We start from the raw sequence: 63,581 nt of genomic DNA on the forward strand, positions 1-63,581 counted from the left end.
TCCTTTTATTCTGCATGAACTTAAAATCCATAATATTTAGATATCTCTTTATACATGAATGTTTAAATTTCAATAAATATCCATCCAATTCATTGAACAAAATAAAAAAGTCAAGAAGGTTTACTCATTTCTCAATATATATAGCACTCAATCATCATTGAATAAACAAATCAACTGAATTTGACAACCTTTAATCATTCATTTTATATATAAAAACACAGATACTATTAAAAATTAGTAATTATTTTCTATTGATGGGATCTTTACATTATACTGTTGCTCTATATTCTCTTAATTTGTCAATAGTACAGGTTATATACTTTCTCATTTCTTAATATTTTATGAGAAAATTGTGAGAGATAATTTTCCTCATAACCCCAATTCAAAAATATCATTCATTATAATTTTAACTATGTTTAGACAATTTTTAGTATAACTTGACAACAATACCTTTTAAACAATTTCAGACAAACTAAAATGGTTTTGGTTTTCTCTATCTCGACATCCAGACAAAAATTTCAAAACTAAATCTCGATTTCTCTCTTTTATCAAATACTGTCTATCTCACCATCCAACTCTTTCTTGCTATCTCAAAGAGCAAAAATGATATCAAAATATGTATTTTAGGTTCTTGGGTTTATTAATTTAAATTTATATTCATAGAACCCCAAAGTTGAGAGATTGAGATTGATTAGACATATTTGTAAATTAAAACACTATATTACTTTGGCAACTTAAATCTGGTTGCAAGCAAGCAAATCAATTAGTTATTAGGTATTGCATTATTGATTTTTAGACATTATGTTACTAGTTTTTATGTATTGTAAGACTGATTTTTAGGCATTGCGAGACTTAATCATTGCGTCTTTAGTTTTTAAACATTGTGTAACTAGTTTTTAGATATTGCATGATTAGGTTGTAAGCATTGCATGGCTGATTTTTAGGCAATGCTTAAGTTATACAATGCCTAAAAACTAGTCATGCAATACCTTACTAACCAGTCACACAATGCCTTACTAACTAGTAACGCAATGACCAAAAACCGATTACGCAATGCTTAAAAACCACCAAAACAACTGAATTTTATTTAACAAAATCAACAACTTTAAACAACACACCATATTCCATTTAATAGTATAATCGACGAATATGCCTACTTGACGAAAAATACTCAAAATGCTTAAAGGTTTTTCTTCATAAATCAAAAATCACTCTAAAATACTTAAAATGCTCAAAAAGCTCAAAGGTTTTTCTTCATGTATCAAAAACTATTCTAAAATGTTCAAAATGTTTAAAGGTTTTTCTTTCTGGCAATGAATATTTTAGAGATAAATAATATGGCGAGGAAAGCTCAAAAGATATATGTTGATTTGAGAGGTGAACCTAAACATATTGGTCGGTTTCATTAAGGGTAATTTTATCCAAAGTTAATTTCTCTTGACTAAAAATAGTTAAAATTATAAAAATAGTTATTTTCAAAAATACTTTGTTTATGAAGGGTGTTTTTGAAAAGAACCCATATTTTGTTTTACATCTAGTAATCTTTGATAGGATTATTATTTTCTTTAAATAAGTATTGTTTTATAATCATATCTATAGGTGCAGGTTTCCGGTAATTAAAGTCAGAGTAAATAACTATCTTCGATTAATACTAGTTTATCTCTTCCTCTACCAACAAGAACTATATATCTGACAGTTCTGTAACAGTTTATATTTCCTTAAAATTTGGCTAAGTATAAGTACTGCATCTAGAAAGTTGATATACATAATCTAACAAAAATAGAAACCTCCAAATTGCAAATGTTATTAATTTTTTTTAATAATATATTTTTAATGGAAAAAAGTTACTGGATGTTTAACAAGATTATTATCTTTTTTTGTTGAGTATTGTTTTAAAACCATATATTTCGGTGCAATTTTTAATAATTGAAATCAAAGTAAATAACTATTTTTAATTAATATCAATTTATCTTTTTCTCTATCAACAAAAACTATACATTCACGCAGTTAACTAATACAATATGTATCCAAATCCTCTACCCCAATCCGTGCCGCATTCTGTGCCCTTTCTTTGACAAAGTGACACATGTCTATTTTTTTAATTACTAATTAATACATGTTTGGATTTTAACTTTTTATTTTTTTTCTTATCTCACATTTCCTCTTTTCTCTCACAAAACGATTGTTCTTCCATATCAGTAAGCAGACAATGCCTTTTTGCCAAAATTTTACTAGTTGATATTGCGATAAAAGATACAATTTGGTATCAACTGGATGTGCGAATTAAACCGACAGTAGTAGGCAATTATATCATCATCCCTCCCTACTAATCTCCCTTACGATTACCCAATTTGAGATTCATGAACTGATAATAAAACTGAAGAAGGAATTTATTTATTTAGGATTTATAAGCAGTAGAATAGAAGAGAAAGTGGAAAGAGAAAGGGATCGTTACGCTTGAGAGCAAAATTTGGCTTTTGCCTTTTCTTTGTGTTCCTTTTTTTATTAGTCTCACAATAAAATCCGATCCCTTCTTTTGTTATCCTGAGAGCGGAATTTGGATTTCTGTTGTTTTTCTCACAACAAAAGAAAATCTTATTGTGCATCGATGAAGATAGGAAAAGACAAGTTCATGTTTTTCTTGCCGGAACAAACAAGCAAAAAATCACCATTTATGAACCATATACTGATAGAGGAAGAAAAGAGGAAATAAGAGATAAAAAGATTAAGTCCAAACATGTGTTGATTAGTAATTAAAAAGATAGACACATGTCACTTTGCCAAAGAAAAGGCATAGAATGGGTTACGGATTGGGGACAAAGGATTTGAATTCATATAATATAACTTTCCTTACAAACTCTTTTGAAGATATCAAATTGAAATCCACTCTAACATAATCTATATTTTTTGTGATTTTTTTCTTAATGTAATTACGGGTACCATCATAGTAATATATTATTCTACTGGTAATAAAAACTTATTTTTGTGATTTGCATCTCCTTATACTTTTCCTTTGAATCGGAGATTTGGGAATAAAATTTTGACTGGACCTAATACACATCTTGGAAATGTGATTTATGTGGTTTTTTTAGAGTATGCTCACTAAGTAGTATCTTTAGTAATCTCAAAACCCCATGGTTTGGTTTTCTTTTCTTTTCCTTTCCTTAATTTTTTATTCGAAATAAAACAAATATATATACACACTAAGTGCCGGTAACCATTCTTTTTTGATAGGCCCAGATCCACTTTCAGGCTTTGTTTTTCAAGTGACGAGTGATCATAGCACTTCTTTACATTTAGATTTGTTATAATTAGTTTTTTTTTTTAATTTCATGAAACTTTTTGAATTAACACTTTACTTCAAATTCAAAACCCAACAAATAACGTTAAATATATTATCATTTTATTACATTTTTTTATATATTAATTATTATTTAGGAACGATTTTGGTGCTATATAATCGGCTCAAAATTTCTAGTGAGCCATAAGAAATACGGCCAAGAAGATGAAGATTCGTTGAAAGTCGTCGGCCGATGAATAAGGAAGGTTAGGTTGAGATGTCAACACTTGAAAGTTAAAAGTCTACATGTCTAAGCTTAAATTTATTGAATGATAATCCACTTGTTTAAAAACTATTTCTCCTTGGTTAGACAGCTAAACCAAAAATTCCCTATATGAGTTAATTATCGAATTTTTTAACTTGTTTGATCATTTAAAACAATATCCAATGCAAGTGTCCACTCAAGAACAATATAGAAATTAGTTGTTTCTTTTCTTCTCCAGTCAATCTTCCTCTTCTTTGATTTGGTCTGTAGGCTTATATCATCATCATCTTCTGTACACGAATTTGCCTCTTAATTTCCGCTTAAGATCAATAGAGATATATATGTCAATAAGTCAATTGTTAAACACATAAACTGTGAGGCAGATAATCAGATCTTAGCTCGACCGGCTCGCTCTTCGTTCTTTCCATATCACACAGAAAGGTTTCATGGCTTTCTCCAAGTTTCAGGCGTTCTACAACCACCCTGCAGGGCCAAAAACGAGTTTGTTTCCTTCGTTTCTCTCTAAACCCACCCTTTTCTTAGTTATATTAGAACTGTTGAGTAGTAAACTTTTAGTAATAATTTGCTTGAATATTTCAGTTTTGATTCAGTGACCCATTAATTGATGCTTCCTCTTTGAAGATGTGATTATCTCTTTTCTGAATTTGTTGGATATATCTTTAGCATTTCCTGCAAAACAAATTTGAAATTTCAACTATATATTTCAGTTAAAATAAAGATTTTCTGCATGCTAGATAGATTACACAGACAGTCTCCTCCATATCTAAGGCACAATCTTTCTATCCGGTTATCATAAAATGCTATAGAAATAAATTTGGGATATGAATGTATTGAGATCAAAGTTGTTTGACTTTTGACAATTAAGTATAATCCAAAACCATTTCCAATATTTGGTAAAGAAAAAAGTCATTTACAATTTGATTACATATATACTGCAATTCTCATTTTTCCTAAAACACAAATGCAGTTCATTTCTGGGCACCAACTTTCAAATGGGCTTTAAACATTGCTAATGTTGTTGACATTTCAACAAAGCCAGCTGAAACGGTCTCTTACCCTCAGCAAGCAGGTCTCTCACTATTCGCTTGGTTTTTTTTTCTGTCATATAGTAGCCTAAGGAGAATGTTAATTTCAGTAGCAATTGTTTCATTCCCCATTTTGTGTGGGGTTTTTCAGCTCTAGCTTGCAGTGGACTTATCTGGGCGAAGTACAGCACTGTCATTACACCGGTATGTGTATATGCTCATTGCAAAGTCTATATCTTGATGAAACTTTGGCAAATTTCCCTAATTACAAACCATGTTGAGAGAACTGCAGAAGAATTGGAACCTTCTCGGTGTTAGTTTTGCCATGTTTGCGACTGCTTCTTACCAACTTTCACGTAAAATTCAGTAAGTTGCACTTAACATTCTATGTATCTATGAGTAAGAAAGCTGAGTCATGAGTTATGACCGGATTATTGTAAAATGTGCAGGCATGAATTCACCAACGCATCTACTGTTGCAAAAGAATATTGAAGAGAATCATTAGATCAGAGTCCTGCACTTGTATTTTAGAGGCCTTCTCCTAAGCCTCCATGCATAAGTAAATTTATATGAATTTGGGATGTATTATAATAAGAATTTAGAATACAATTCATAAGTTAATATTGAAAATAATATTAATCAGATTAATAGTTAATATTTTTTTTATATAATTTTCTAATGGATTGAATTTTTATGCGGTTATAGATGAGAGAACTCAATTCTATTCATTATAAGATTTAGGACTTTTTACACAAGTTTATATTTTTAAATCCATATATAATATTGAAGTTTAACCCACTATTAGATCATATTATAAACCATAATATTATCATTTCATATATTTTACTTTGATTTTAATAAAATATAAAAAATAATTAATATAAATTCATGTTTTGATTTTTATAAGAAAATCTAACAATGCTTCCATGGATTATTGATTCTCCACTCTTCAACATAGTGGCAATAATCATTAGATCAAAAGTTTAGCTTTTATATAATTCTATTAATTTTTTGCCTTTTTTATACTTACTTTACATTTTAATTTATATTTTTAATTTTATTTTGACCCGCTATTAATGATTATATTAATTTAATAATTTTTTTTAAAGAAAGGCAATCCGCAACGTGGCTCTCCTCACTATTATGTGTAAATTTCAAATCAAAACTTCTTTTTTCAAAAAAAAAAAGAAATTACAATTTTCCTCTCCTAGAAATATTAAAATTTCGTTTTACAGCCATGCCGGAATAGATATCCGATCCTGAACAGAGGATCCACTTACTCCTGTTCCCAAACACATTTCTGCTTCTAGTAGATTCCTCCCAGTGGCCATCCTGCGCCCATACGCCAGCAAATGCGTAACAAACTGTCAAGCACCGAGCACAACCGTGCATTTTAGCATACACGTAATAAAATAGCTAAAGTATACCGCCTCTTATTCTACGCCCCCGTGCCTATATAAGTAAACCGAAACTCCGGCGATTGCAAAATTTCGCTGATATTTTATTTTTGCTAAGCAAATTTCAAGAAGAATATTCCCTTCTCAGAAAGAGAAAATTCCCAGCAACTCCTCAGGTAAATAAAATCTTTCAAAGTTCTCAGTCTGGGTCTCGTTAATTGTCCTTAATCGTCCTTAATTGTTGATATTAAAGTTTAATTTGCAGGTAAGAATTTGTTGAATTCCGCAATAAATTTTGTGTTTTTAATGTAAATAGAAATCTGAATACTCAAGTTTGGTTGTTCACTTTACGTCCTTTATGTAAAAGGATTCGAATTTTAAGTCAACTATTTGCTTGGGAATAGAAAAGATTATGTCTATGAATGGTTTTTTGCTTTAAAGAGTGATTAAAAGTTGTTCTTTTTTTTCTTTTTTTTTTTGTTTGTCGTTATAGTACAAAATGGAAGAGCAAGAAAATATGGTGAATGTGACAGTTTTATGGCGAGGCAACAAGTATGTGGTGGAAATGAATTCTGGTGCGTATCTCAAGGAGCTTGGAAATGAACTGCAGAAGTTGACTGATGTTAAGGCAGATACTATGCGGCTCATTCTTCCTTTATTTTCGGGCAAAGGCTCGAGAATGCTGCACCCTTTCTCGGATGAGCACTCATGCTTGAGTTTGCAAGAAGCTTCAATTGTCAAGGTACTTACTGTTTCTTGCATAGTTTATATTCATGACTACGTTTACTGTTTGGTGCTAATAGAATGAGGTCCTCGCACTATGGATGTCACTGCAATGAAAGCCAATTGATGTGTTTGCTAATACTCTGGTCTCTATGATGTAGGAAACGAAGTATAGATGCCACATTTTATTCAGCTGAAACTGGTTTTATGTGTTTTTGAAGCCCAAGAATGTCTTTTTACTTTTCAGTTCAAGTGCAACTTATTTGTGTGGTTTTGTTATTGCTTTTTAGTCATACGTAAAACAAGGATGTCCGTAATTGTCTTAGCTTGAAATTTTTTTAAAGGAGTGACTCCAATGATTATGGTTGAAGAGATGAAAGTAATTAAAAAGCAGTGATGATATGGACTTGTCTAACTGAGTTTTCACACTTTCTTACAAATTCTATGCTAATTTATACTTTTTTTCTTATAATTTCAGGGAAAATCTGTCAGGATGATGGGGGTACCTGAGGATGAAGTTGACCAAGTTATACAGAATTCAAAGGTGGACCTGAGGATAGCTGGATTCAATGAAGAGGAAAGAAGACTGAGGCTGCGAATGTCAGATGGACCTCGTGCTTCACTGAGACTTCCTCAAGGACCTTATATCTTTTGCAATTTTCGCACACTTCAAATTCCCGGATTAGAGGTTCGTACTCACTTCATTATGGTTGACCATATGTATCTGAGGAAATTGGACAAATGCATTGATGCAATCTTTGTTTATCAGTTCATCTAGTTAAATATATTCATAATTTATAGTTTACACAAAAATGCACATATGTTAAAGTTGAGGGGCTATGAGGAGAGAAGGGGTGTTGGTAGCACAAAAACTATTGGTAAATTTCAAGGGTTGAATAAACTATGGGTAATACGGTATAAGGTTTGTGTCACAGACAGCAGTGCTGTAAAAAAGGTAGTCACTGTTCGAGGAAGAAGTGATTTTTGGCTCTACATTTCTGATTTTATGCATGAAGAGGTATATATAAAATGCATCAGGCATCTTAGATTATTTCATCTTTATGTGCTATTTGTAAGAATTTGAATTTAAGGAAATAACAAATAACCATTTTGGAACTTATTATTCATTATTCTAATATTTTGGTTATTCCTTATTCTGATATCCTGATTACTGTTTGTTACCAGTTACACCCTCCATCTTCTGAGGCATTAAAAAAGATGCATATGCTTGCTTCGGACCCTGGAATTGTCTCTATCATGAACAAGGTACCCTGGGATCCATATTTATCCGTACTACTGATTGCTTAACTGACTCTTGTAATCTCTGCTAAACTATTTTGTGATTGCCCTTCTGTAAAGCATCGATGGCGTGTTGGAATAATGACTGAGATGGCTCCAGTTGGTTATGTTGGTGTGAGTCCTAAATGCATTCTAGGTTTTAACAAGGTAAGAACTAGAATATGAAAATCTTATAACTCTTCTACTTGCCTTTCTTTATCTCTATTGTTGATCCTTATTTGCTTTTTCAGAATCATGGAGAGGAGATATCTCTGCGTCTTCGAACCGATGACCTCAAGGGATTCAGGAAATACGAGAGCATCAAAAAAACTCTTCTACATGAACTTGTAAGCATTTTTTTAACTAATTTCAGTTATCAGTTCTCTGATGTTACTAATGATTATGCTATTATAATTCCAAAAATAGAGGGAGGGAGAAGAGGGGGAGGAGGTGGGGAGGGAAAAATTAGCAAACAATTAACTGAGAACTGTGCTTGTGTCTATTTCAGGCTCATATGGTATTCTCTGAACATGATTCAAATTTCTATGCCCTTGATAAACAGGTAAAACTACCTTTCTGTGCACACTTTTATGTGTAGGAAATAGTGCTCCATTGTCAAATATTTTTGGTTCAATATAAAAAGCATTGTCTTGATTTAATATTATTTTTTGACAGCTGAATGAAGAAGCTGCTAGCTTAGATTGGACCAAATCTAGGGGCCACACCTTAAGTGGAATAAGACATTTAGAGAATCATGAAGAAAATGTTTATGTTGAAGATGGAAGAAGTTTTCATAAGATTGGTGGAAATATGTCAACTTTGTTGGAAAATGCCCGTTCCTCTTCTGTAGCTGCTGCTTATCACCGTCTGGTAGATGCTTCGGCCAACAATGTTGAAGCATCTGAAACACATGATGAGCCTGACCCTGATGATTCTGGGTCAATTGTGCCCGACAGAAATGAAAATGTAGACATTGAAGGTCTAATTAGGGCTCAGGGGAAACTTGCTCATGAACCAGATCCTGATGACCATTCTAGCCAGCAAAACAAGTTTGAACCTGATCCAGATGATTTGCAACATGGTGAAACTTTGCAACTGAAACCACATTCTGAATTTACCAAAAACAATTCTCAGAAGACTCTTGGGAAATCAGCAGCCATGAGTTCAAGTGAAGAGCCTGATCCTGATGACTCTGGAGTTTCTTCAAGTTTTGGAAATGTAGTTGAACCTGCAGTGATGGAGATTCTGGACACTAAGATTCAGACACGTGATACTATAGGTGAACCAGATCCTGATGATGGAGAAGCACAATGGAATAATTTGGGATGTGCAAACATGGCGAGACATGATAAGGGTCATTATGTAACAACTGAAACCATGGAAGATCGAGCCCATTTCAGCCAAGCTCATAAACAGCCTGATCCTGATGAATCTAAAGCAAATGAAACAGCACAAGCAGAGCCTGATCCAGATGATAAGTTGGTGCCACAACAGGGAATATCCGATCTGAAAATGGATGAGCCTGATCCAGATGATCAAGAATTACAAAGAATCCAAGACTCTGTTACTGGTGTTTGCAGTCGTCTGCAAAAGGCCATTGATATGTTGCGAGCTGAAGTTAATCCCAGCGAGGCAACTATCGTCCTGCAAACTCTATTTAAGATAATTGGGTATGCCACTTGCTTGACTGTCCTTTGATTCTACTTTCCTTTTCCTTAATGCACAATGAAACATTGGTTCTGTGCATCTAAGCCTGCCTCTTGCAAGGCCTGATAAATGCTTTGGTTCTTACTTATTCTTTCTAGCATTTTTTCCTCTTGATTTTGTGAACTAAATTACTGATAAAAGCTGGAATTGTTTTCTTTTGTTGGCAGGAATGTGATTGAACACCCAGATGAGATGAAATTTAGAAGACTTCGAAGGGTAGAATCATTGTTGCTTTAAGGTTTTGCTTTATTTCCATGGGGTTAATCCATTATAACTCTTTTATATAATAAAATCCTTGTTTTATTTAATCCTTGCCCGAGTTACTAATGAGAGTACATTGCAGGCCAATCCTATAATCCAAAGAAACATTGCAAATTACAAAGGTTTGTTTCTTCTTATTCTTTTTTCCCCCTTTAAACAATTCTTTTATATGTTTAACAAGGTTTTGGTACCTAGAGTTTTATCACAAAATAGAAGTAAAATAAAATGATGCTTTTTTTTTTTCGAAAGGCAAATTAAATGATGCTTTAATAGAAGAACTTTAGAATTTGGTTTTTTAGCTCTTTTTTTTAATCCCCAAGTGAGACACCAATTGAATTGGTTAACACCAACTAAGTAAATAACATAAAATAGGTTTCATATATAACTCTAATTCTTGTCGCTTTTGTTCTTGCAGCTGCCATGGAAATTCTTCTCTTGATTGGTTTTACTGAAGATGTTATCTTGGATGAAATTGGAAAGGCAGAAACTTACCTAGTTTTAAAGCGGAATGATCCTGGTCTATTATGGCTTGCCAAGTCCTCCCTTGAAACATGTAATGCTTACTAGTTTCAGCTACGCGTAAATATGTGTGAAAATATGGTGAAAGACAATGGTGAAGAAAATGCATAAACATTAAATTGTGTTGTGTACTTCATGTTGTAATGATTTGAGGAAAAAATGGTAAAGAAGTAATTTGGTTTGGAAATTTGAGCTCCCAAAACTTACAAGTAAGTGGTGTGTATTTATTTTCATTTTACATTTTATTTTTCCTTGGTAACCTTTTTGTTTTGACTACATGCCTCTCCTGGAAAGAGTATTCTAACCCATGGCAAAAATATAGGAGGTTAACTACTGGAAAGGGCTGGCTCTGAATGTTGAATCAGCATTTTACCAGTGTTGTCTTAGAATCAGTTAACTTACTAAAAGGGTGAAAAAGTGAGCTGTAAGGGTAGGCCTAAATTGGCAGGGGGCAGAGAGGCTCAAAAATGATTAATCTCTGATTCATAATGTTTTTGAAGATCAGATTTGACTATCATTATTGCCTCTGTTTGCCCCCAATTAAGTGTAGAAGTTCTTTAAAGTTGAGTGATATACACCCCAAAGTTTAAAGCCTCACTACAGAGACATTAGAAAACCAGACATTTATATGCTTTTTAAAGGAGGGGAGACAGAAAAGCAGCATCGAGTTACTTGTTCCTTTTTGGTCTAATGTTAATTGGCTTTGAAGAACATCATTTTCATCAACCGTTTCGTTTATAACAAGGAATACATGAACACTACTAGCTTTGAGCAGGACTGAGTACATAGATACTGGCCTATGAGGCCTGGCAAATACAACCAGCTTTGGATGGGAAACTGTCTACTGGTCCAAAATAAAATATAATTTTATTCTGAAAAAAATGTAAAACAGAAAGAATGCACATCTATTCTACTGAAAATTATCTTTGTATATGAAAAATGGAGCGAGCCAGAGGCGTGCGCTTCATTAACATCAGAGGCACCCAGAGCGAATGTACTAACTCGTCAAATCTAACAAACCAGAAAACTTTAGCATTTACTTGCACTTTACAGCCAAGTTTCATACAAAACCTCATGAAAGTCGGACTCACTCAATTTCTGGTGAAATGGTTGGTCTTGCAAAAGATCAACTTCGGGAACTCAAGTGCTATCCATTGAAATATCACCGCCACTAGGGTTTGCTAGGCTTTCAGAAATGCTTTTCTGGGTCTGGCCAGCACCAAATGTGAACTCGTGCGGTGGAATTTCTAAAGGCGGACGAGCAAAAATTGATGTAGCACCAAGATTGTTGAAAGCAGGAACAGAAACTGGATCATTTGGCTTCAAGAAGCCAAAGTTCAAAGATGGGGCTCCCGCAAGGGAGAAGGTAGGCAGATGAGGATTGCTACTATCAGATGATCCGAATAGCTTTTGCTCATATTCCTGCAATTGCTGGTAGACAGCTACAAATAACAAACAGGGAAATGAAAATCAGAAGGTAATAATGGCTCTGGAAGCAAAAATGCATTCATACATATCAAAAAATAATAATAAGAAGATCATATTGGAATAAACATAGCAACACAACTACAATAGCTAACCGCAATTTCTATCATACCAAATTTGTAGTACTTATTACCTTTAAAAGAGATTTACTTTACAAATACACATAATACAAAATTAACTCACGAATAAAGTTTTTCACCTCTAAATTCTCTCGGATGGCAGAAAAAAGTCTATTTGTCTGATAAAAATGAGAAACATAAGGTTCCACCATCCCATGCAATCTAACAAATAACCAGTCAGAAATGGTTGATGATAGTTTCAGCAGCATTAGATTTTGTGCCTTCTTCAAATGATTTTAAACATTCATTTTTCCTCCTCCAACTAGTAACAAGTGGCACTGCTATATCTTTTTCAATTAAGCAAATCACATTCAATTAACTAAAATAACAACATAAAATAGCTTCCATGAAATTAGATTATCTGAATCAAGGCTAGTAAATACCTTGAGTTAACTCAACAGATGATCTCCGTTCTTTCACCCACTGATAGCTATACGGAAGCCTCCATCGTTTAGACTTCATCAAGTAAGCTATTACAATAGCTGGTGACCTGTCAGAAAGAATATAATCATCCTCTCAAAGAATTTGTTCCTTTTAAATGGGTGTACACACATACAAAGCAGTTCCTCTCCTCATACAAATGACAAGGTGGCCCAAAGCTATCTGCATGGAATCTTATTGGGAAAAATTTTGAGGTAAGCTTTCACTAGGTTCTTCTACCACAGTCAATATGCAAAAATTCTATTTTCAGCAATCAAACTTGAATTTTTTTTTTTGTATAAAATAAGATTGAAAAAGAGAGGAAAAAGCCACTTCAATAACCTCATATTTGTTTTGGTGTTTATTTCTTGGATACAAAAAGAAAGGTAGGAGCAGTAATAATCAACCTATTTTTTCCTGACATGCAGTGCACAAGGACTCGAGCCTTATCCTTCTCACATTGCTCTGCAGAAATAAGCCACAGGTCATAATATGCCAATGATAAATTATACAACTACGCAACTTATCGACTGGAAGTGTCTGAGCTAATGCAATGCAACTGAAAAACATAATTAAATATCATTGGCATAAGATCTGCAAGCAAACTCTGCAACAACCAGTTTTCACTTGGCTAACAAAGAGCATCATGGTTAAAGCAGAGAAAACCACAACAAAATTTCCAAGTTGAGAATCATAGAAAAGTTTCCAATTGTGAATGTGCAGAGCCTCTGAGAAGCACATACATCTGACAGCAGAAATCACACTGTTGACCATGTAAATAAGAAAATTAAAGAAGCACCTTATTATGTAAATATGAAAAGGGCAAATATACTCACTAGATGCTTCTCAGGACCTAAAAAAGAGTCTGAATGTTATTGAGTGCTGCTCAGACTAAAATCATGAAATTTGTGCAGGCAAAAAATTCAAAGCATGAAAGGAAAAATACCAAAGTCATGCACAACAGAGGAGATAGCAAAGTCAAGAATTTGACACTAGCTACAAACTTCATAATGCACCATAAAGGTCAACGCACCTAAAAATTGTATTGCATCATCAAATTGTAAAATTTTGTCATCTTGCAGGCAGTGATAGGTAAATGAATTCTTGTAGAGATTTTGACAAGCAGGTACAGTCTGCAAAGAGATAATATAAATAACATAAGAATATGCCCTATAAGTAAATTACAATATTTAGTTATAATATTGATACCTGACAGCCATCAATGTTCATTTTAGCAGTCACAACATCCAACAAAGAGGATGAGATAAAACTAACTGCCATCAAAACAAACAGCAAAATAAGAAATGAAAAAGAACCAATCTTGACACCATCCATGTTACCTCATTCAAGGATGTTCCTTTAAATGTAGTCACTGATGGCAAGTGACAACAGCAAACTACTTGTCTGCTTAGTTCTAAACTTATGATTCACAATATTAAGGACATAAACCTGCAGTCATCAGTCCCAATTACTCCTAATTTCTAATTATAGGATCATATAAATTAGCTTCACAACATAATTATCTCATCATTCTTTAATACAAGAAGATTTTTCATCTTTGACCCCATTTCTATACCATCCAATATTTTTCCCTAGAAAAGGCAAACAGAACCCATGAATTTCCATAATGTGTAATAATCCAAACACCAACAAACTAACTATTTATAGGCTATCCTAAAAGGAAACTTCACTGCATCAACTGCACTCCAGTCCAGTTATAATAATTTATACAATACCATGCAAGGTTGAATGTTGTGCATCAATCACCCCTTATCTTCAAACTGTCCACTATTCTCTGCCTAACTACCTAAGTAAATGGCAACATAATTTATCCTATTTTGAAATTCTCAAGTCAACATTATAACATTCCTACAACTTCTATTTTATGACTAGCACAAGAATCAAGTTCCCTTTTTGGAAAAACCAAAAACAAAAAATCACTTTTAGGACTGTTTGACTGTCAAATCTTACTATTATCTCTACTTCTAACTTTACAAAATTGCACCCACGCATCCTGCTCATTAAGTTCTAATGTTCTCCCCAATTTTTCTAACTTATGGTCAATACTAGCCTTAGCCCGATCAGCTTGAATCACATCATCTGCAAATAGCAAGTACAAAGGAATATTATCCTAGATATCCGATTTAACTCATCCGTAAGTCTCAATGTAAATCCAATGTCATTGGATAGTACTCACATTAACTTCGGAATTCTCAAACTTGTGACTCCTCTCTCGTTCTCATCCCTAAACCAACTACAGGACAATTGACATAGGAATTTTCTAGATCGATTAAGTAACAAGATCTCCCTCATATAAGTAATTAATTTAATCATCAAGCCCCTACTCTACATGCCAAATAATTACAATGCAGAAATCCCATCAAACAGCAGTATACAAACCTTAACATACAGCACAAGAAATCTATTTCCTAATTTTTTTTTTCTTATTCCAATTAGTAAACAATCGATAAGTCAACTTTTCCAAACCATTTTCAATCCCAAATCCACAAATTCAACATCATAGTTAAAACCAGAAGCTGATACTAATACTGCACGCAAACAGAATCAATAGAACAAGAACAAGAACAAGAACAAGGGGCATACATTAAGGACACGAGTAATTCCCTGGGTCTTGAGAAGCTCGGAGCGAGAGGCGTTATCATAGCTACCCAAATAGAGAAAGTCAGGCAAGATCAACGATGGAAAAGCACTGACTTGCAGCGATGTTTTATCAGAAGAAACGGGAGCTCTATGCCCGCATATCCCACAAACTTCTCCTTCCTCGTACTTGTGATAGTGCCCACATACCCCACACGGATTCTCCCTCTCTCTCTTCCTCATCACCACTCACCCCCAAACACCAACAAACAACAATTTTTCGATTATACCCAGATCAAGAAATAAAAAAAAAAAAAAGACCCAGAGTCTATTTTTCAGGGAACGAAAGGATTTTTAGTTAAAGGGAGGTTCTTGTTGAATCGAGGTTTTGCGTGATCGAGTGAAAGAGAGAGAGAGAGAGAGAAAGTTTGAAGGGATTCTTACATATATATAATTGTCTTTTTTCAATATAGTAATATATAGGGGTAGGGGGTCTTTCCTGAGTCATACAGAGATTTGTCCTTCGATTTTATATAAAAGGGAGGATGGACATTTATATATTGCCTCGATGTAGCAAAATATATCAGAAAAAGAAAGAGAGCATTACCTGATTGAGATTCTTGATGGGCATGAGTATCCCTTTATTGTTGCATCAGTTACATTGTTTAAATTTACTGACTCGGATACACATAATAAAAATTACTGTTTTCATTGAACTGTTTATTGAAATAATTTTATTTTTACGTTATTATCATTATCTTATGAATCACATGTCAATAAAAAATAAAATAAATCTTAAATATATAAATATCAGTATTCTACCACTTGTCAAATATACTTTTAGGCTGGAGTGATTTAAAATCAAATGTTAGATATTATTTTATTTAACAATTATTAATCATTGAGATTAAAGATTATCAGTTTGATATGACGTAAAATATCAAAATAACTATATTTTAAAAATTCATAAATCCATAATTTTGATATTTCATAAGAATTTATAAAATATTAACATTTTATTTCTTAAATAATTTATGATTAATTTAATCAATAAACAAATATAATAAATATTTTTAATTAGATGGAAAACCTTCGAATGGATTAAATATTTTTGAGTTGACTATAGAAGAATATTTGAAAGAGCAAAAACTTATTATATACAAAAAAAAGTATTTGTATTTTGGTAGGAAACAAGTTTTTTATGTATACAAGGTAAAAAATTATCCATAACCCATTTTGCAAATCATAACAGATTAATGAAAAAATATTTCTTACTTTGTTAGATGGATATTAAATCACACTTTGGAGTAGTGGTTTAATAATTTGTTGATAATTTAAGATAACCGTAGTAAGATTACCAAGCTTTTTATTAAATATAATGATTTAGTTACTAAATGCAAAACACTACAGATTTTGGAATGATCACACCATACCAAATCCTACCTTGAATTTGCATTTGCTTTCCCACCAATCACAGTATCCTGTGTTTTATTATTTTTTTTGGTAAATATTTTGTAAAAATATGGTTTATTCGATAATCAAGATATTCAAGTGTATGGTTTGATGCTGCTTTAAATTTGAGGATCAGATGAATTTAAAGAGATAGTAACGTGTTAAACCTTCATTTATTGTCCAACTGTAGTCATGGCTTGTTGTCAAAAGTGGGTGTTGTTTTTTATTTTTTTATTTTCTATGTTAATGTCGCACATTTTATATTTATAAGATGTAAGACAAATTTTGGATATATAAATAAAATTTTTTTATCATTTATTAGGCATATTTTTTTGATTGAAAACGTAAGCTTGTAATTTATAAATTTATTTAATTTTATTTTAGAATTTAAAATTACATAAAATTATGTTTAAGTTTCGGTTCATGATATTTTTTTTTTATTTTTTATTTATTTTTTCTCATGTTATAAGGGATAATTTCAATTCTTTTTAGGGTTTGAACCTAAAACATGTGGAAACCCGTTAGATTGAGACATCACACGTCGAGCTATAAAATTCATAATTTTCCATCTAAAATAAAATCATGTATTTTTTGTTTTTTTTTTAAATTAAGTTTTAATTATTTTAAAATATATTATTTAATTTTGCATCCCAATGAAATACAAATTATACGAAAGCCTAAGTTTTATTTCATTGTAGTAACTTTTATTTTCATTATTACTATATTTGCTTTTGCTAATCATAAAGCCATAATAATGTAGTAGATTTTAGGGATAGCAACCACACAAGAATATTTTGTCTACCCCAACTTTGACCCGACAATTTAATATCTTATCTTGAACCCCACTTATCCCCATCTTGGATTACCATTTTCAACATTTGTCATTGCCCCCCTCATCACAAAGCTTGATCACCAGCATCCTAATCCTAACTTGTCTATGATACATTTGTCTATCATTTTGTTCTAGTCTTTCACAAAACCATTTATCATTTTAAAATCAATTACATTTTAAGTACATTTTTATTTTAATAATCTCATGTTAATATTAAAAAATCATAGTAATCTATGATACATGTATATATATAACTAGTTAAAAAATAGAGGATGTAGACATTTTATTTTGTTTTGAATTTTCTTTTAATTATTAACCTTTGTGATTTTTAATTTATTGTATTACTTTTAATTTAAAACTTTTTGTATTGTTCTATATGTTTGAACTTTTTTATATTTGAATTATCAAATTGGGCTTGTAGCTGAAGTGTCTAATTGGCTTAAGATGTGAAATGATTAATTGGATTTAAAGCTTGCTTTGTTAATTGGGCTTAGAGCTTAATGTGTTATAATTGGAACTTGAGACTTGATGGTCCAAATTGCAATAATTCCAAATTAAAAAAACACAAAAGTACAAAAAAGAAAAATAATACTAATTACAATAAAATAATATATATTAAAAAAAAAAGAAAAATAAGATTGGAGGAAGAGCAAATCTCTTCTTCCCCTGGTTGCGCCGCCTCTAACTCACCCTTGCCATGACCAAATCCAAAAACAGACAAAGCCATCAAACCTACACTTTTCTTCCTATCCAGTTTTTCCCTCAAATCATTATAACTAGCCTTTGTCACTAGTCTCGACCTTTCATGATTTAGTAATAAATGCATCTGCTTGAAATTCATGATCTTTGTGTACATGTCATAGCCCAAGTGGCCAACAACCAGCCAAAAAACTACCAGCCTAAACAAGCCAGTAGCCTAGGAAGACCAACATCCTAAATAAGCTAGCATCTTAGACAGGCCAGCAACCTAGGCTGTCGACCGGTTGTCCCAACAAACAAGACCCAAACCCTCTTCACACCAAGGGATAGAATTGTCCACTAACCTTATAAAAGAATCTTGATTATTTTGAACTCTTTTATTTGTTGATTTGTTTTAAATTTAAATGTAAACAAGGCAAACATTCAAATTTAAATGATTTAGATAGGGTGTGTCACGACTCGGTACTCCCATCAAGTCCGTGATAACTGTAGTGATGTGTCGATTGATATTTATTACTTAAAATGTCAATCGAAATCTCGTAAGATTTTCGCATCAGTTTTACTTCTCCCCAATGAGCAACAGTTATTAAATACCATATTTTAAAAAAATATAGACTAATTTCAAATTAGAAACAATCAATAAGTAATTTCTACTATACATGAGTATTTTGATCATTTAACCCAAAATTTTTGAACTCTAGTAAAATTATGATATACGAGTAATAAGCATCCATTTCATATCTAAAAATAAGTTTCGTTGTCTAATTCATCAATTTAAAGTGAAATTATAGCTATTCAAATTAAATAAAAATATTAAATAAAATATTTTATTTTCTTATAAAACAATATTTATAGAACTCTGTGTAAATAATATTTATAACGTAAAAGTAAAATAAATTCATACATACAGTGGTACACGCAGCCAGGTATACAAAATATTCTACAGTGACATGTGGGCCCCCAAAATAGCCAAGATAAACACGACTGTAAACTTGTGATTTCTAAGGGTGCGAATCCAACAGCAAACCCTCGACAAAATCGACAGTCTACTGGCTGCCCTGCGCCTGAAATGGTTGAAAGAAGGGGTGAGCTTTTATAAACCCAGTGAGTAAGCAAAGTTCATCTACAACATCTAAAACCGAGTAAATGGAGACAATTAAAACATCTCTTCATAATATGATTCATAACATTAAAACTCATTTCAACCTTATAAAACAATTTACATTTCATCAAAAATAATCAGCAAGGCTTATGACTCTCTTAAAACTTGGCTCGTGCCAAACTTATACTCGGTGACACCTTGGCCTAGGGCATCCAACTGAGTCCGCCAAGGATGTTAAAACGACATATACCCACAAAATACGTTTTTACTTTTAATAACGTAGCCGTTCATTGGTGTTGGCTGAGTTTCACTCTCATGTGATGGTTCGGCATGAAGTGAACTCTAACGTTACCTTAGAAGATACCCTCCGCGCATCTCGTACTAAGGTAAAATATAACGGGATTTACCATGCCCCTCTCATAGGCTGGTCCACGGAAACCCGCCCACTGCAGTAAGCTAAACAAATAACCCACCAATCCAATAAAATTTTCGACAGCATGACATGGCTAATATAATACTACCTGTCTGTCAAGGCAAAGCAAAACAGTTCATATATTCCACATAAACACAAATCCAGCCATGCTTGCCATCACATTGTCATAAGCCATCAATTCAAACCATATGTCAAAACATATATATAACACAAGTATACAGTCTCCACTTACTCAATTTCCAAAACCAATATTCAATTTCAAAACAAGTTATAAATCTCATTTCGTTTAATCAACACTTCAATTATAAAACATAATAGTTTACAATTTAAATTCATTTTTCTTTAAAACATAAAAACGAGTATAAACAACTTTAGATAGTTAAGATGATCGTTTGATTATTCACAATAGTGGGAGTTTGGAGTGGTAGAAGTACTCCTATTCTCAATCCTCGGATACGATATCTTTACCCTTATCAGAAGGCTCACCACCTATACATAATACGCGACACGAAATTCAACATATTGGTGCCAAACTGTTATAAAACTATTTCAGACTCTATATGAATGCATGACATTGAATGAGAATTGTCCGAATAATCACTTAAAGACGGTTTTCTATGTGGGTTCAATTATGATCGAATTGAACTTATATTCGACCTAACTCGAACTATATACTGTTGAATTAACCAAAACATCCGATTCAACTTCAAATATATTCATTACACTTCCAATATTCCAAATACACCAAAGTACCTCAATAAGCTTGGCTGTAACTTAATTCATTGTAACCGAAATTCATTCTGATTCTGGACTAACTTGCTAATCAGTGTCAACACAATCCAATAAATTCATTTATATCATTAAGAATCAATTCCAAGTCCATTTACTATGATTTTCTCATTATTGTTCAAATCGTTTACTAAAGAAACCATACGTCTCCATAACCGTTTTCAATATCCGGCACCACAATTCATCAAATATGAGTTAAATAACATGAGATATAGCAAGATCTATCATCAATATGTCCTTTAGTAAATTCGGCTAAGGAGGATTGTTGAAGAGTATGTGATTTTCTTGCTTGTTTTTCATGCCAAACATCATCAAACAACTAAAAACACTAAGATATCATGAAATCTAGCCAAATTCATCACCAAAACGTTTTTCTCTAGATTTGGCCAGCAAAGGTTCCCTCTTGAAAACTTGAATTTCAGCCATGGAAAATAAAAAAGAATGCATGGGAAAGGTAGATCACAAGCGAAGATTAAAAAAATTTACCTTTCCTTGCTTGATTCCTTGAAATCCAACAATTTCTCTTGAATTTTTTCCTTTTTAGGGTTTGTTCTTCTCTTTTTCTCTTTGTTCCCTTGCTTGGCCGGCCATAAGAGTGAATGTGAGGGTTTTTAGTGAGTTTATATAGGAAATTAAAATAATATTAAAGCTTGACACTTGTCACCATGTGATTGGTCTATGGTTAACTTAACCATTAAGTATTCTCTTACTACCATATATAATACTATAATTATCCAAAATATAAAATGATAATTGGTGAAATTCATGGGCTTGACAAGTGTCATGGTGGTGTAAAATTTCAATTACGTCCTCATGGACACTTGAAATGATCGTTTTACCCTTATACTCAGAAAATGTCGAAATTGAAAATTTTCACTCCATAATTTCAAATTATGCTCCAAATAGTCAAACTTGGTCAAAAATTTCATCCAACATTCCAATTTTGTCCTCGAGTGGAAAAATGACCATTTTACCCTTACGTTAAGAAAATTCTTGAATTAACTCCAAAAAAATTCTCGAACTCCGAATCACCATTTTAAAACATTCTAAGGTTCGATAACTCTCAAATACATCCTAAAATCTCTATTTGAACTAGTTCGAGGCTTAATCGACTTAATTGTACCACTAGGTACGATACCAACTTTTAACGATTTTTCGAGGCATCCAAGCATGCAGACATGCTATCAAGCACATGAATGACATGGCAAGTATATAGTAGAGCTAGGCTTGACAGGGTGAATATTCAAATTTAAATGATTATTCATTTATATAAATTTGAATTATAGATAAGTTAGATAAGAGGGCTAACCCTACTTATAAATACCTTTTACCTTCGCATGTAAAACACATAAGTTTGGGAATAAAATCTCATTTACTTCATATTTTCCTATTTTATGTCCTTTACCTATTATGTTGCTTTAAGAGCCTTGAGTTCTTGATTGGTTTTGGTTAGACTTACTTAGGCTTGTTTTGACAAGAAAAGCTTGAGGCCACGTGGAGTGTGCTAAAGTTACTCAACTCGTGATAATTTGTATTGAAGCAAGTTGATTGGCATAAGAGATGAAAGAGACTCGAGGTGTAGCCAAGCGAGGCAAGTCAAGCTCAAAGGACATGTTGTCTGTTTTAAACAATCAAGTGTCCAAGGTGGAGCTGTTTAACTTTCTTGGCCTTTGTTGCATATTAAGCCGTTTAACTTTTTTTCTAAGTTTATGTTGACAGGGAAACTTGAGAAAGGCTTGAACTCATCTTGCATTGCTCTCATTCCAAAAGTGCCTAATCCAACCGCTCTATAGAAGTATAAGGCAATTAGTCTTATAAATTTCTTGTACAAGATCATTGCCAAGCTACTAACTAACCAGTTCAAGTGAGTCTTTCACATAGTAATTAGTCACACGTAGAATGCCTTTGTCAGCGGATGTCAAATCATGGATGGAATTGTGTTTGCAAATGAAATCATCATAACATGCGCAAGAAGGCACATAATGAAGGTAGTATAGTTCTTAAACTTGATTTAAAGAAAGCTTTTGATTATGTGGATTGAGATTTTCTCATCATGTTGATAGAGTTTATAGACTTTGGCTCTAAATGGTGACAACGGATTTACAAGTGCATCTGAACAACTTGAGTATCAATTCTGGTCAATGGCTCAACCACTTCCAAATTTTCTATTTACGGTGGGCTTAGGCACAGAGATCCCTTGTCACTTTTCCTTTGTGGTTGTGGAGGCATTTCACCTACTCCTCATTCATGCTGAGCAGTTTTAATACTTTTGGGGTATCAATTTTACCTCATCAGACTTGGTAATCTCTCACCTCCAATTTGCTGATGACACAATCATTTTTATAGAACCAAGTCCAAATGATACACTCAATATCATATGGTTGTTGTGTTACTTTAAGATTTTCTCCGAACTTACAATCAACTTTGGAAAATCATGTGTATATCCAGTGGGCAACGACACTACTCTGGGTGGTGATATTGTTGACATCATTCGTTGTAAGACGATTCTCTACCTTTCACTAACTTGGGCATTCCTTTTGGTGCTCATATGAGGAACCTTTATATGTTGGATCTGATGATAAACAAGTTTAAGAATCATCTCGCATTTTGTCAAATGAAATACTTATCCTTCGGTGGAAGGTTAATAGTTATTAATTTAGTTCTAAGTTCACTTATTCTTTACTACTTCTCAATCTTTCAGGAACCAAAAGGAGTTCTTACGAGATTGGAATAACTAAGGAGATCCATTCTATAAAAAGGAGGACTTGAAAAGAGGAAGATTTTTTAGGTAAAATGGGACAAATTTGCAAGCTAAAAAAATATGGTGGACTTGACATTACTAGTCTTTACCACAAGAACACTACATTTCTATGCAAATAGTGGTGGAGATATGGAGTGGAGACAAATGCTTTATGGAGACGTCTCATCCTTGACAAGTATGGCATAGGAAAATTAGATTAGTTTCCCATAACTTGCAACCAAAGGCAAATGTTGACACTATGGAGGAACATTGTCAATATTCCCTCAATTGAGGGAGTTCATGGGCTCATTGGTTTTGATTCATGCAAGTCGATTATTGGGAATGGATCTAGCATCTTTTTTTGGCAAGACAATTGGCTTCACATGCAAGCTTTTCTAAAAATATATATCTTTGCCTATTTACTCCAGCTTTGGACAAGGATGCTAAAGTAGCAGAGTTATAGAATAGAAGTGAATAGGCTCCCTTTTCAAAGATCCCTTTGCTCTTGGGAACTACACACTTGTCATAAGCTTTTAAATTCATTGGTCAACATTGTTCTTGTTCTAAGCAAATAGTACAAATTAATTTGGAAGCATGACCCAAGAAGGAGATCTAAGGTGAAGACACTCACATCCTTGCTTAAGGCTAGTCCCAATGATCATATAGTTTAGTTCTCATCCTTTTGGAAACTAGCCATTCCACCTTAGGTACAATGCTTCACTTGGTTAGTGATACTTGATTCTATCCGGACCAAGACATTTGTAAAAGCACAAAGGATTCATTTTGATGATGATCAGTTATTGTGTGATTAGTGCAATATCGGGCTTGAGACTTGCTCGCATATTCTCTTAACTAGTCATTTTTGTTGGCTAGCTTGGTCTATGGTAATTAAATGGTGGGGCATATCATGGTTGACTCATAATACAAGTGCTTCCCATATCCAATCTTGGAATGACTGCTTTCTTTGTGGAACACTTAAAAGGTGATGGATGATGGTTTATGGCCCAATAATTTGGCCAATGTGGTTGGCTAGAAGTGAATCTATTTTTAAAGGAAAATAGTATGGAGATCTTTTTTTTAGATTCGTGCCTGTGATGAAGTTGGGTGGTGGCAAAAGCTTTGGAATATTGGCTTGAGATGCACTCACGTCCATTTGAGATTTAACATATCATGACAACCCCCGAGTGCAAGTGAACTTAAATTTAATATCGATGGCTTTGTTAGGGACAAATCAAGACCTGCAGGCTGTGGGGGAGTTTTTAAAGACTCGAAAGGATATGTTGTTGGGATATTCTTTGGACCTTTTGGTATTAAAGACTCCAACTATGCTGAGGTCATGGCGATAAAAGCATGCTCTGCACTTATTCTCCACATCTCCACTCATGGGCACCAAAAAACTTAGGAGGGATTTGGTACTTGGAGAGTGGATCACTTTACAGGGATTTTAATTGGTGGGAAGGACTTTGCACCGTTTGATATATGAAATTGTTGGGAATGTAATTTTACATGGGTATTAGATTACAACCGTGGGAGTAAAGGTGATTCCCTCTTGGATTGGAGGAAATGTTACTTTCCTTTGACTGAGGGAAAGTAAAGTGGACCAAAATGACAAAAAACCCCATGACTTGAACTCTTTAAGGAGGAGAGGGGGGTATTATTTGAATTTGGTAGCAAGGAGGAAGGAGAGTGAAAAAGACAAAAAAGAAGAAGAGCTCATCACCAGAGTGCAAGGAGGACGGAGAGAAAAAAAAGAAAGAAAAGAAAAGAAGAAGAGTCCATCACTAGAAAGCAACAAAGAAGGTGAGAAAAAAGAAGAAGACCTTATTGGAAGGACGATGGGTGCAAGACGAAATAAGAGAAAAAAAAATGGAAGAAAGAAGAAAGAAAGAAAGTGGTGGATTGTGTGGCAATTTAACTAATTCACTAATATTTTTATAAAATAATTTAAATTAATTAATTTAATTATTTAAAATTTAACTAGTTTGCAAAAAATAAATATTTAATAATTTTACATATTTTAATATTTAAATAATTAGTATTCAAATATTATGTTATTTTTTCCATGTTATTATTTATTATTTTAAGAAATAAAGTTGAAAAAATTAAAAAATTATATTAAAAAAAATGTAGGTTATTCAACTTTATATTTTCATACATAAGGATAATTTTATAAATTTATCTTACATTCCAAGTAAAGTGCTTCTAAATCAAACACTACAATACAATCACATTCTTTACAATCATTGTTTTCTCATGTTATACCAAACGCTACAAAATTATCTTTCCAACTATCACATACTCAGCAATTATATTATTAATAATCATATTCCCAGTAAAACACCAAACACAACCTTATTATTGAATTAGATTTGATAGTGGCTATTTCATAGATGCATAATGTTGAGAAAAGATCTTGGCATAAAATGGCAATCTCCAATTAAAAAAAAACGTGTTAATTCAATCGATTAGCTACATAGTATTTGTGCATACACTTGGAGAGGGTAATTCCTTCGCTGATGCTCTTGCCAAGTTTGGTGTTGATAAACAAAAGTATGTTCTCAACTTGGTGGTGATTGCTGCTATATGATGCTGTTTTGTTTCTACTCTGTTTTTTTATTTTCATGTATCTTTGGCTTCCTTATATTTAAGTCAACTAGTATCAGCCATGTGTAGTGGAATATGATTATATCTCCCGGGCAGGTTGTCCACAAGCCAATTGTCTTGGCTATGCACTAAACTATGGGTGGCAATGGCCCCACCGTTTATTTTACCAGCAATATATAAAATTCATTCTTTGATTGAGAAAAAAACAATACTTTCACTCTTTTAAGTTTTAATTAAAATTTTACACGGATTTATTAATTTACAAAATTATTATTATATAATATTTTTTGAAAGGTGCTCCCTAGCTCCCCAAGAGATGCTCCCCAACTCCCTAAGGAAGGGGAGCATCGACTAGTGCTCTCTTATTTTTTAAAAAATAAATAAAAAATTATATAATAGTAATTTTTAAAATTAATAAAGAGTAAAATTATCTTTTCAATATTATCACATCATCAAACTAACAGAAACACTAATTATTGACTAACAATTAGATCTATGTGTTTATCCAAAAATATTTTTTTGAGACGAAATATCTATTTTAAAAACTAATAGACCATTTGGAGTTTTGATTAAAACTTTTGGAGTGGAGGTATTTAACCCATTCTCCACTTAAATTTTTAGGAGCACCAAATCTCACTAACATAACATCAATAAAATCTATTAGAAATTCTATTTTTGAAGTACATTAAAATTTTATTTTAAATTCAAAACATTTAAATAGTTAAAGAGGTGATTTGTAATTAAAAAAAATAAAAAATAGCTATTTTGTGCGGTTGGCAACTGCAAGAGCACCCGAAGAGGTAATTTTGCAGTTACTTAGAAAATGCAATGAAAGAGCATTTAACTAGCCAAACCAACGTGCATAAGCTGAATAAATACAGAAGCACAGATAAACAGAGACAAAAGAAAAAGAAAAACAGAAACTTTTAGGGGCCCGAATTCACTACCAATGTTGGCTCTCCTGGCTTTCGTTTGTCAAAGACTACAAACTAAACAAGATAAGTAGCTAACCAATAGTCAAGCTAAAGTCATTTATGAGTTAGTATTTATAGTTCAAAAATGGAGTCATGTCATAACTCATGCTAGCATGCACCTTGGAATAGGATAATCCCAATATATGTAGAGCCATGTGATCACGGCATATGATAAAGTCCTAAATTATGTCAGCTACGAAAAAGGGTTGTGCCATACGTTGCTATACCCTAAATTGAGTCTGTTTTAAAAGAGATATATACCATAGGTACGACGTTAATAATTTCGTCATCAGATTAGCCTGTGTTAGAGTCGTGTCAAAAGCTGGGCAAAATTAATAAACCTATGTTAGGATCATGTCATGTCTTAGGTTAAGACATTAGAATTATGTCATATCATTTAATTAGAATCTTATACTAGCCAGTTAAAGAGAGACAACTTGCCGGTAACAATCTTGGACATTTAAATTTGAAGAAGATTTTCTAGTTAAACCTTGGACAATGGCCTTTCATTTGTATTAAAAAAAGAAAAGCTTTTGTGAATTGATTACTCCACCAACTCGATATATATCTCTTCGAGTCAAATCATGATATGTTAACATGTTTTTAAAAAGGTTAAATATTTATTATGTGTTATATGTGATAATTAAACGGTAAATATTTATTTTATTAAGTATCATGATGTTTAACTCAACTAATACTTGATGTATGATCATTACACTCAAATAAAAAAGTTAAAATCTCTCCTTTTTAAGTAAAAAAAGTATTTATTTCAATATATAAACTCATAAATGATTGTTGTACTATAAATAGTTAATTTTTTTTAAAACATGCTTATGTGGCATGAGATATATACACTTTTTTTGCACTTCTTCTGTATAAAATAAAAGAAAGAAAGAAAGAAAAGAGAAGAAAAGATGCATATTTTTTGTTGCTCCTTTCATTTAAGTTGTTTTCCAATATTAATCTTAATTCATGGTTTAATTTCAGTTTTCTTGATATTTTTCTATGTGAATTGTTTTCAATATGGGAATGTTCTTGATATTCTTTTATCATAAATGTTATTTTTACTAGATTTTTTTAATTGTATATCTTTTTTCATGTCATGGATTTCACATCAGTAAGAGATGAAATGGGTCTTAAGTATATAAATATAGGTTTTTCACTACCTATCAAACATTTCTTTTGAGTTAGGAACGAGTGCCCCTGATTTATAAATTTTCTTAAACTCTATTTTTAAAGTTTAAAGTCGTACGAGGTTATATTTAAATTTCGAATTTAAGGTTGTACGAGATTGGGTTTAAATTTCGATCCATAACATTTGATATCAAAGTAAACCCAGATCTTCACTGATGTGGACCCCCATGAGAGACGTAATGGTCGAGATAGATCCGAACTAGTGTAAAAGTCTCTCTTTTTTACGGATAAAGAGTCAGTGCAACGAAGACGTTGCACAATTGCAAGTATGTCTTTTGGATTAAAAATGTGGACCGTGATTTATAAGTTTATTTAAACTTTATTTTTAGAATTTAATATTGTATGAAATTAGACTTAAATTTTGACTCGTGACATCTCACGTCCACCCAAAAAAAATATAAAGAACCAAAAGCTCAAATTTAAAGTAAAACAAAAGGAAATTATATAAGAAAAGGTGAAAAAAGAGTATTTAACATTTACATAGACAACCTAATTCATTTTAACACCCAAAAGAAAAGGTTTATCGAAGGGAGAAGAAAAATCAAAATGAAAAATAAAAATTTGAACTAGAAATCTAATAATTAATAAGATTATTATCCAATACATTGACAATGGAGTTTTTCAACGCCACAAACAATTTTAAAAAATTGAACACGTGTCTATTTATCATGTACTTTAAAAAATAATTACTATTTTATAATATAAATACATGACAATTGTATAAATCCAATTACGAAGTTAAAAAGCTTCCTTACATTCTTAATTGATAAGCTGAATCATGGGTAAGAGAGAGAACAAAATGATTTCACAAAGCACAAAGAGGAAATTGTGGGAAATGACCTTCGTAGTAAGGTGACTTCAAAAATGACCGTCTTTATAATTTTAATTATTTTTAGCCAATTTTTGACAGGACTTGACAAGAATACCCGTTAATCCAATTAATCCAAATGAAGGCCCATCTGAGTTTCTTTCTTTCTGCTCTCCTGCCATTCAACTTAAAATTCTAAAATTAAATCTCGATTTAGATTTAGCTATCCCTCCGTCCAGCTCTCCAATGCCATCGAGGTCTATATCAGCAACCAACTTTCTCACGATCCCAAAGTGCAGAGATGACATCAAGGTATTTGTTATGGGTTCTTGTGTTTATTTAGGGTTATTCATAGAACGAAAAAGTTGATGGGTAAATTATATGAGTTTGGAAACTTAAATCTGACTGGGGGTAGCGAAATCAATCAATTTATAGGCGATGCGTGAATATTTGTTAGGCATTGAGTCACTGGATATTAGGGTGTGTGATTGGATATTAGGAATCGTAACTTGTTTATTTGGCATTAGGTGCCTGAATATTTGTTGAGCATTACGTGAGTTCTTTATAGGCATTACGTGACTGAATATATGTTGAGCGTTGCGTGACAGTTAATACGTGACTGAATATTACCTGATTGAATATTTATTGAGCATTGCGTGAGTTCTTTATAGGCATTACATCACTGAATATTTGTTAGCGTTGTGTGATAGGCGTTATGTGAATTAATATTACGTGACTGAATAATTGTTGAGTATTGCGTGACCTATTTGTAGGCATTGCGTGACTTTGGCTACCTAATGCTGAAGGTGATTCTCTACTGATTATCTTCAATAACCTAATAAGCTCTAATGTAATTCTTGAAGTTTATATATAATTTTAGACTTGTATAGTAGCAATAGTATTAGATTTTGGTTGGTCGACCATGATGCCTAAATTAAATAAAAAATAAGAAGAGAAAAGAGGTAACATTAAAATCCTTGTTGATTAGTGAAAAAAGAGAAAACCTTGAAGCTGCTTTTTATTAAGAATTTCTTGAAAAATGATGTTTGGCCTGACTTTTGCTTTTAAGAGGTAGATAAGATGAAAGGGCAGGCCGAACAGGTACTTAATAACCAATTCAGCCTCCCTTCATTGCACTGATATGGTTGTAGAAAACGAAGAGTCAACTTTCATGCCTATAAATAAAGGGAACCATTAACTATTTGAATCAAATTCAATTATCTTAATCAATCTCAGATAATTGAAAAATGACCTCCAGAGATCTAAGAGTCGAGAAGGGGAAAGAGGCAGCCTTCAAAGAGGAAGAGGTGCCTTTGAGTGTGAGGGACCAGTTGCACATATTCCAGCAGGAGATTTAAGTCCTCATCGACAACCTGATGTAAAGGACTTTTGACCTGGAGGCTGCCATCCTAAGCAACAAAAAGATTCTCGTCGAGATAGAGTTCAAAGTAGATAAACTTATGAAGAAATGAACTACGGTTCATTTTTTTTGTATCATCTCCTTGTATTTCAGGGAGGTCTTTTTAATAAAATTTGAATAAAATTTATAGCAATTTTTATTTTCATTGAGCACATATTTCGTTGAGTTTTTTTCTTTATTTAAGTTATATTATGCTGAATAACTTTGTGAGTGGATGTTAAGCATTGAGTGACCTATTATTAGGTATTGAGAGAGTGGGTTATATACGGTGCATGAATTATGCTATGCATATCTTTTGTTGAGACATTGCGTGAGTGGTTTGTATGTATATGGAATAGAGTACCTATGGTGATGTGTTGTTATGTATTGCGTGATGTTGGGTCAGTACGTGACTGTTTAAGTTGGCGTAACGTGAGTGGATATTAGGCATCAATTGACTTATTATTAGGTATTGCAAGACTGGTGGTGCATGACTAGTACAATTCACCTCTTGTTTAGAGGCTTATTATTCATTGGGTGACTTATTCTTAGGTGTTGTGAGCTTGACGGTGCGTGACTGACTTGTGCAATTCATGTGTTGCTTTGAGGCTATTGTTCAGTAGTTTTTTAGGCAGTGCGTGACTGGTTTTCATATATTGCGTTACCTGTTGTAGCTAGAGTGGTGGCACGTGCTTGTGCAATTCATGTGTTGTTTTGAGGCTTTTGTTTAGTAGTTTTTTGGCTTGCATGATTGGTTTTTATATATTGCGTTACTTGTTGTAGCGTGAGTGGTGGCGCGTGACTTGTGCAATCCATGTGTTGTTTAGAGGCTTTTGTTCAGTAGTTTTTAGCGTTGTGTGACCAATTTTATATATTACGTGACTTGTTGTTATGTATTGTGAGAGTGGTTGCACGTGACTTGTGCAATTCATTTGTTATTTAGAGGCTTTGTTCAATGGTTTTTTAGGATTACGTTACTGATTTTTATATATTACGTGACCTGTTGTTATATATTGCGAGAACGGTGACGTGTGACTTGTGTAATTCGCCTCTTGTTTAGGAACGTTTGTTCACTAGTTATTAGGCATTGCATTAATGTGTATTAGACATTACGACACTTAATTTCTGTTAAATTTCTACGACCGGCCAAATGTGACTTAGGTATTGCATAAGTGGTTTCTATGCATTGAGGGGCTATTTTTGATAAATTGACTAATCATGACACTTATTTTCTGTTAAATTTCAACGGCCTGCCAAATGTGAAGCTTATGATTACATACGGTGGTCATTGGGTCGATGACACTTATAAGGGTGGTGAGACATGAGTGAGGGGTGTTAGGAGTGATTTGTCATTTTTTAGACTAGTGAAGCTGGTTGAAAAGGTTGTTGGGGTCAACTCACATAATGAAATTGAGCTACATGCATCGCTTAGCCATGCCACAGGGGTTTCGCTCGCAGTTATCAGGGATGATGAAGATGTAGCGAGTATTTTGCGAGATGAGAGGGCAGTTGTTGTGTTTGTGATAGTTAAGGTAGGAAATGCAAACAATATTCCACATGAGCATGGTATCCAACATAGTAATCAACAAGAACAAAATGTTAATTATTCTGACATACCACACCATGCATTTTTTAACATACAACCATGGCAATCACATTTGATGAATCTTCATGAGTTTCAGCAGCCTGGTGCACACATGAGGTGTCTGCAAATGATGTCTGCACAATTTTGATTAGAATGTGCATCAAACGAAATACTCGGTACTTTGCAACAAACACAACTGTCGCTTGAAAATGCATTGGGTCCATTGTCATTGGCAAACGACACTGTGATGGTTGTGAGTGATGACGATGCATCTGATCAGATTGAAGATGATGTTGAAGAGGACGACATGGCAGATCGAAACCATGAGTTGCATTATGATTGTGAAGATGATTACATTGACAGACATGAAGACCGTTCAGAGGACAACAGGGTTGAGCAAACTGACATCCCTGATTGCAATCATGCAGATGGCGGTAGAGGTCATACCACAACTGTTGTGTTAGAAGAGGTTGAGTTAGACGACCATTGCAGAACCGTTGAATTAAAAGATGTTGAGGGTGACCCTATTTAAGAGAACGCCATCGCACTTGAGAACTACATTCATTCGCCTAATGACAGTGATGAAGAGAGGGTAAATACAAGGGTATCTCGTCAATGGATTATTCCCGAGCTAGATATGATATCCTTCCAAACAGTTGAGAGGAGGAATCCAGATAAATGGACGACCACTTATATCGTGAAAAAGTGTTTCTATCGAAGGCTGAATTGAAACGAGCTTTGAGCATGTTGGCACTAAAAGAGCATTTTGAGTTTAGAGTTAAAAAGTCATGTCACGCTCGTTATGAGGTTGGTTGTAAAGATAAGGCATGCAAGTTTACTTTGCGTGCAACGAAGTTGCTTGAGGGAGAATATTGGCAAGTTCGAATGTTGCATAAGGTACACACGTGTACTGTTGATGGTTTGCAATGTAGGTACCGAGCTATGAGCGTAAGGGTAATTGGTGAGCTTATCTTCAGCAGGGTGCAAGGAAATTGTGTAACCCCATTGAGACCAAAGGAAATAATAGAAGAGATGAATCGCAAGTGGGGATTGCAATGCCTATATGGTAAAGCTTGGCAAGCGAAGGAGTACACGGAGAGTTTTGTGTTCGGTCTGCCGGAAAAGTCATTCCAACTTCTCCCCTCTTATTTCCATATGTTGGAACTTGAAAATCCTGGTATTGTGACATGTGTCACTACTGATGGGGAACAACGATTCAAATATTGTTTCTGGGCGTTCGGGTCATGTATTTGAGGGTTTAGTGTTGTAATACGGCCTGTAGTCGCTATCGATGCCACACATCTGAAAGACAGATTCAAGAGTATTCTGTTTGTGGCGATATGCAAAAATGCGAATAAGCATATATATCCACTTGCATTTGGCATTGGCCACGTCGAAGATGAAGAGTCTTGGTCGTGGTTTCTTAAGCGTCGTGCGATTGGTTGTCTTGAAAATGCAATGTTCATTTCTGATCAGCATCTTGGCATTAAGAATGCAGTTGAGAAAGTGTACAAGGATGCTCGTCACAGTCTATGCAATTACCACTTAGGGAAAAACGTTAAAAACAGGTTCAAGCGCGAAGATGTTGCAGCGATTTTCACAATGGCCGCCAACTGCTATAAGATCGTCGATTTTGACAGATATATGAATCAACTGAAACAGCTTTGCAAACCTGCTTATGACAGCCTTATGAGATTAGGCCCTGAGAGATGGGCACGTGCACGGTCACCAGTAAGGCGATACAAGCTAATGACATCCAACACTGCGAAGTGTATTAACTCCTACTTGAGGCATGCAAGAAAAATGTCAATAACGGTTTGATCGAGTGCATCAAATGCATGTTTCAATTTTGGTTCGATGATCGGCACAATGAGGCATTGAATTTGACCACGCCCCTCAGCACTTGGGTTACTGATTTGTTGAATAGACGGTTCAATGAAGCATGTCACTTTTTTGTACAAGCGATCGATCGAGTGGAGTTTCAAGTTATAGGCGAGAGTAAGGACAGAGTCACGAACCTCTCCACCAAGGAGTGTTCATGCGGTGAGTTCTAGTCCGATCTACTCCCCTGCACGCATGCCATGGCGACAATAAGGTATGAGCAATCATGTTTTGTTATATTGTGCATGGTGAATTGAATTTTTATATTGTTCGCCATTTGTGATTTCATTGCCTTGGTAGTAAGTGCAAACGTGCAGCCTTTGAATTCTGCTCGGACTATTACAAGACTCGGTCTTGGGCAGAGGGATATGCGGTTCTCATTTGCCCGGTTGGGCATACCAATGAGTGGGATATCCCTGATGATGTGCAACAAATTGTCCTTTTGCCACCAAGTTGGTGAGGTCAAGCAAGAAAACCTAGGAGGAAAAGGATTCCATCAGTTGGGAAAGGCAGCGGATGACGTAGATGTTCATAATGCAAAAGCTATGGTCATAATAGACAAAATTATTGGACTTCGTTTGCATCTCTACTGACAAACGAGGAAACATCATCTGCTCAGCTGACGGCTCGACGACCTTAACACAAGGCATGTGCAATTTGCAGACAACTCTGGCACAGTCGAAACCGCTGTCCAATGTGGACTACAAACTCTGATAATGTTATCGGTGTCGTAAGTGAAGATAGCGACCCTTCAAACGTCAGTTGTTAGGGATTGTTTCGAAGTTGCCATTGATATTTGCATTGAATAATACTATTTCAACTTGAGTTGGAAAGAGTTTGAATGAAAAGTAAGATACACAAGATGTCCATTTTTGTGAGAAAGACCTTATGCTAGTTATGGAGGTTTGAAAAAGTGTACCAAAGCATGAGAATTGAAGTTACTTTGAGAAAGTTATGGATGTTTCAAGGGATGGCTTCCATGCAATATGGAAAACGTTTATTGAGGAAGAAAGATGGGAAAAAAAATAAGAAGAAGCTACTGAAAGTAAGGAAAAAGTGCTGGAAAAAATTAGATAATTTTTCTATAGTTGACTACAACTCCCATTATTTATGAAAATGCCATTACATAGTTGGATCATCAAATTCCAATTACAGTACTTAGTCCATTTGTTGGATCATCAAATTCATTGTACTCTTTAATAATTTGAATTTCATTGTAAACCATTGAATAAAGCACAAAATATTTCATTCAATAATATTTGCGTGATTGATTAGGCATTCTACTTCATATTTTTGCCCAGAAAATGATGTTCTGCTCATACTAATAGTTGTTCTTGAGATGATGCAACTTCCATCTACAAGTATAAAACATAATATAGAAACGACATAATAACAAATATATAGTATACAATAGTTAATTAAAAATTAAAGAAGAAACATAACTTATCTAATTAAGAACAAATACAAATATGTCTCAATCAACGTAAATTTGAGTTATTACAAATAAAGCATACAATTTGTCATACGAAATAAAAAATTAAGTTTCATTTCTAAAAGCTATCAAATCATTTCACATTTCTTGTACCAAGTTATTTCTCCAAGAAGTCCATGCATTTGATGTCTTAATGCAGTGGATCGTATTTGCATTTTCCATCGCTTTTGATTCCACATACTCTTCATCCATTTCATTCTTAAGTGAATCATGTGTCATTTCTCTCCTAATGTGATTATGTAATAATGCACAAGCAAAGATAATTTTACATTTTGTTTTCACTGGGTACCAAGACTTCTCTCTAAGTATTGCCCATCTCATCTTAAGGAATCCAAAACATCTCTCAATAACTGTCTTAACACCAGAGTGTTTGTAATTAAACAGTTCTTCTTTTGAATGAGGAGTGCGATTTTGTCTCCATTCATTCAACTGATAACGCTGACCTCTATATGGAGCTAAAAATCCCTCTCTATTTGTATACCTAGCATCACATTAGAGAAAACCTATGATAAAAAATTTATTTTTAGTACATCACTCTAAACAATGTTGAGCTAAAATAGTTAATAATTTAATGTATATTTTCCTCATACCTTTTGGGACTTTCAATCCATTTCTTCTATATATAGCATCTCGAAGAACCCTAGAGTCTGAAGCAGAACCCTCCCATCCAGGTAAGATATATATGAATTGCATATCTTGTGAACATACCTCTAACACATTTGTAGCAATTTTATTCTTCCTTGTTATGTATCTAAGCTTATCAATTTCCAGAGCATTGACTTTAATGTAAGTTCCATCTAAAGCACCTAAACAATTCTACTGTTTCCAATAGAATAATGACAAAAATTATCCTTTAGTTACATTTTTAATAGGTTTTTATACTCAAGCTATAAATGATTAAGAAATTTTAGTTTACCTTAAACCATTTCTATCTGAAGTCAATTGAATTCTCGGGGTACAGGCTCTGGCTTCTTTAGCAGTATTGATTGCAATCTTAAAACAGAATTCAAAACTATACCAAAATGCCTTCTCACTGTCTCACCACTTCTAACAAATTCTCTCTTTATGATCCTATTCTTTGCATGATGAGAAATTATGTACAGAAAGATAGCCACAATTTCCTCAACATTCATGTTTTTTGTTGGTGTAAGCCTACCAATGCATTGAAGCATATTACATAGTTTATAAAATACAACTCTATCCATTTTAATATTTTCAATACATGTTAAATCAGAATCAAACACCATTCTCCTAAACTTAAATTGCCTAATAATATGTCTCTTATAGGTACTAGTTTTGGATCTTTTACGCTTTCTTATATACATTAAAATTTGATAACATCCTTAAACCAAAGTATTAGCTAAAAGAATCATGTTGAACAACTCAATGGCTAAGACAATAGCAGACATGATCGTTGCAGTTTGCTCTTGAGAAAACCCTTCCATTGTGTGAACTACCAATATAACAAAATAATTAAAATCATGAAATATAAACATTATATAAAAACAACATATAGTAAGCACAAAGTTAACTTATCATGTCCACCTTACGAATATTCAATTTAAAAACAGCATATACAAGCATCCATTTTTGATATGCAGGGAATATGTTGAAAAATTTTAATGTAAGTTCAATTGATAGTAGAAACCTATTTAATGGTAGCAATCAATGGCGCATTTAAGTTCAATAAATGGGAGGTCAAATCTTAAAAAAAAAGCCATGAAAAGAGTATAAATTCAAATTTAGGGTTAAAATGAGGTTTTTTGAGGTCAAAACGGTAGCAGACCGCCTTCGGCTGTCTGTTAACGCATAGATCTAGAAAAGTTACATGGATTCAAAAAAATCACGCAATGCATTAACAAAAATTAGTCACGCAATGCCGAAAATAAGTCACGCAATGCCTTAACAATAACTAGTCACGCAATGACTTATCAAAAACTAGTCACGCAATATCCAAAGTAAGTCTCCCAATGTCCAAGGTAAGTCACGCAATGCCTCATGTTGAAGATTAGCCCAGAAATCCAACCTTGCTTGCTAATCAAGGGCCAAATTGTTTCAGTGGTAAAACCTAAAATATAAATATGAAGAAAACCCAAATTAATAGAAAAAAGTCAGATTAAAGAATACAAGAAGGAGATAAAAAAAAAAAAGAAGAAAGAAAAAGAAGAATGGGAGATTTCAACCTACAATTTCAGATGATGAAGAAGTAGAGCTAGAAGAAGGAGGAGCGACTTTAGCAAAATGGAGAAGAAGCAACAGACCCTCAGCCCCAAAAACGATGTTTTGTTTCGAATTGTGAGTAATTTTTTTAAAAGGTGATGGGTAAAAATGTCCTTAAAGACATGAAAGATTGCAATGTAATGTGATTGCATTGGTTTTGGAATGCAATAACATTACATCCATTGGCTGCAATGTAATGACATCACATCTCTTATACCAAACGCACCTTTAATGTCGACTGTTATAATAAAAAAATAAAAAGGGCATACGATAGCTTCCAATTGTTTCTTTCATATTCCAATCTTCTCAATATCTATCGATAGCTGCAGTTTCATATTCCAACCGTTCCAAACTTAGTTTAAGGGTGAAGGGAAGTTAAGCCACCAAAGCTGAACCGTCCTGCATTGTCTTAAGCAATGGCCGCATCTTCGAGCAGACCCAATGTCCATGACAATGGCGACCAAAGTATGAGTGATGATGAATACTCTCGCCTACAATCAAGGAAGAAATGGAATTGTCCATGGTAATTGGCTTACCCTTATTCAAAAAAAATGACACAAATTAAGTGAGTCACGCGATGCAAGATCAACTTGTGACGTAATCCCATATCATCTACTCATGCGATTCAATAAGAATTCGCACCGCCACTCCATTTATACTACAGGAGCGACTTCATATCAACTAGTAACGTAATTCCATAATACCCAGTCACGAGATTTCATTTTCTACTCACGCGATTTTAGAATAAACACTCACGCCATTCTACAAAAAAGTCATGTCACGCGTTTTCATATTAACTAGTAACGCCACTCCATATTTACTACTAACTGGAGTTAATATCTAATAGCCACGCGATTCTAAATCTTAACGGTTCACGCGATCCATATTTAATACTAACGGGAGTCAATATCTAATACTCACGCGATTCTCAATCTTAACAGTTCACGCGATCCATATTTACTAATCACACGATTAGTGGATTAGAATTTAGTACTCACGCGATCAAGTGGATTAGTAACGCGATTCCATATTGACAACTGACATGATTTAGAATTTAGTACTCGCGTGACTCTATAACAAATACTCTCGCGAATCAATATCAACTGGTGATGAGATTCCATCCACACCATTCATGCCATTCAATAGCAACTTCTTACAACCCTATGTCACGCAATGCAATTCAACATGTCTTATAGGTTATAAAGTAAAGAAGTAAAGGGGGGGTTAAAATATGTAAACGATTGATGTTTGGCCTGACTTTTGCTTTTAAGAGGTAGATAAGATTAAAGGGCATGTCGAACAGGTACTTAATAACCAATTCAGCCCTCCTTCATTGCACTAATATGGCTGTAGAAAATGAAGAGTCATCATCATGCTTATAAATAAAGGGAACCATTAACCATTTGAATCAAATTCAATTATCTTAATCAATCTTAGATAATTGAAAAAATGACCTCTAGAGATCCAAGAGTAGAGAAGGGGAAACAGGCAGCCTCCGAAGAGGAGGAGGTGCCTTTGAGTTTGAGGGACTAGTTGTACATATTCTAGCAAAAAAGCAAATCTAAAACACAAGATGTCTCTTTGAAAGTGGATGGAACTTGTATGCAAGAGCAACCTGAATGGTCTGATTGAGGAATGAAAAGTTAGATACAGAAGATGTTCATATGAAAGAGAAAACCTTCAAGTCCAATGGTGGAGCCAGTGGAACTAGTTGGGGAACAATGGAGGTCTAAAACAACTGAACATGGGACTTGAAGGTTTTCTCTTCCATATGGATATTTTGTGTATCGTACTTTTCATTCCCCAATCAGATAGTTCAGTTTGCTCTTTCATACAAGTTCCATCCACTTTCAGAGCAACTATTGATATATTCATAAGCTATCGATACTCAAGTAGGTCCTGAACAACTGAACGTTTATTGAAACAGAAGGATGGGAAGAAGGCGAAGAAGAAGCTGCTAGAAGTGAGGAGAAAGTGCTGGAAAAAATTTGATATTTGTATAGTTCACTACAGTTCCCCTTGTGTAAAAAAATGCCATTGCATAGTTGGATCATAAAATTCTAGTTAGAGTACTTAGCCCATTTGTTGGATCATCAAATTCATTGTACTCCTTCATAATTTGTTTTTCTTTGTAAACGATTTAATAAAGCACGAAATATTTAATTTAATAATATTTGCGTGATTGATTTTGGTATCCTGCTTCATATTTTTGCCTAAACAATGATGTATAATAAAAGTAATAGTTGTTCTTAATGTCGATTGTAATCAAAAAACATAAAGGGCATAAGATAGCTTCCAACCGTTTCGTTCATAACATGTGCTTTAACTTTCATCTGGTTGAGGGTTTAAGGTGTTCAACTTGATATTTTGTTATGATTCTAAATGGGGTTGAGTTATGGTTTGATATTGTCAATGATAATTGGCTTACCCTTATTCGAAGAATAAGACACAGAATAGGTGAGTAATGAGATGCAAGCGTAACTAGTCACGTGATTCAATAATAATTAGTAACGCCATTCCATATATACAACTCATGCGACTCCATATCAAATGGTAACGCAATTCCATAATATCCAGTCATGCGACTCCCTTTCTCTACTCACGCGATTTTATAATACATACTCACTTCATTCGATAACAACTAGTAATGCCATTCCACATATTACTCACGCGAGTCACTATAAACTAGTGACGTGATTCCAAAAAAGTCATGTCCCACGCTTCCATATTAACTAATAACGCCACTCCATATTTATTACCAACGGGAGTCAATATCAAATACTCACGCGATTCTAAATCTTAATGGTTGACGAAATCCATATTTACTGTTGACACAACTTTAAGTGGATTAGTGACGGGATTCCACATTAACAACTGACGTGATTAAAAATTTAGTACTCACGTGGCTCCATAACAAATACTCCCGCGAATCAATATCAACTGGTGGCGCGATTCCTTCCACACCATTCACGCAATTCAATAACAACTGCTTACCACCCTATGTCACACAATGTAATTCAACATGTCATATAGGCTATAAAGTAAAAACGCGAAGGTGGGTTGGCATATGCAATCGAATGAATGTTGTCATGTAAATTATGTAAAATACTAACAGACTTTATGATATGAATAAGAAAAAAACAATGTTGTTCTTATTGGACCTGTATGCTTATCACATGAATGAATACAAAGAATAATATGTAAATGATACAACAAAGAATAATATGGAAATGATACAAAATAATGTTAATGTTAATTACAGAATGAATAAGAATAAACAAATTAAAAAATTTAACAACTTGAGCTATTGGCAAAAATCTCAAGGGTAAACTTTGTTCGAAGGCCCTCTATGGCGTTTGCCTTCAGCGTCTGATCATCCGAGCCGATCAACGACTGCAACGCGGCTATAACCTAATCCCCGCAACTGTACGAATCTTTTTGCATCAGGGTCTTCTCATTTAACTTATATTTCATCCGTGACAAAGGTCACTTTTGACGGTGCGACCTGACAAAGTACCCTGCTTGGTGGCATATAATGGGAAACAATGATGTTAGTGGACTCATCTGCTTATCACGCAAGCCAAAATTCAGTGCATCTTTTCGACCGTACGATGAGTCCATTAACATCATAGTCCATTTCACCAAGTTAACGTGCACTACCACCTAGTGGCCGTAAAAAATGTACTGTACAAAAATTGCGTCAACCTCATGCCATGGCAAACCCCACGGAGGTCTCCCACCCCTAGCATACTTAAGCAGCTCGTATGATATAATCGCCTCACTCGGTTTGAATGTCTTCTCGGTGGGCAAAGGTCGCATTTCTTCGCTCATTTGGAGCAAAATAAGCTGTCAATTACGTTATGCATAATAATTAAATGCAATTAAGTAACTCTAAACCCCATACATTTGAATAATTACAACTCAGTAAAATATAATATACTTACATAGAATGTGGTGTCAATGATTAATATTTTCTACTTGTAGTGTTGTGGATGGTGCTCGCGTGCCTACTTACACAACACATTGATGCATGCATCAATCTGTTGGGTGTCCATCAACTCTGTCAATATTTCCAATCGCCAGGAAAATCAGGGTCCTCCTGCCCTTCGATGTCCAGAATGTTAACCCTGCAAATTTAAAATAAAGTTATATTAAAATTATAGTATTGCGGACTGTTTAATAAATAACCTAGAACCGTTAACCCTAATATGGTCTACTATTTTCATTTTACTTCGCTTCGTCGTTTTTCAAGAAGGACTCATATCTGTCCTTCAAATCGTCATTCGCTTTACGCTAGACTAATAGCGAGTTAACGTACGGGCTTTGAAGGTATTTGCTGGCCAAGATCACACGTGCATCTTTGGGCTTAGGTCGAGGTGGAGCCTCAACAGAAGGTCTAATCTCACTATGTGGGGGGGCTTCTACTGGAGTTGGGACAAGAGCAGGACTCGCGGAAGTTGTAGTTCCACTACTCACAAGATGAGGTACCTCTTCGACCTTAGACGAAGAAGGTGGAGCCTCGGGAGAAGGTGTGGGATGAGAATGCTGGGCTGCCTCTATCGAAGATGGGATAGGCACAGGATCATGTTCAATCGAGCTACCGGGAAGTGAGATTCAAATCTAAACGATCAAAAAAATCAAACACATTATAACAGTGTATTCATCGTACATGTCATAACTCACACGATGAATAACATAAAACCTCATACCTCAAAACGGTCGTTCAACTGATCGACAATTCGATCCTTCAGCCTTTGCAGTGAGTGCTGGATATGCTCATGCAGTGACTGTGTCTGTATCTACATCACTCACTGGATCTCCAACTGCATTGACTGCTGGATCTCTAACTGCATTAACTACATCTGCATCTGCATTGCCCGCTGGATCTCCAACTGCATTGACTGTTGGATCTCCAATTGCATTGACTGCATCTGCATCTGTATATTCATCTGTAAGGACTGGAAGTCTTTCTTCCACTATGTCCGCATCTTTTGTAGCTCTCCCTTAATATTCGTAGTCATTTGTGGATGCAGCGCCCAGTTGCGCATCTCAGCATGAGGGGTCGTACCCGAAGCAAGAGGAGGGGCAGCAAAGAAGCAAGACGATCAGCAACAGGAGTAGTAGCATGATGAGCAGCAGGAGATGCACCATGAAGAGTTGCACCGGGAGAATGAGGTGCCCCAGCAGCACCTCACTTGGAATAGACATCCTCGTCCGCGGTGCCTCTCCGCTTAACGGCTCGTCGTACTAGACTTTTTCCTTTACGATTCATTATTTTCCTCTTTTGTTGGGGACCGAATTTTGGCCGACCCTCCAACTTTCATAATGGAATGTATTGCTGCCCCTCGGAGATATTGACCTCAATGTCCGCCCAGTATGCAGTCAACATATCTTCTGTCATTGGCTCCAATGTCCTTACTGCCCATAACTGCACCAAAACATACATTGTCATTAGGTATAACCCTTGCTACCCTATGACAATCAAAATAAAAATTAATAAAATAAAAAAAATATGGTTTTTTTACTCACCTTGCCCTCTCTCTCCAAACTTGCAATATTGGCGTGGAAGCTTGAAGGCCTCTCTTTACATTGCCATTTAAGCATTCTTAACCAAATCTATCCGGACTGCGGCTGCCTTTCGAACAAGCTTCTGATTTTAGGTATTACTTCCAATGCCCAAAGCTGCACATCAATTGCATAACATTTTTACTCACCTTATAAATTCTTATGCAAACAGAATAATGATAATGATAAACATTAGGCTATGGCAGACTACCTGAAACACCCATATGACTCCGTAAAGGTGGTAGCGCTTCTTCTTTGCTTTGCCCGTAGCAAGAGGTTCGAAACCCCTCAGTAGGTAATCCACGGTCAGACTCCACACATATGTGCCCCATGGGAATGCATTCCACTCGTTGATGTTCTCGACCAACGACAACAACCATGGAACCACAGATCGTCTGTAGTCTTGACCGAATAAAACATTCGTCGCGATCAAGATGAGGGCCATCTTGCTCGTGTTTCCCTCCTGCTGAAACTGCCTTCCCTTCAACGTATCTAAAACCTATTGGATCTTCACCTCCTTCCCTGGTCCCAATATCTTAGGTGAATTCCTCCAGGAAGGGCCTCGTATCGATTGACAATGAGGGTTGGTAGGGGACCAAACTTCAGTCTTGTGACCAGACAGAACTCCCTCTTAGAAAAGTGAGCTTTTGTTTTCCCTATTGTGAACCATAACTTTGCCTCTGTGGCATCGGGTTCATTGATTTTGCGCAGCATTAGATTGTGCACTAGACTGGCGCAGAATAAACCATCGTCTGCTTCGACATCCATCATGTGCCCGAAGCATGTTCTCTTAAAGTTTTCCAGCTCATTCACTTGACACAGCATCTCACGTATCACGTGTAGATGCGACCACTTATAGTGGATGTTAATGGGCGCATTGAACCCCCACTAGTGCCTTGGCACACAAAGCAAGGACTCCACGTTTTCCTACTCTGTTCCTGTGCTGCCATCTGCAACATAAAACAGATAACATTCCCATTTTAGTCATGTCAATACCATCATTGTAGATTAACAAAAAAAACTAGAGGAATTTTTGAAAAATGACCATCCTCATAAGCTCACTCAAAAAATAACCCTAACAATATTTTTTATTGTTTTTAGACATTCCTGAAACAGAATAATTAATCCAAGTGTGGAGCATGGATTATTAAGTAAATCAACATATACACATTAAAGCATTACAGTTGACCCAAAATAATATAGAATGAACCCATGCAGATAAATTTCATGCAGTTATGACACTCATGCAATTTCCTACAACAATAGTCACGCAATGCCTAATCAATTAGTCACGCAATTACTAACATTAAATCACGCAATGATTTATAAACAAGTCACGCAATTCTAAGAACAACTAATCGAGTCATGCACACACTAACTGACGCCATGCTTGAACAATATTCACGCAAAACATAGAAACCAGTCACACATTGACTTATCAATCAGTCACGCTAAGTTGAACCCTTGTTCAATCACGCAACCCCAACGTGACCCCATGCCAAAATCCGTTCATGCAAAAGGTGTCAACCACCTAAGCACGCCCTAACTCACGCAACATCTAAACCCTCAACCGAATTCCTAACACATACATATCAACCAGTCATGCATGGCTGGTCACCTTTCCACCCCTAAACATTAACAATACCACCTTCATGTTTATATTCAAAAATTTCAAACAACAAAAATATCAATATGAACGTGCAACATGTATAGGTTTATGCTAAAAAACCTTAACCCTAAACACGATCAATAACCATTTTGTCAAAAAGTTCCACATGATACAAAATAAAATAAATAAATTCATAAAAAAATATTATACCTTTCTCAACGTAATGTCAACTTCCTCACACTGCTCAATATGTGAACTACCTTTGTACGAATAATAACCACTCCAAAAGGCTCCTACCACTGCCAAAATGCTCCGAAGTTGAACTATCGAGGAATGCTTTTGCAGACTTGCTTCTGAGGATATGTACGGTCTCTCGATGAAAATCGAAGAGTTGTGGTCCACATAAAGGATATACTTGACCCGTTAATAGGTTTCGGGTTGAGATGCGGAGCCTAACGAATGAGTCGGTTTCATTAAGGATAATTTTATCATTTTTTTTCTCTTGATTAAAAATAGTTAAAATTATAAAGAAAACCATTCTCAAAAACGTCTTATCCCTGAAGTCCATTTATGAAAAGCACTCAAGCTCAAACTAAGTTACAAAAATAAGGGCCCAAAAGCAGCCTGCATTTAATAGACACAGCAAGGCCCTCGAGTAAGCCTTAAGATCAAATTCAAGTTACACTTATCTGTAATTTGTTGTTAAAATCTTAAAAGTTAATACATATAACCAATATAATTCAAATGAGGGATATATAGGCTTGCGCAGTCCTAGTCAAGCCGCCCGAACCGCAGACGGCTCCTAATTGGTTCATTACATACCGACAATTGCCTTATGATATGCTTTAGCAGCTCGCATCTAGCACCGTTTAACTATGCTGTTTTTGGCTGTTCTGTCTGTTATTACTTATTATTAGTGATTCTTATCAGAATGTGTTGTACGTATTCAGCTAAGACTTCGTTTTGATCGCCAAGCCATCTTTGGAATACAATGTAATTATCTATATATTGATTCTCTAGCTAATACTTCATGAACTCTCTAACAGTGAACAAAACCGCGACAACCGATTAGCAAAATGGAGCGTCTTCCTCAGGAGATTGTTGTCGACATACTATCAAGGCTTCCCATTCCAAGTTTAGTGCAATCCAAGTCCGTGTGTCGAGCCTGGCGTAGCTTGATACGAGATCTAGTGCTTGTCAACAAGCATATCTGGCGCATGATTCAGAACGATCCAAGTTTCATTTTACAAAGCTATAACCCCATGCAAAACCAGCTTTATTTTGGAGATTTCTCTAGTCAAAACGATGGAAACGTGATCATGAAGAAACTTGCTATACCACCCCTGCCTAAATTCCATGTGGTAGGATCATGTAATGGATTGCTATGCTTGCATACGTCTCAGCAAAGCTTTGAAATCTGCATTTATAATCCTTTTACCCGGGATTATACAGAGTTGCCAAAGCTAACAGAGCACCCTAGATATAATGTGGGAGTGCGAGGATTTGGTTTCGATCTTACCACAAAGGAATACAAAGTTGTCGAGATATCATATCAAATAAGAACTTGTGGAGGCTCCTTTCCCCGTATTGCTTGATCTACTAATTCTATCATTCGAGCTCCGGTTACTTCACCTGATCCAATTGAAGCGGTGGTTCATATTTTAACTCTTGGTAGCCCCACATGGAGAAATTTAGGAACCGTGCCATTCCATTTGATGACGTCGCAGCAATCTCAGGTTCTAATCAATGGGAAACTTCATTGGGTTGCTTATCCTAACAGAAATGAAAAAAATAATCCTATTATATCCTTTGACCTGGCAACTGAGCAATTCCAGGAGGTCCCTAGGCCTGATTGCATTAGCTTGTCCGGCAGGCGATTTGAGCAACTTGTGGCTCTACGAGGTTGTCTCTCCTCGGCCTCTTATCATGATGATGATGAACGGTTGGAGATTTGGGTTATGAAGGAATATAATGTCAAGGAGTCTTGGAGCAAAGAATTTAGCATTGGAGCTTACGTGCCACCAATTTTGCAACAAGATGATACGTTCAACAATTCAAGGTTTTATATGTATAAAAAATGCATGCGAGTCTTATGGCAGTTGAGAAGTGGGGAGATCTTGTTCGAGTGCAGAAATAAAGCACTTGTTCTCTATGATCCCCATTGCAGAACATTCAAGGATCTTCATCTTACATTTGAAGGAATTTCAAAGTATTTCAAAGTAGTTGTTCATGTTGCAAGCCTCAATTGGATTAATACCTTCATCAACACCTGAAGGGTGAAATCATAAAAGAAAAAAAAAACATGTTTTTTTACTTTTGTTATATGCATGGATTTGTGGAGGATGTGAATGGCAAGTTGGCACCATCACTTTGGGAATAGTTACTCCACAAATCCATGGACTTAAAACCTTTCTTCTTGATGAGATTGATCTTTGCTTTTATGTTCATCCACTTGTACTTTGTACGTACCTTTGCACTAGTTGCTGAATTTATAAGTTTTTGATCATTTTCTATACCTGAGGGATTACACCAATATCCTCAACAAATTCCACTTAGATCATATATTCATCTATGCTAATGTCCACACTCAGCTAAAGAGGCAGGCGTAGTGTTGGATGTTATTTAGGCAATTAGGTGCTTGAGATGTTCTCTACCAGTATTTGCTACTTATTTATCTTCTTCGAGTTAATAGGTGCTTGGAATAATTGATTATTTTTTTCCTAAAATATGCTAGAGCCCAAACCATCAATCAAAATAATCCAAGTAAAAGAGATTAAACTTTCTCACTAGAAGTTTTTATTATTCAAACACATTGTCATTATTTTAATTTATTTTCAAATTCAAATCATTTAACTTCCTAAAATAAACCAATAGGTTTATGACAAAGGGGTTAAAAACTAAAACCAGCCATCTTACTGGAGTTCTCCTTATCCCAAAGGGGTTAAGCCAATGGATTTAACTTCCTAATCAATGAGAAGGGGAATTTAGTTAAAATTTTCAATAGAAATTAAGTAAACAAGTTTGAAAAATCATATCGTATTCATTGATGAATATCTTTTCTTCTCTTTCTTTCTTTTGTTTACTTATTGAAGACAAAATAACATATTCAATTAAATCGATTGAGGTGTACCAAAAATTGATTAAAAAGTTATATTTATATGGAAAATTAAATTCATTTTACGATTACTAATGATAAAATATATTTTGTCATAACTGGTTGAAATAAAGATTTAAATATAATAATAATGATAAAACTTACTATTGCAATTGTTTTCTTCAAGATAACAAGTAATTAAGAGCAATGTATAACTCCAATTGCTTGTCTTTTCTTTTGTAGACCAATACTATAATTGAAAATTTTCATTGACGTCACCAAAAATTCAGTTATGCTTCTAGGCCCAAAAGGCACTACTCTCTGAAGTTTCGTTTCCTATTCTGATTGGATCAAAATGGGTTACCCTCGTGGCCCCGTTTCTTCCACCACCCACCCACCCGCCATTTCTCTTTCCATCTTTGGGAACGAAAGAAGACAAGAGAATAGCTAAACATCTGGCGTGGCTCCACCTCGCCTAGGAAATACCGAAAATGGAACATAATAGATGTATATGTCAAGTGTTTAGAACAGAACAGCAGAGAAAAACGCACCCCTAAGAACAAACTTCTACATAGCCAAAGAAACCTTAATTCCTGTTGAAATTCATTGCCTTGTTCCGATCGTGGAATATGTTCTCCAAATAGGTACGTTGACCGTATGAAATCAGTTTCCTTCTGTTCTAACTGATCTTCACCATGTTGATTATTCGATAGCACTTTTCAGTTTGTCTTTGGAATTTGTTTGAATCATCTGCTTATTACGTTTTATTTTCTGTATTAAAACTGGGTTTAGATAAGCTGAATTCTTTTTGTGAATGATCGAGCTAGTGAAGGGGTTTCAGCCGCTGAACATGTCGATCAACTACTTGACATAATTTTCCAATTTAGAGTCAGTCCAAAAGGGTCTTTGATCAGATGCTGACAATCTTTTTCGTTTGTAAGGGGTGAAACCAAAAACTGCATGAGTAGAAAACCTTATTAGCTCAGTCTTCCAGACTTTAGGTGCAAATAATTGGCATTCCATTCCTTGGTCTCCTAATAATCCCGGTGACTGATATCTTTGTGTTAAATGGTATATTACTCGTTAAGGGAGAGTGATCGAGTTGGGGTCTTTTGTTTTATTTAATTATTTCAAAGGGGGAGACGGTTTTTCTGGTTGTTTTTTTGGTATGGCCTGACATTGTAGTTTTAAAAACACTCGATGTGAAAATAAGCATTGCTGGATGTGAAGAATGCACCCTATATGAGTAGTAAGGAGCAACAATACTTAGACAGGAATTCATATGATCAGAAGATGATCTTGGCCATGTTATAAAGTAAGACATGTGAATAACATTTTTTAGTTTCATGTAGGTATAAATAGTGACGTTGTTATTTTATTTCCATATTGTTTTTATTTTCATTTTTTAATACAAGGGATAGCTGTAATGACCGATTTATTATTTTGCTTGATTCCATAACTTGAGAAGGCAAATATTTTACAATGAGATGTTTCTTTGGTGAATTCCATACTTCCATACAGTACTACTATGTCATTGCTCATTACATTTTTCTGTTTAATCAATAGGTTGATGTTGTCGAAGTGCAGTATGTTTAACTATTGATCACCAAGCCGTTTACAGATATTGTGCCTTCTAAATTTCTACTTATTAATGTACTTACTTTTCTTAAAAACAGTTTAAAGAAAGAACAAACTTGTAATGCAGACCAACTAGAAGGATGGAGTGTCTTCCTCAGGATGTTGTCCTTGACATACTATCTAGGCTTCCTATAACATCTTTGGTGCAATCAAAGTCTGTATGCCGTTCGTGGAGAAGCATAATACAAGGCTCACTACTTGCTAATAAGCATTTATCACACATGTCTGATTATGATCCAGGCATCATCTTTCAAAGTCACTGGCCCAGCCAAAACCAGTACTACTTTGTAGATTTTGCTGCTTACCCTGAAGGAAACAAAATCTTAAAGAAAATTTCATTTTCAACAAAGCATGCTAATTTGGTAGGTTCGTGTAATGGCCTGCTATGCTTCTGCAATGCTTCACAAATCCACATTTGCAATCCTTTAACCAAGGATTCGATAGAGCTGCCAAAATTGTTGAAGGGTCCAGGAGAAGTGGGAATTTTAGGATTTGGTTTCAGTCCAACCACAAAAGAATATAAACTGATTGAGATAGTTTATCAAAGAAAAAGGCCTGGAGTCTGGTCCCATGTTGCTGTGTCTAATCCATTTCAAGCTGAGGTTCGAATTTTAACTCTTGGTGGCTCCAGATGGAGAAGTTTAGGGATGGTACCTTACAGATTTATTCGGCAACCATCACAAGTTATGGTCAGTGGGAGACTTCATTGGAGATCTCAACTTGGAAAATACAATATTGATAACCAGCTCATATCGTTTGATTTAGCAGCTGAGACATTCCAGGAGGTCTCTAAGCCTGATTGCAGGAGCTTTAACAGGGGTTTTTATGAACTGATTAATCTTCAAGGTCATCTCTCTGCAGCCGCTTCCAATGCTAGTGGGGGATTAGAGATTTGGGTTATGAAGGAATATAATATTAAAGAGTCTTGGATCAAAGAATTTAGCATTGGAGGTTACCTGCCAAAAGAATTACAACGGATCAATGCAAGGATCCATTCCCCTAGATCAGTTTTTCGAGCCATATGCCGGTTCAGAAGTGGTGAGATCTTACTAGAGCATAGAAGCAAAGCACTTGTTCTCTATGATCCGGTGCATGAAACGTTCAAGGATCTTACATTTGAAGGAGCCCCGAACTGGTTTAAAATGGTTGTTCATGTTGGCAGCCTCATTAGTATCTAGGTACTAACATAACAAAGAAACTGTTGTTTTCTGTGAGTTTTCTTCTTGTTGAAACTAAACTTTGCTTTTCCTATAATCTGTACTGCCTTTTAAATGGTTGTTAAACTAAGGAGTTTTCTTGCAGTCTTTATTTTCTAGGATTACATTGATGCTTTCGAAACTCATCCATCTTAGATTCTACTGCCTGTTGCGTAGCTCTTGAAGCATTTTTCTACTGTCCCCAACTGCCCCTTGTTATGGTTAATTAATTATTATGACTTTCTGAATTAACCAGTTAATGAATTCATCGTTATGCTCCTAGACTCAAAGCCTAACTGGGATCAGCGACCTATTAGCCCACCACTATGTGCTTGGGAGATAGACGACCCTTTTCCAGTAAGGTTACGTGTTACCCAGTTTACAATTTGCACGAACACGCAAATCAGTTTCCCGCAAACCAGCTACAAAGGAATCTCGCGTGCTTGAACCGGTTTCCGTAACATTCTCCGCACTAATGAAATCATTACAGTGAAATGCAATCAGGATCATCCGCTCATTTCTGTGAACCATGTTGGCATGTATCTAGATGTCCTTTTCCTTAGGAATACGATAGCTGAAAGCGAGTTCAAAAGAAGCAGGTTTGCAACAACAGACCAACCAGCAATAAGGAGCATCTTCTCAGGATATTGTCCTTTACATACTGCCTACGCATCTTTGGTGCAATCAAAAGTCTGTATGCCAAGCTTGGTCAAGCTCAACAGGTAGCCTGGTTCTTTTTAACATAAGCATTATCAGCTAAGGTTGACAATGATCCAGGATTGACCGTACATGATTTGTCCTTCCCAAATCAGCTCTCTTATAAGATTTTTTTGGCTAATAAGAAAGGATATTAACTTGATACTGAAGAAAATTCCATCCCAGCAATCTATGCTTAGGTATATTTTTGTGGGTCAATGCAATCACTTACTATGCTTCTATGACTCTTCCAAATGCAAAGTATCCTAGACATGTGGGAGTTCTAGTATTTGGTGTATAGATAAGTATAACCAAGGACAAAGGAATAGAAGGTTGTCGAGATAGCATGTAAAATATAGCACATACATTACTTGATGCAGTTTGAGGTTCGCATTTAAGTGGCTGGGAGTCCTGATGGAGAAATTGAGGAGCAGTACCTTACCATCTTCTTTCAGCAGCAATCGTAGGTAATGGTCGTTGGGAGACTTCATCACCTTTTTCGAGAAATTCCACAAAATCCTTAAACCTGATTTTGAACGGTAAGAATGATACTATTGTTATGAAATATAAACTAAGAGAATAATTATAAAAAAAGTATTTTGAGAAAATAAGAAGATTTTATTGAAATGTGTATTTATAAATGAAGCGAGAGACCTATTTATAAATTAATAATCCATTCTCTAGATAGAATTTACAAAATAAAAGTAATACTAAAAGAATAGATTGATAGATTAAATTCTAATCTTAATCCAATTTAAATATACATAACAAAATGGATATTCACATATATGTTCATAATAATCCTCTTGAATATTTATTTTATTAAGAATACGTATAGCTATAACCTTTCAAGGAAAAAAACCTTATGAAAAAAAATCCGAGTGAAAGAAAAAGAGTATATAATACTTTTAAAGAATATGCTTTTGAAATGCTATCTCATTAAAAACTTTATCAAGAAAAACTCAGTGAAAAAAACCTTAATGAAAGAAAAGAGTATAATATATTTTTTATTCCCCTGATGATTGCATTATTTAAGATCTTTAAAACGACGTATTTAGATTTTTAAAGTAATACATTCCAATCTTTTGTACCAACTATTCAAATGTCGTAGTAAAAAGCACTTTGGTGAATAAATCTACTAAATTGTTACTTGAACAAATTTGTTGAACACCAATATCACCTTTTTTTTGGAGATCATGAGTGAAGAATAATTTTAGCGAAATATGTTTTGTTCTATCGCCTTTGATGTATATTTTCATTAACTATGCTATGCAAGTAGTATTATCTTTATATAATGTTGTTGGAATTTCATTTTTAGTTGACAATTCACATGTTTCTTAAATATATTGAGTTATAGATTTTAACCAAATACATTTATAATTTGCCTCATGAATTGCTAAAATTTTTACAAGGTTCGAAGAAGTAGCAAACATAGTTTGTTTTACAAAACACTATGAAATAATTGTACCTTCACATGCAAATAAGTAACTTGTCTGAAATCGAGTTTTGTGTGGATCAGATATATATTCTGCATTTGCATAATCAATTAAAGTGGATTTTGGTACATTTGAGTAATATAAGCCTATATCCATTGTTCCTTAAAGATATCGAAGCATATGTTTAATTTCATTCTAATGTCTTTGAGTTGGAGAAGAATTATATTTGCTAATAAATTTACAATAAATAATATATCAGGTTGTGTATTACTAACAAGATAGATTAAGTGCTATAATTGCACTGAGATATGATACTTTGGACCAAAAGGTTCATCATCCTCATGAGGTCGAAAATGGTGTTTTTTCCAAAAAGTTCAAACCATGACGTGTCACATATTCAAGACATGACATGTCACATGTGCTCACCATGCTGTGTCACACGATCCTAACTTGCTTTGCCACATATTCTCATCATATTGTGTCACACATTCCCACCATGTCGTGTCACAAACTCTGAATCTTGCTGTGTCACAGTCGTGCCACATATTCTTAACGTGTCGTCTCACACATTCTCACCCTACTGTGTCACAGATTATCTCCATGACGTGTCACAAACTCTGAATCTTGCCATGTTAGATATGCTCACGATGTCGTTTCACATATGCTCACCATGACGTGTCACATTCTCACACTGGCATGTCACATATTCTCACCATTTTGCCTCACATATTTCTTCTAAGTCATGTCACATATTCTCACCCTATCGTGTCACATATTCTCTTCATGGTGTGTCACAAACTCTAAACCTTACCATGTCACAGCCGTGTTACTTATTCTTACCATGATGTATCACACATTCCCATCATGTCGTGTCACACATTCCCACCATGCCGTTTCACAAACTTTAAACCCTGTCATGACACAACTGTATCATATATGACCCGCTGTAGCACAACCATTTCGTGTTTTAGATTCACATCTTCCTCCTTTCGATTCACCACTGTATCAGAAATTTCTAATTTTACATCATTTTCGAAGTTTTGGATTCATCACGACATGTTCCTCATTCGGTTTAATATCATCCTTCTTGTATTATTTAAACGTTATGTCTAAAATATCTGAAAAATCACCTCCTGTAATATGATTTTGTTTGTTTTGTTTTGCACAAGCTTCTCAAAACAAAAATGGATGTTTTTGCGCAAAATTAAAGAGAACAAATTCTTTACATATTTATTTTCCCTAATATGCGCGTGTATGAGAGTATGCGTCAATGAATATGTCTCATTAAAGGAATTTCTGTCTTAAAATCTTTTCTTTTGGCTTAAAATAGTTAAAATTATGTGAAAGGTTATTTTTAAAAACACCTTATATTTTAGGACTAAAAAAAAAATTACCTTCAAAAAAAGGTGGTGAAAGGACTCTTTTGTTCGTGAGCCTTGAGCCATCAAGTGATTGCTTTCTCCACCGTGCTTGGCCTTGAGTAACCCGTTCTTGCTGTGTGCACTACTACCTTGTGACACCTCTTTCATTGAAGATTTGAGAACTTTTTCTTCTTCCGAAAACTTCAGGGGTAGCCTTGTGACCATTAATCTCCATCTCTTCCTTTTCTGGTATATTAATGCCCTCACGCACTAAGATGAGGATTCTGGCGAAATCGAAGCGCTCAAGGTTGGTGGTAGCGCTACAAATTTTGATAACCCTCCTTTATAATCTACCAATTCTATTGAACACCTTTCTATGCCAGAGATGGATTGGGAGGTTTTCAATTTTGACCTATTTTAGTTTCCCTTTCTCATCATCAAAGTAAAGAAAGGGGGAAATGGGATCGAACTAAATGGAGAACATATCTAGGTAGTTCTTGAGGATTATTTTCATTTCCTGTTCATCCCTATAAGTAATGAGAGTTTTTAATTCACCCAAAGTTTTGATGTAGAGAGAGATTCCCTCATAAAACAGTCTTGATTGTATTAGTTTAATGGATAAGTTTTCCCACATTAAAGCAACTACATTACGTCTGACCCATTCCATGTCATTTTCTGGAATATGAACATTAATACCAGTCGGCTCCTTTTGTACCTTTGTCATAAGCTTCTCATTAATGATCTTTTGCTTCGCTCTGGATTTGTTTTCCCTGAGCTTTAAGAGGTCAATGCTTCTTCATTCGACATCTTAACTCCCTCTTTGCCTTGCAGATATAAAATCGAACTTGAACACATAAAATTTAAAGGTTGTAATCGATTCACAAGTTGAGTTTTAATTTTGAACTTGAAACTTTAAGCTTTAATTTCTCTCACTAAAAATCAAATCAAACATTTTTTATAATAATAGGCATGAGACATAATTTCACATTTTTAAAAAATTTAAACAGAGAAAGATTTTTGAATAGTTATGTTTGTTCAAATTATTATATTTGTTGAAACACTTATATTTATTCAAAATGTTGTCTATAAAAAATATATATTTTTGTTTATAAATAACACTTTCTGATTTCCTAAAAATATACAAAAACAGTTTACAATCACTTTCTCCTTCTTTGTGAAATACTTTTTAAATTATTTTTATACTATTTTGTTAGAAAAACATTACAATAATTTGATAATTTTATCATATGATAATAAGTGTTTAATGATTGATTTCGTAAGTATAAAACATAGCCAATCATTGAATTTTATTGTAATTCTTGAAATTCATCAATTATTACCCTTTTGTACACCGATACGGATATAAATAAAGCTTTAAAAATAACGCCATTGATACATGCCTTAAAATCTTTCTCTAATATTTTCGATTTTCAAGTCCTATGTTCTAGCAAGTGAGTTGCGGTTGGACAAAAGTAATTTTCAAGTTTTCTGCCTGTTAAAAGGTGGTGGGGCCTCATTGGAGTATGGATGCGTATGACTGGTTTCGTAGGGGCTATGATGTAGAACATCGAAGGATCTTAAATCTCAAGGAATGCCTAACTGGTTTGACACAACCAATCTTGTTGGTGGCCTTAATAGAATGATTGATACCTTTGTTAGACATGTGAGCAGGAAAATTTTGAAGCAAAATGCATCTTCTGCTGTCAGTTTTTGCCCACTTTGATGGCTAACTTAATATGGCTGTGCACCAAACTGAGTTATTGCTACTGTAAATTCATTTACAACCTCAATTTCTTTCTGGGATATCACCATCGCCATGCCAGATTCTCTTAGGAGAAGGTGAACAATTGAAATGTTGAAAATATAAAAGAAAGATTCAAGGCGATGCGACAATTACCCACCTTCGCCGTTGCCTGCGGCAAAACAATCGGCTCTTGCATGCTGATTGGCTTGCTATTTACTAGCTCAGCTTTTCCAAATAGTCTCTGCCACACGCTGCAGCAAAACTTGTACTAGCAGTAGTATAGCTTGAGCTTTTGTGCATGCCGTTATAACACCTTTTCTGTATGGTTTTTTCCCAATTTACTATAACCTTGGAATTGTTTATACAGAAAATATACACTGTTTTTGCATCTAAATGTCCAACACTGCATCTTTATCCACCGTGGCATTGGTTTTTTTCCCCTTTCTTTTTCATCCTGTCCTGTGCACGGCAGTTTTGGTAGTGTTGATGAGCAAGAAAATGGTGTGTAAAACTGTACAAGCACATGGTTGCATCTTTCTGAAGTGACCCTGAAATTTTGTTTGACGAAATTTCAAAGAAAGTCTTGGGGTAATAGACGGGCTAAAGTTAAGGCACGTACCGATCAAATGGCTTTTGAAATGACCACAGCTTGGCCTGGAAGCAAATTAATCAAAGGATCTCATCATATTCTGTATGGTACCCTGCAAAGTCTAGCTCCCTAGCACTTTTGGCCCGCTGAAATCTCATTGAACACATTGAACCCTTTAGTTCACAAATAATTTCTTGGAAATATTGTTGCAATTATCTTTTTTTTTTCCTATCAAATTGAGCATTTATTTTAAACTCGGATGTTTGGTACATATGACAGCAAGAAATAAAAGATTAATATAATCAGAGCAAAATGAGATTTTCATACTGTGATAAATATTTGGTCAAAACTGTGAGATAAAATTTTGTTTACCGAAGAAAAAATAGATTTAATAGAGAGAACACAAGACTGAGTCATGCCGTGTTGGGCATGAGGTAAGCCACATGAATCGTGACTGAACATTTTCTCTTATTTTATTTAATTTTCATTTTTTGGAAGAGGGGGATAAAATCATGGCTCTTTATTCGCCTTGAGGGCCTAATGCTACCTTTTTGTTGTAGAAACAGCAGCAGGGAGGTAATTTCTTGGATCACCTTCGTAGTATTTCCAAGAAAAGATATGACCCATATTGTAAAATAAACGGCTCTGTGCTATTTATTTACTAGCAGATGCAAAGTGCAACGAAACACATAGAAATCAGTAATGTTACTATACCTGTTGTAATCTTCCTGGAAGCTAATTCTCAACATGTTCTTCCAAACTCTGGAATCCAACTTTTCATGGATCTAGTGCTTTCAGCTTCCCTCGCTAGACTTTACAACAAGGATACAAACAAAGCAGAAAGTTACGGGAACTTTCGGGGTTCGTTTAGCTATTTCTCAGTCTCATCTTTTACTTCCATTGCCACACATATCATCACGTCATTTTATTATTTGTTGTGTTTTTTTTTTTTATTTACCTTGAATTTATCGTCTTGAGTGACTCTTATTTTGTATTTTTGGACCTTTATAATTAAAAGGGGCCCTTTGTAAAAAGTCTTATTGATCGGTATGATCACTACCAGCACTTTTTGAACAAAATCCTTTTGCGGGGGGAGGGCAGATACATACAGAGGCATCTGTCTTTTGAAGAAGAAAGCAAGAGAAAATAATATTTGTTTATTGCTATTCCTTTATTTTAAATTTGTCAAATTTTTTACCTTCAATTTTCAAGACTTAATGTTGCAGGGTCACTATCAGTAGGGCCATCTTTGCATTGACATGGAATTGATTCATAAAATTTGCTTTTTCTGCATTCATATTTTGGCCATATATGCTTAATTGGACGGTGCAGATTGTTGTGTCTATCAATTCCCTTTTGCTTTGTCCCGGTAATCAATGGAAAAATTAGAACTTTTCTACAAGGGAGTTTGTTCAATGATGGGTTGCTATAGAAACACTAATTAATTTCCTTGTGGTTTCCGTCTCCCCTTTTATTTTCTCTTCCTCTTTTATAATATTAATTTGATCTCATCAAAGTCTACCATGTTTATCTTCAACTTAGCTTTTTGATCCCCAAACCTACTCTTTGTAACCCATGTGTTTTCTAAATCTCTACCTAGCCATGGACTCGGATGATGAGAAACATGCTAAAAGAAGGAAAACCAACCATGACGATGATCAGCCACAGACAACTGGGATGGAAATCCTTCCACACGAAATCATCGTCGACATACTTTCAAGGCTACCGATCACGTCGTTGGTGCAATTCAAGTTTGTATGCAGAGGATGGCGTGCCTTAGCTCAAGATCCTCTTCTTGCTGGTATGCATCTTTCCTGGAAAGCTGATAGCAATCCGTGCCTCATCCTTCACTGTGATTTTCCCATCCGAAACCAGCTTTATTTTGTAGATTTATCTGCTCACAACCAAGACAAAGAGAAGGTAAAAAGGTTATATGTACCTTTCCAGGCTACCATGCCTGAATTTGATGTAGTAGGATCTTGCAATGGTTTATTATGCTTATCTGATTCATTATATAACGATGCACTATATGTTTACAATCCTTTTACTATGGATTATATAGAGCTGCCAAAATCTAGGCAATATCCAGATCAGGAAGTAGTGTTTGGCTTTGGATTTCATCCAAAAACAAAGGAATACAAGGTAGTTAAGATAGTTTACTATAGGAATACAAGTAGTAGCTACAATCGTGCCCGAAGAATCATTTATCCGCAATCAGATGTTCAAATTTTCACTCTGGGAAGCTCTGCCTGGAGGAGTCTGGGAAAAGTATCATACCAGTTTGTAAGGCGCCCTTCAGAGGCTTTGGTTAGTGGAAGACTTCATTGGGTGAGTAGGCCACGCAGATATTACCCTGCTCGCCGGCTTATGTCGTTTGACTTAGCAGATGAACAATTCCGAGAGGTCCCGAAACCCGATTGTGGTGGTCTAAACAGGTGTAATTTTCATCTGTCTGTTTTAAGGGGTTGTCTTGCTGCAGCTGTTTATGGAAATTATGGGAAATTGGAGATATGGGTTATGAAAGACTATAACGTGAAGGAGTCTTGGATCAAAGAGTTCAGCATTGGAGCCTACACGCCGAAGTGTTTGAAACAGAATCTGGACCGAGACAGACCTTTGAAGATTTGGAAGAATGCTTCAAACGGAAAAGTTGTTCGAGTTCTTTGCTTACTTGAGAATGGTGAAATCTTGTTGGAGTATAAGAACAGAGTTTTAGTCTCCTATGATCCCAAGAAAGGGAAATTTAGGGATCTTGTATTGCAGGGGATACCTAATTGGTTTCAAACAGTTGTTCATGCAGGCAGTTTCAATTGGATTAACACCCCTCCTTGATTTGTGAACGTTGCAGCAATGAAAAAATGGATGCCTCTTTCCTTGTGAGTTGGCTGCTCTATAAGAGAAAAGTGCTTTTCATGTTTGTTTGTACTTCCTGAATTTAGGTTGTTTCTTACCTTGATACATCTCATTGTGATTTTATGAATGTTAAACACAATTCAAAATTTGGGAAATTTAGATGTTGAGTTTCTGCTTTACAAACTGCATCCATGCACTATTCCCTTCTGGAATCAAATGCATTCCTCTTTCCCTGTAAAAGTTAGATAACAATTCATCCCTCTAGGCCAATATGAGGATAATCTAACCAAACAAAGGAAGAACAGATTTGACAATCGTATAACGAGACAAAGATAAAAAGAACTCAACCACCATCAGAACAGATAATTAAAAATTCTGATGCCTGACAATAAACTAGTAGTATTCAATGGTATGAGGGTATTTCAAACCTTCAAGAAAAACCAAATTTGACTGCTCTATATGCATGTGAACAGCTTTTCTCTAGCTCCTAACTCACCTGCATTATAATTGTACATTAAATAATCAAAAAGAAGTTGCAATAACCCTCTTTTTACATTTTTAGTTTTTTCTCAAATTAACTCTCACCCTCACTGTTTCATGCATGCCGTTAGAGTCGTCTTCAAGTTAGAGACTTAAAATGGAATTCAAGTGATGGGATTAATAGAAACTCTCTTTCAAAAAAAAAAAAAAACTCTGAATTGGCCCTTGCTGTTCTAGGACAGCTGGAAAGGTACGAGCCTAAACAGGGAGCAAGTTCTGAAGAAGTGTGTTCATTTAATTTAGTATTATCTTTTCCCCAATGGGCTCAAATTTTTTCAAATGAGGAATTTTTCAATCATAAAGAGCACAGGACTGGTAGTTCAACCACTTAACCTTGCACCTAAAAAAATTCATGGAAAGAGAGAAAAGTCCTCTGATCATGCTTTTTCCACTGATCCAAAGTTGAATAAATGGCCCTAAAGTCAAGTCACAAGGGGCCTCGGATGTGTCCTATTGTGGCACATGCAGAGAGATTCCCTTCAGAAATGGAACTCTCCCCCGTCGAAATCTTCGAAAGTAACAATGATTTCCGTTTTACTTTGAAATTTTAAACTATTTCCACAATCTTGCCCCATCCTTGGCAGGTTGAAGCCGCTGTACTTTTTCTACTCTTTCTATAACGTATAAATCTTTTCTGCGTCCTGTTGCCCACTAATAAATGATAACAGCAAAAGAACACCAAAAAACACTGCACTAGACTATCTCTTTGTCGCTTTTCCATGACTATCTGACATCACTGGCAACCAATGCGAGCACAAGCGCAATCCCTGACCACATTTTTGGCTCAGTACCCACCTACATATGATCATATCCAATTCATCTAGAGATGCCCTTTGGTTTTCACCCTAGGAACATGAAATGGTCAGAAATCAGAATGGAAAACATTTCGGAGAAACAATGGCCAAGGTCATTGATCTGCGTCCTGGGGAGTATTGGGTGGCAAAGAAAACTAATGCCTCCGGGCCTTCTACTGTAGGTCACAAGTTTGCATCGGTTGACCCCTTTAATCAATCTTCATCGGGTACATTACATATAATTTATTGCTCATATATGAAAAGATTAGATCCCATAGTTTCATTTGGTGTGTTTCTAAAAATGGTTTCTATTTTTCGAGTAAGTGCTATATTTCTGTTTTTCAATCACTGGATAAGCCAATAGACTGCATTATTGCTGAAAGAAGAATATGCTACGGAATTTTGAACAAAACAAATGCACTGTGTCACTTATCCCGCTTTGGAACTGACGACGACTATCCCCCAATAGCCAAAATCTCCGGTAACGTCCATTGAAGCAATTGCTTAACAATCTTACTTTCAGAAATTCAATCTGAAAGCAATAGATGTATACTAGCTTGGCAGTGAAAATAATAGACTATGGATGCATTATATGCAGTTATTATTGAAATGAAGGCAAGCTAGCATTGCACCAAGTACGAGAAGCTTTGCCTCCAGCTGCAAACTTTCAAAGATCATTTTAATTTCAAGCAGTAGCATATCTGCAGGACCACTAGCAAGCTCTGATTAACCTGAAACTCCCATTATGAAGCCAAACGTCCTATCGCCTATCCGTTCACAGACTATCTTGCGCATGGCCCAGATGGACAGGTGGTGATAGGCCTTGCCTTTAGTTTAACTTAGCTTTTCGGCTTCAGTGAAGGCATCCAAGCAAGGGAAATATATAGTTAGTTCAAGCTTTAAGGGAATTAGTGTTACCTTTTGAACTTTAAAGTTTAAGCCCACTTTCAAAAGCTTGGTGTGCACCACTCTAGCTTATGCTTTTTGTTTTTTAATGTAGCCAGAACACAACATTTTATGTTCTGAACTGAGAGGAAGTGGGGAAAGGAAACGAAAAAGGAGCGCAAATAAAGGGGAAGCGTCCGTATCCATTGCTCCTATGAAAGTTTCCCTATTTTCTTATGGCTTTTAATTACTTTTGGATTTAGGTTGTGTTTCTTTGTCTCATTCATTTGGACTAGGCTTTACTTTTTTGGGACTGGAGAAAATTGTAACCGGTCCTCGCCCAAAGGCCTAGCCCGCAACCTCCCCTTTTCCCCTTTTCTGCCTCCCTGTCCCATTAATCACTGCTGAAACACAAGTACCCCTGCCTATTAAACCCTACCAGAAGAATTCAGCTCGGGTAAAATCAATATTTTTAGGAGATCAGTTGTTATATTGATTGTTAGATAGATTTGGATTGCCGAAGGTATGGAAAGAGATTTATAGGAGCATATGGACTATTATATAGAGTTGTTGGTATCATATAGTGTCGTTGCTACAAAAGCTTTGAAATTAATTTTGTAGCTATACAGTGCCTTCTGTTACAAAAAAATGTGTCAAAGTTAAGTGATTTTGCTAATACATTGCCAGCATTATAATTATATACAGAAGTTATGATTAAATTATTTGGCAAAGGCTGGTGCCTTGATACAAAAAGGAAAAGACACTCTGTTATGCAACTGATATTTGAATTTCAGCGACATATTCACGAACAAAAGGTGAGCAAAAAGTCTGCAATTGAGTTGTGGATTTGTCAGCTTGTTGGTTTGGAGAACGCCATGTATTTTAATAGGCCTTTCTTGATCGAAGTTCCATCCATAGGTATACGCCTTAAACTAGACATACACCAACCATGGGCAGGGCGAGGCAAAGCTTGTTTAAAAGCATTCGGGATAGCAAAAACATGTAACTTCCTCGATCTTTCCTTATATATTATGAATTATTAAGAATTCAACGGGCCCCTTCCTCGCGAATCAAAGAGGAGGCGGACCCCGTTTATTGTTAGTATTGTGTTTATTTGCAAGTAGACATAATTTTTATAAAAAACAAAAAATTGTATAGTTAAATGTCATCAAGAGACCTAAATGTTGGAATAAATAGTGCACTTTGAAAGAAGAAAATAAAGATAACAAAAAGATAAAATACAAAAATCATTCATAAGGAGGGAAAGGATTTTACGAATTCATCAGTCACTGGGTATTTTTGATTAAATGGTGAAGATTGAAGACACAGAAAGTTTTGCACATGTATGTATAAAGTCCTGCATATGTATGTATAGAGTGATGCTGATAAATCATAAGGTAGGATGAATAAGAAAGAAATACTTTGAACTGTGGAAGAATTAATCCTCTGCATTGCTTTCAATAAATTATAGAGAGATTGATTAAGTAGTGAAAAGAACTTAATAGTCAAAATGATTCGTCATAGGATTTTCTAAATAACTTGTAGTATAGGATGAGTTTATCCAAATAGGGAAGCAGGGAGATACAGTTTGTAGGTGATAGAGAGGGCGGAGAAACCTAAGAGGCAGAGACAAAGAAAGACGCAAAAACAATGCAAGAAAAGCTGAACAGGCGTCAGAGGAATCTAGAAGCCCCATGGCCATCTAAACGTGCATGGTTTGGTAAAAAATGAGTATTGTCCTAGCAGCTAACATAGTGACCTGAGGCCTCAATGCGCCCTGCAAGACTTGTAAAATTATAATTATTCTTCTTTTCTGCTTTTCTATTCTTTTAAATTCCTCTTTTTAATCTTTTATATTATAAGCAATTGATGACTCTTAGCTCGGAAAGAATAAATTAGCTAGTAAAACTAAAAATCAATGATATAGGTTATTAATGTTGGCTAGAAGAAAGACATAGGAAATTTGAGGAACATGTGTATGTATTACAAAGTTAGCTGCTACCTAAGCAAAGCGTACATTGCATGTTTACTTTATTGTATTAAGGCGATTTTTTATTTGTTAAAATGGGTAGCTAAAATTGAAAGGGGAAGCTTTGGAAACTCTATTGATTTGAAAAGTTGAGATTGGAGTCGGTTTCTCAACATTTGTAGTCAACAAAGAAAATTAGCTGTTGTAGACATCTTTAAAAAAATAATAATAATAATAAATAAATAAATAATTTTAAATTATAATAAAATAAACTAAAATATAAAATAATATAACAAAAAAAATGAAAGAT

General features: G+C 34.8%; 6 protein-coding genes and 1 pseudogene across 9 annotated transcripts; 6 read left to right on the top strand and 1 right to left on the bottom strand.

The window, feature by feature from the left end:
- On the top strand, positions 3,668-5,218 carry LOC108661683 (mitochondrial pyruvate carrier 3-like). Its single transcript, XM_018119338.1, has 5 exons — positions 3,668-4,046; positions 4,534-4,635; positions 4,743-4,795; positions 4,884-4,957; positions 5,041-5,218. The coding sequence occupies exons 1-5, from the start codon at positions 3,992-3,994 to the stop codon at positions 5,081-5,083; spliced, it is 327 nt and encodes a 108-aa protein (XP_017974827.1). The 5' UTR covers positions 3,668-3,991; the 3' UTR covers positions 5,084-5,218.
- LOC18612379 lies at positions 5,857-10,689 on the top strand. The gene is made up of 11 exons (XM_018119137.1): positions 5,857-6,164; positions 6,482-6,730; positions 7,190-7,399; positions 7,897-7,977; positions 8,071-8,157; positions 8,241-8,336; positions 8,498-8,551; positions 8,665-9,659; positions 9,864-9,912; positions 10,040-10,079; positions 10,373-10,689. Exons 2-11 carry the CDS (start codon positions 6,488-6,490, stop codon positions 10,522-10,524), a joined length of 2,007 nt encoding a protein of 668 aa, XP_017974626.1. The 5' UTR covers positions 5,857-6,164; positions 6,482-6,487; the 3' UTR covers positions 10,525-10,689.
- Positions 11,322-15,544, bottom strand: LOC18612380 (protein-tyrosine-phosphatase IBR5). Of its 2 annotated transcripts, none has more exons than XM_007049151.2 (5): positions 15,105-15,544; positions 13,534-13,633; positions 12,908-12,965; positions 12,464-12,570; positions 11,322-11,918 (listed from the first exon to the last, which is right to left on the bottom strand). In XM_007049151.2, exons 1-5 carry the CDS (start codon positions 15,339-15,341, stop codon positions 11,617-11,619), a joined length of 804 nt encoding a protein of 267 aa, XP_007049213.1. In that variant the 5' UTR covers positions 15,342-15,544; the 3' UTR covers positions 11,322-11,616. The 2 variants fall into 2 exon arrangements, with proteins under 2 accessions (XP_007049213.1, XP_017974764.1); XM_018119275.1 differs by lacking the exon at positions 11,322-11,918 and adding an exon at positions 11,948-12,242.
- Positions 32,388-34,183, top strand: LOC108661289. Its single transcript, XM_018117273.1, has 3 exons — positions 32,388-32,886; positions 32,992-33,524; positions 33,908-34,183. The coding sequence occupies exons 1-3, from the start codon at positions 32,388-32,390 to the stop codon at positions 34,181-34,183; spliced, it is 1,308 nt and encodes a 435-aa protein (XP_017972762.1).
- On the top strand, positions 45,478-46,749 carry LOC18612381 (annotated as a pseudogene).
- Positions 47,981-50,529, top strand: LOC18612382 (F-box protein At3g07870). Of its 3 annotated transcripts, none has more exons than XM_007049154.2 (2): positions 47,981-48,214; positions 49,137-50,529. In XM_007049154.2, exon 2 carries the CDS (start codon positions 49,289-49,291, stop codon positions 50,384-50,386), a length of 1,098 nt encoding a protein of 365 aa, XP_007049216.1. In that variant the 5' UTR covers positions 47,981-48,214; positions 49,137-49,288; the 3' UTR covers positions 50,387-50,529. The 3 variants fall into 3 exon arrangements, with proteins under 3 accessions (XP_007049216.1, XP_007049217.1, XP_017974730.1); XM_007049155.2 differs by having other exon boundaries at positions 49,276-50,529; XM_018119241.1 differs by having other exon boundaries at positions 47,982-48,214; positions 49,247-50,529.
- LOC18612384 (F-box protein At3g07870) lies at positions 57,575-59,250 on the top strand. The gene has a single exon (XM_007049157.2). It carries the CDS (start codon positions 57,806-57,808, stop codon positions 59,060-59,062), a length of 1,257 nt encoding a protein of 418 aa, XP_007049219.1. The 5' UTR covers positions 57,575-57,805; the 3' UTR covers positions 59,063-59,250.

Source organism: Theobroma cacao, chromosome 1 (genome assembly GCF_000208745.1).
Source record: "Theobroma cacao cultivar B97-61/B2 chromosome 1, Criollo_cocoa_genome_V2, whole genome shotgun sequence".
Classification (NCBI taxonomy): domain Eukaryota; kingdom Viridiplantae; phylum Streptophyta; class Magnoliopsida; order Malvales; family Malvaceae; genus Theobroma; species Theobroma cacao.

Excerpts from the sequence above, each read along its gene's own strand:
- LOC108661683 (XM_018119338.1), top strand. The coding sequence starts at position 3,992 with ATGGCTTTCTCCAAGTTTCAGGCGTTCTACAACCACCCTGCAGGGCCA. Across the intron at positions 4,636-4,742 it reads CTCTTACCCTCAGCAAGCAG|CTCTAGCTTGCAGTGGACTT; the intron begins GTCTCTCACTAT and ends GGGGTTTTTCAG. Across the intron at positions 4,958-5,040 it reads CAACTTTCACGTAAAATTCA|GCATGAATTCACCAACGCAT; the intron begins GTAAGTTGCACT and ends TAAAATGTGCAG.
- LOC18612379 (XM_018119137.1), top strand. The coding sequence starts at position 6,488 with ATGGAAGAGCAAGAAAATATGGTGAATGTGACAGTTTTATGGCGAGGC. Across the intron at positions 6,731-7,189 it reads AAGAAGCTTCAATTGTCAAG|GGAAAATCTGTCAGGATGAT; the intron begins GTACTTACTGTT and ends TTATAATTTCAG. Across the intron at positions 9,913-10,039 it reads AATTTAGAAGACTTCGAAGG|GCCAATCCTATAATCCAAAG; the intron begins GTAGAATCATTG and ends AGTACATTGCAG.
- LOC18612380 (XM_007049151.2), bottom strand. The coding sequence starts at position 15,341 with ATGAGGAAGAGAGAGAGGGAGAATCCGTGTGGGGTATGTGGGCACTAT. Across the intron at positions 13,634-15,104 it reads GAATTACTCGTGTCCTTAAT|ACTGTACCTGCTTGTCAAAA; the intron begins GTATGCCCCTTG and ends ATCTCTTTGCAG. Across the intron at positions 12,571-12,907 it reads TGCATGTCAGGAAAAAATAG|GTCACCAGCTATTGTAATAG; the intron begins GTTGATTATTAC and ends TCTTTCTGACAG.
- LOC108661289 (XM_018117273.1), top strand. The coding sequence starts at position 32,388 with ATGGACGACCACTTATATCGTGAAAAAGTGTTTCTATCGAAGGCTGAA. Across the intron at positions 32,887-32,991 it reads GTTGGAACTTGAAAATCCTG|TCGCTATCGATGCCACACAT; the intron begins GTATTGTGACAT and ends TACGGCCTGTAG. Across the intron at positions 33,525-33,907 it reads CAAGAAAAATGTCAATAACG|CCTTTGAATTCTGCTCGGAC; the intron begins GTTTGATCGAGT and ends GCAAACGTGCAG.
- LOC18612382 (XM_007049154.2), top strand. The coding sequence starts at position 49,289 with ATGGAGTGTCTTCCTCAGGATGTTGTCCTTGACATACTATCTAGGCTT.
- LOC18612384 (XM_007049157.2), top strand. The coding sequence starts at position 57,806 with ATGTGTTTTCTAAATCTCTACCTAGCCATGGACTCGGATGATGAGAAA.